Below are 72,089 nucleotides of genomic sequence, written 5' to 3'. Positions count from 1 at the left end.
TAGACCACGAGTTTCGGGTGGCAGAAGGCGAAGATGAAGGGGGCGGTGCACTTCACGTCGGTTCCGTGTTCTTCATGTGATGTAGCAGCGCAAATCCTCAAGGACCTCCCACATTTGGCACCATTCGACTGAGCGCGTCACCCGGAATCTGTGGATACCCAATTCTGAGGTGGGTGACCATTTTTGGAAATTTTGCGACTGAAACTCACGCGAAGCGGTGGGCGGCTGAGCCTGTCGCCCAGCCCTATACCCACCGTTCTTTCTCGCCGCCTAAACTACCTCGTGGGCACGGGACTCGCCTCCTCGGCCGAAAAATCCGAACTGCTCCTATATAGACCAGTCAGAAAGGGGCGCCCACCTAAATGCTACACCCCCCTGGAAAAGCAAAAGATCCAGTTAACGGCATCAAACGGCCTACCCATCCCGATAGTAGAGAAAATCCGGGTACTAGGAATGATGATAGAGCATAAGGGTGGCAATGGCGAAGCACTTCGTAAGATAACGGCAAAGGCCACCAGCACGATGCAGCTCATTCGACGCATCACCAACAAACACGCGGGCATGCGCGAAGGCAGCGTCATCCGACTCATACAAGCCTTCGTCATTTCTCAGATAAGGTACACGGCAGCGTTTCACAACTGGACGGTTGCGGAAAAAAAACAAGCTCAACGCGCTCATACGCAAGGCGTACAAATGTGCGTTGGGACTTGCGCCTGGAGTTAGCACCACCAAGCTCTTAGAACTAGGCCTACACAATACCCTCGAAGAACTCGTGGAGGCGCAACAAGTGTCCCAACTTGAACGCCTATCCAAGACCCGCCCGGGCAGACACGTACTTGAAAATCTCGGCATCACGTACCACTCGCAACACGGCGTCAAAGTAGATATTCCAAGACCCATACGCGAGCAACTATACGTACCCCCGTTGCCGCAACATGCACCCCCAACACCACACAGGGAGGCGTAAAGCCAGGGCAAAACACATGACCAAAAGTTACTCTAACGACAAGGAAGCGGTCTTCACCGACGCAGCCCGCTATCGAGACAGGAAGAGTTTCGTGGCGGCAGTTACTAGCCACCGAGGCAACCACCTCACGAGCGTCACCGTGAACACGGCACATGCCGAAGCGGCAGAGGAAGCGGCCATAGCACTGGCCCTCACATAAACCAAAGCTCCATACGTGATCTGCGACTCGCAAACGGCAATTAGCAATTTTGCAAATGGGCGCATCTCGCAAGAGGCGTATCAGCTACTCCAGCGACATCCCATACACCAGGGAGAGGCCGACGTTAATAACCGAAGGCATTTGCTATGGATCCCGGCACACACTGGAATGAGCACCCCCAACGAAGCGGCTCACGGCGTTGCTCGAGGCCTGACTCACCGAGCAGCATCGGAGGAAGAGCCCCCGCGGGGTACTGCAAACGTCTGGGCATGGGAGGATCGCATGACCAGTTTTCACGACATCACGGCACCCTACCAATTACAAAGACGCATATACCCATTCCCTCACGCTAGGTTAGACACGACGCAAGCAGTACACTTCAGAAAATTACAAACAGACTCTTACAGAAACCCCAGACTCATGCACGCCATGTATCCAGACATGTACACTACAAACAGATGCACGTTGTGTGGCGAGGTTGCCACACTAAATCACACGTTATGGGAGTGTCGGGACCTAACAAACAAGTCGGGCAGTGCTGACCCCTCCGTCTCTTCCACCGCCAGCCTCCGGTCACGCTGGATGACCGCACTGCTCAGCTCTGACCTGAAAGCACAACTCTGGGCCGTCCAGCGAGCCGAGGAAGCCGCTTCGAGACAAGGTCTCGGAACCGCGTCCGCGGCGGGTGCCCAGACCCACTAAAAAGACGCCGGACTCAAATCTTGTTGATTTGAAATAAAAGTTTGCGCTCTCTTCTCGCCGCCTCGGCGCCCGAGCGTGATTCAGGCCTCGGCTTTCTTCAACCCAGGTGGCCATATTGTATCAAGAATGGAGGCTGTTGAGAGATGCGACAATGAAATTCGACAGGAGGTGGAGGACTATAACGACTGCAAAGTCGTTAAATATAAAAGACTGGCCAAAGAACATGCGATACGTGACATGCGTAGCGCTAGCCCTAACCGATTTCCCAAGCCGAGTGGAGCCAAGATCATCTGGCACGTTAACAGGGCCAGCAAGATGCCTAAACTGGCTATGGTAGATTACAAGATTGTGATCAGGCCAAGAGGAGGGCTGCAGCTATCCCAGCTAAGCCTACTGCAACTAAGAAAAACCATTTACGAGGCGGCCAGGATCGGTTACCATGAACGGGAGACGTATGCCATTTGCCCCGACAACTTGCACATCATTCTAGCCGTCAGTACTCCCAATCAGGACCATGAGGATAAGTATCAGTGCATCAAAGCAATCAAGTCCAACGGCAAGGAATATATAGTTGGGGCCTACGAAACGGCTTCGACGTTACAGCTAAAGGAGTCATCTGGGGTCTGCCTATCGAAGTTTCCCCGAGGGATATTACGGCAGCCAATAATGTTGAAATAACATGGGAAGGAATTAAGAGTACAACTGTCAAGGTACACAATGAATTAAGGCAAGGTTGTCCTCTATCACCGCTGCTGTTCGTGCTGTATATGATAAGTATGGAAAGAAGGCTACAAGGAAGCAATCTGGGGTATAATGTGTCATACGGATTAGGCGGAAACGTTGTTGAGCAAAGACTACCGGGTTTAATGTATGCAGACGATATTGCACTGTCAGTAGATAGCCAGGAAGATTTGCAAAGTCTAGTAAATTGCTGTGGAGCCGAAGGAGTCAGTCTAGGTTTCAGTTTTAGTACAGCTAAGTCTGGTGGGGTGTTTTTCAACGATACAACTGATCAGGAACTTAGAATACAGGGCCACGAGATACCCCAAGCGGCCGAATATAAATATCTCGGGGTATGGATAAACAAAGGGCAGAGGTACACGGAAAAGCACGAACAGTCTCTCATAGCAAAAGGGCGGAGAGATGCCGGGATAATGAAACATAGGGCATCGGGGGGGTACAACAGGTATCAGGTACTGAGAGGTATTTGGAAGGGAGTAATTGTGCCGGGACTAACTTTGGGGAGTGCGGTGCTGTGCTTAAGGACAGAAGTTCAGTCGAAACTAGAAGTAAATCAGAGACCTGTTGGACGATTAGCACTAGGTGCCCACGGGAAAACCCCAAACGAAGCAGTACAGGGGGATATGGGCTGGGCACCGTTCAAAGCATGGGAAGCTCAGAGTAAAATCCTATACGAAAAGCGCTTGAGGAAATTGGAGGATAACAGGTGGGCAGCTAAGGTATTAAATACCTATACAGAAGGAGCGTTCGCTCACAATGGCGAAAAAGAACAAGGAAGCTAACCAGTAAGTATGCTAAACACTAGGAAGAAGAAAGACAGGGCGTTGACCGACAGGTTAAAAGTGCGGAAGGCAAAATTTGGATAAATTCAATGGAAAAGAAGCATAGTGTTGAACTATATCAACACTGGAAACAGGAGATCAGGAAGGAAACGTTTTATGATAACTCAAGAGGGAGTGCCCTTTCTTTGAAGCTAGGTCAGGATGTCTTGGAACGCGGAGCTATAAAAAGAAATTGAACGAAGAGGAAGACACATGTACTGTGTGTGGTAAATCTGTCGAAACAATAAAACACCTCATAGTAATATGTGGTGGTATCCATCCTGATGTCGATGCGGGCACAGTCACGCTTCCTGAGGCCCTGGGGTTCAGAGATAACAATAGTCATGTAAATAAATATGCGGTGGAAATTTGCAAAAAGCGAATGGAGGATTGGTGGCTCAAAAGCAGAGAGGTTACATAAGGTTAAAAGTGTAGGAAGACTTATTTAAAGAAAATGGCGAATTTTAATAACTTACAACACAGTTAAATAAACATAAAAAGCTGAGCATGGTGGCAACTGCCATCACCCCGTTTCAAAGGGGACGCTCCTACCTTCCACCCATCCATTCATTGTTAGACCGCAAAATCCGACGGCAATCGCAACCAAACGACTGGAAAACCCAACAACTGCGATCGGGTTATTCGACGATTACAAGGTTCCCACGTACGTCAGTTATGGAGTAGTGCTCGCGAGATGCTCGTTACACAGGAAACAGGTGGACTTTTGCAGACAGTGGAATAGACTCCGACACAGAAGTGACCTGTGTACGAAGCCTAAGGATAAGCTATGTGCGGGATACGGCATGTCGAACCCGAATCAAGATCACACATGTCAGCCCAGGTGCCAGCGGTGTGGGAATGACCACCCTACGGCTGACAAAGCCTGTAAAGCCATGCTCAAGAAACCCTACATAGTCAAGCAACGACAATGGCTTCGCCAAGAGCAAGCAAATTAAACAGCAGGAACATCAGCAGTAGCAGCAGCTTCGCTTTGCAAATGTGCCTACCGAGCGAGGCAGATCCAGGTCCAGAGGCCGAACAACGCCTAAGACCAGATACCGATCCAGGTCCCGGGCACGATACAGGTCCCGGTCCAGGGGAAGACAGGCACACCCGGCTATGACGCGTAAGGAGAGCTCGTCAGCTACGGTTAAAGGCCGCGCCCTGGGCCACCCCAGGGGACTGAACATAATTCTAATAATACTAACGAAATGGATGAAATGAGGAAAGAGAATGCTCACTTAGAGAAATAATTGCACAGTTAACCAAACAGATTCAGGGGCTTAAGAGGGACAAAAATCAGACAAACAAATGTGATCTCTAAGCCCCGGGAGACTGGAGGCAATTCCAGAAAATAGAATGGAGGAGGATAACTCTCCACCTCCACCCAAGACAAATGCGATGAGGGACACAGCTACGACTCCAACTATGAACTTAAATCAGGCAATTTCCGACCTGCAATAAGCATTAAGGAACAGGCAGAGGCTACCAGCAATCTTCCGCTGGCAGTCTCAATGATCTTGACCAGGCTAGGCAAAACCGAGGCCAACATGGCTGACATTATTAGAAGTATAACAGAGGTTAAACCGAGAAGAACCCCATTGCCTCCGATCAACAACACTCCTGTGATCAGTTCGGCAGGGAATCTACAAAATTTACAATCAGCTGGGAATTTCCGGCCTTTTAACATTAAGAGCACCCTCCTTCCTTCCGCTACCTTCCACAGTAATCGCACCGTAAGATGGGAAAGCGTGAGAAAAGAGACCTTAGTATGTGGCAGTGAAATTGCTGGAGCTACGAAGCCAAAAAGGAGGTCCTGCAACAATACCTCAGAAACAAGGCTAAACCAGTTGTTGTGATTCTTCAGGAAACACATGAATTAGCAAGACAGCCGGGACGTCAAGTTACCGGGCCCCCGAACGGGAATACTAGAACATTAACTACGCTAGTAAGGAAAGGGCTCGTGGTGATTACTCACGACATCCAAATCTCGAATATTGAGCACGTGCTTATTTAGCTCCACCCCAGATGAAGTAAGTCCTCAATCATATTTATTCTAAATTTATATAGTAATCCAATCCTCAAAAGGCAGCGCTTCATAACTCTTTTTAGAAAGGCTGTGGTAATCGAAGGTACTAGTCCTCTAATGATAAGGGGAGACTTCAATGCCTCGCACGGTGCCTGGGGGTATGGTGATTATAGAATGAAGGGGGAAATGTTATGGCAAGACATTGAAGATACAGAGTTTACGTTGATAAATGAGCCCGACTAACCCGCAAGTATAGGGACCGGGCTCAACAGAGATACCACACGGCATCTTACAACTGTAAACAAGGAGGCAAAGGTCAAATCGAGAAACACCTTGGAAGACCTTGGCAGCGATCATATACTTATAGAAATCAACATTGAAGAAACCTAGATACCTAAAGTATGAGTTTCGTTAAATGGATCGATTAGAAAAAGTTTCGCAAAATAAGAGACGGTAGGAAGCTAGAGCCGATCGAAAACATAGAACAATGGGCTAGAGACCTCCTCAAAGACGTAAACGTAGCCACTCACGCTATGACACCGGACCAACCGGTACAGAGGATTGGCAGTCGTCTCGCATATATGTTGGAGGCGAAACAATCGTTACGCCATAGATGGCGTCAGTAAAAGTACAACAGGAGTCTAAGTAAGCGAATAGCTGATTTAAACAAAAGATTGAAGAGCATAGCAAGCACTTATGCAAGCAACAATGGGATGGGTTCTGCAATGCTATGGATGGACAAATTTTTGCTGGCCAGACGTGGCGTATACTAAAATATCTGCTACATCCAGACAATACCAATATAGATGCAAAACGTCGTTTGCGAAAGCTTCAGCACGGGCACAAAGAGAGGGAAGACGAACGCATCACCGAGGCAAGCGCTACATACCTTCCCCCATACTCAATCGTCGAGCATTGGTGGTATGAGGGAAAGCCTAACGATACCTTAGATGAAGACTTTACTGCGCAAGAGATTAGAGCAGTACTGCGAAAACTGAATACGACATGGGCCTCTGGGCCAGACGGGGTTACTAACAAGATGCTAAGAAACCTGGATGATCAAGCAATAGAGAATATCACTAAATAGATGAAAGAATGCTAGGCCAAGGGCGCTATACAACAACAGTAGAAGGAAGCCTAGATTATACTTATTCCCAAGCCTGGCAAGCCAATGAATATCGCAAATCTACGGCAGATATCTCACACCACTTACAGAGGAAAGCTTATGGAGCTGCATTCCTTATCAGAATCAACAATTACCTGGAAGATAACGAAATATATTCAAGCATTATGTTGAGATTTCGGGCTCGACTCTCTACTCAGGACGTCATGCTGCAAACAGGGCACGGCGGCATCGGAAACATGCGGACCGCTTAAAACCTATTTTTTTATTCTGCAGGTAAGAAGACATTCTGATAAATACTTTGGTTCCGATTACCGTTTTATTTTGATGCTGCCGTGCCTTCGGTTGTGTGCTAGGTTGAATGTTGCTTGAATGTTGCTTGATTGCTTCAAGGTGATATACAACGAAATCCGGGTCCAGAATTGACTCAAATCTCTAAATACCTTAAGAAAATTGCTTCAGATAATAAAGAAATTACGGAAACCGGTCTGGTAGACATTGAGAAGAAATCAGATACAATTACCGCTCTCGAAGAACGGGTAACATTGTTTCAAGAGCAGATTACCTACATGCAAAACGCAATTCAAGCACTTGAAGCTAAAATAGATGACTTGGAAAACCAGAGTAGACGCTGAAACGTGATAGTTTACGGACTTCCAGAAAAAGAAGCTGAAACAAACACAACACTTGAAACTGTGGAAAATACAGACATTTTCCAATATATCCTTGAACTTGACAGCATTCAAATTGAGCGTATACATAGACTAGGCAAGCTGCGACCTGACTAGATAGGGTCTGTCATCCTTAAGCTATTAGATTCAAGAAGTAAACATGCAAGACTGAAAAAACCGGGTTTAAACTAAAGGGCACTAATTCTTGCATAAGTGAAGAATTTTCGGAAAGAATTTGTGACATCAGAAAGAAATTGCGGGCTAATGCGAAATTAAACCGCAACAAAAAAGATAAGGTTTCATTTGGATTCGATAAATTATGTATCAACAACGTGCCTTATGTCTGGGACATGGTTTCAATGATGAAGTTCCACTGTGAAAAAAAACACAATATAGGCACGAACGACCCGATGACCAGACGCCACGCGCAGAAGCAAAGCAAAAGTTGAGATGTCAGGGTGATAACATGCGTCCTTCCAATTACTTTAAACATCTACATTTATCTCGTGAGGTTACCCGTAATTCCCGCAATACTACGAAACTTACGGGCTAGAACTTAAGAATCGTAAATATAAACGCACGAACCATTATAAATAAAAAGGATTCTATTGAGCCTATACTACTCGAATACGACTCACACATTACAGTATCCACTGAAACGTGGTTGCGAAGTGAACTAAGTTATGATTTAGTTTTTCCACCGAGCTACAGTGTCTTTCGCAAGGACGGTCAGAGCTAGGGTGAAGGTGTTGCTATTCTTGTCAAGCCTTCAATACAAGCGATTGTTTTAGCGGATGTGACTGAGATCGAGTATCTGTGGGTTAAAATAACTTGTTGGGATCACTGCTTTGTACTATATGCGTGCTATGGACCAGCAGACGTTGCACCTGAATATTTGCTAAAATTGCAAGAACATATGATACAGTTCCAGAATAAAAAATTTTTATAGGTGATTTTAACATACCACATGCTGATTGAGAGTTCGTTCAAGGAAGCCGCAAATCAAACATAAATGCTAACTCCGTGTTTAACATCATGCTCACTCATGACCTATTTCAAGTGGTCAGGCAGCTTACCTGCGTACAAGGTTCGTCTGGCACAATATTGGACCTAGTATTTATAAGCCGTGATTTTTATGAACGTACGGCTTTAATTGAAAAGGGTATCTCGGATCATCCTCTTCTAAGTGTAACTATTCCTCTAATCAACTATGTCATTCCCAAACGCACAACCTTACGAAGCTTCAAAGATGACTCAAGGTCTTGAGGGGCCTCCATTGTAGAATACATTGAAAGTTGTTACACTGACTTTATTGAAAAAGTGGGAGATGTTGATGCGATATGGGACCGACTTACTAAAAGGTGCCATCACTGCATAAACACTTTCCTGCCGACCAAACCTAAGGTTTCTAAAAGCACACCTTGGATTACGGGTAATGTAATCCATTTAACGCGCAAATTCAAACGACTGAACCAGAGTAATCCTCGATCCGCTGTTATTTATGAACTTGAAATAAATTTGATGCGCGCTTAACACGAATCAAAGGATTTTTACTTCAAAACAACCTTACCAAACTTTTTTAAAAGACGATCCTACTAAGTTCTGGAACTTCCCAAGCAACTGCAAGAGGCAGGTAGCACAGATCTTTGTTAATGGAAAAACAGTTGCAGATGTAAAAATCTTTGCAGAACACTTTAACAACTTTTTTCATAGCGTCTTTGCTAAGATAAGTCTTACTACGCCTCATCAAAGGCTGTTTCAACCAACTGACGTTGACTCATATCGTACTATCGTGTAGAATCAATGATGTCGAACTTGAAGACAAAATCATTTTATGATCCAGACAACATACCTAATGTATTTCCTCGCGGTTATGCAAAGATTACCGCTCATTTTGTCATTGTGCTGTTTCGCTGTCTACTGTTAACTGCAATATTACCTAGTGATTGAAAGAGAGCTCGTGTTGTTCCCATCTTTGAGAAAGGCAGCCCTATAGTCTTAGAAAACTACTGTCCTAGCTCATTAGCATCCCCTATTTCTAAAATGCTTGAAGATGTAATAGCTAAACGCATTGCGGAATTTCTTGAACAAAACTTCATACTAACTTTCAGCATGGATTTAGAAAAAGTTATTCAACCGTAACTCAATTAGTCACAGTGGTCCATTCATTTGCAGAATTCCAGAAACTTTGGATAAGAATGGTCAAATGGACGTCATATTCCTTGATTTTAGCAAGGCATTTGACAAAGTTATTCATCAATATCTAATTTCGAAACTTAGGGACTATAATCTGCCAGATGTATTCATTGCATGGATTGAAGGCTACTTGACAGATGGTGCCCAGTTTGTTCTTGTAGATGGGAACAATTAGAGCTTTCTTCCTGTAACACCAGGCGTGTCCCAGGGCAGTGTTCTGGGGCCATTGCTGTTTTTTACATTATATAAATTGCATTGCCAACGTACTCCTAACAGGAACTCAAATCACACTGTTCGCGGATGATTGTGTGCTTTTTTCTTCAAGGTGCTTGTACTAATGATTAACATAATTTGAATTTATTTTTTAATAACATATTAAACTGGTGTGATGAACACAGTATGCCTCTAAACCCACAAAAACTGTTTATCTTTGCGTAACTCGTACAAAAAACACCTCTTGATTTTACGTATAACCTTGGCTCAACATCAGTACAACAGGTAACCAACTACAAATATATAGGCGTAACAATAACTATTGACTTGTCTTGGAACCCGCACATACACAACATATGTTCGGCCGCCTTCAATAAATTGTGTTTTCTAAAATATAAGTTTAGAAATGCGCCTTCTAACATTAAACTAAGTTACATTATATATGTTACAGTATATAATGACTAAACTAGAATGCTCTTGTATTGTATGGAACCCTTTCACTAAAGCTAACATAAAAAAACTTGAAGCTGTACAAAGAAAGGCTGTTAGGTTTGTTTATTCTAAATTTAAAATTACAGACTCACCCTCTCAACTCATGGCTGCTGACAACATTGAAAAACTTGAACTACGCCGAAAAATAACCACCGCAACCTTCTTTACCTGCTTCTTAATCATGAGTTAGCCCTTGACCCACATCCATATTTATCCTCTACCCGCCAGACATACACGGCATCATCACGCCTATTCTCTAACGCCGCATTTTGCTAAAACTGATGCTTTTCAATTTTCCCGCGTACTGTATTAGAATGGTACCATCTAACTGATCTTAGCAATTTTCTGTGACCTAGAACCTTGATAGGTACTTTTAATTGGCGTTATGTTATGATATTGCTTCATATTTTTCCCATGGTACGTACTGTTTATGTGTAATATATACAGTTAATTGGTGCTATGTTCCATTTTGCGTAATCTTTTCCTATGTTTTCTTCTATGTTCGTGCTTTTATCCTGCCTCTTGTACCTGTCCTGCCTGGACAGGTTCTTGATCGGCAGCATGAAATAAACAAAATAACTAAATAAATAAAGCAGCAAGCACTAGGCAGTAAAGCGAGGTCGACCATACCTATATTAGGGTTGGATCTCAAGAAAGCATTTGACAAAGCAGCACATTCGGCCATAGTCACTCAGGTCAGCAACCTAAACCTAGGAGAGAGGGCGTACAATTATATCTGAGACTTCCTAAGGAGTAGGAAGGCTACCCCAACCATGGGGTAACTCAAATCTGAGGTGAGGGACATGGGCAGTTCGGGTGCGCCCCAGGGCTCCGTTAATATTGTCCACGCTTTTTAACCTCATTGTGATAGGATTGTCGAAAAGCTCGAGGACATCAACGGAGTCAATCACTCCTTAAACCCGTGTCACACGGGCGTTTGGAAGGCCTTCCAACCGATAGTCAGTTGACTCAAAGGTCAAGTTCGAGCTGCCACACGGGCCGTTTCGAAGGCCGCCGAGTCAATGGTCTATCGAGTCAACGGAGCACCTTACAACTCTATCGAAATCTCTATGGCCTTTGAGCAACGGAAGCGGAAACAGTGCGAACATGCCTTCTCGTTCACATTGTGCTCGTACTCACGGTTAGAAAGAACAAATCAAACCAAATGCTCTTAAAATACTATATATGATTGTTATTCATTATTCAATAAACTGTTTTTGCCACTTGACATGTGCGAACACACACCAGAATGGCAGCCGCATCGAACGGCGTAAACGTTGCCGCAGTTTCGCTACTCAACAACTTTAAAACTCAACATATATGAATGGCAATGTATAAACAAATTTTTTTTAATGTATAAACAAATATAAAAGAAATTATAGTGCTTCTAAATGATTTTAATGTTCTTTAACTTTTCGTGACATGAAAACGAAAATAAATATCCGCAGCGCCACACAATTTTGCGAGAAACGCCTGAACCACTCAACGTCCTTTAAAGAATGCAGTGTAGCAGCGTGACAACTCCTTTGAGTCGATAGAGTTGTGGCGTTTCAAAGGCCGTTGACTGGAAGGCCTTCCAAATGTGCCCGTGTGACACAGGTATTATACGTGGATGATATTACCGTATGAACGTCGCAAGGCCATGATGGAGAGATAGAACAGAAATTACCGGAAGCGGTCGATAAAGCGGAGGAGTACCTTACCGGCACGGAGCTTGAATGCTCCCCAGCGAAATCAGAGCCACTCCTTTACAGACTCACCCTCAAGGGCAGGCCGCCCAAGGGATACACCAAGGAGAGAGAGCACAAGGAGACGCAGATTCGTACGAAGAATGGCTGGGCCACCTCCATCATTAAACAAATGAGGGTCCTGGGACTCAACACTGAGTCGAACGGAACTAACGGCGAAACCCTTAGAAGGCTCGTTACCAAAGTCACTAACGCCATTAGGCTGATCAGGAGAATCACGAACAAGTATCAGGGAATGAAGGAGGCTAGCATTGTTAGGCTCATTCACTCTCTTGCTGTTATCCACATCATTTACGTAGCTGCGTACCTTAACTGGTACAAGGCAGCAAAGGACCAAATCAATGCACTCATAAGGAAACCTTAGGCCCTAGGCTTGCCCGAAAGCACCAGTACTGACAGATTTATGCCGCTGAGCATGCATAACACCTTAGAAGAATTGATTGAAGACCAGCAGATAGCTCAGTAGGAAAGACCAGCCGGCACCCGTACTGGCAGAAGTATGCTAGATAAATTACAAATAAATTACCATAACTAGCAAGGACCCAAGCTTGCGTTGGCCAGAGAGATTATGAGCAGGATTCATATCCCGAATTTGCCCAAAAATATGCATCCGGAATTCAATCAGGGCATGAGAACGAGCAAAGCTGAAGCTCTACTCAAACACTATTGCAATGACGAGGAAGCGCTATTCGTGGACGCCGCGGATTATTCAAATCACCAAGCGTTTACAGCAGTAGGAATTAATACAAAGAAAGTACAGACATGCGTCAAAACAGACAGACATCAAAACCAGGGTATCCGAGGCTGCGGAGGAGCTTGCCATCACTCTCTATGGCTTTTACCAAATATAGATAATTTATCAGCGACTCTGACTCAGCTATAGGACATTACGCCAGAGGACGGATATCAGTTGAGGCTGCAAGAATTATAAACAGTAAAGCCAAACTCTGAGGAATTTCATGAAAAAGGAATTATTTGGTTTGCCGCCCAAATAGCGTGCGAATACACCGCCACTCCTAACCTTAACGAGTCTACACATCGTGCTGCGCAAGGACTCTAGAACCGCGCTCAATTGGGGGCTCTGACAGAGGAGGAGATGCAACGGAGGGATAGGGATAGACTCTTCTCATTAAGCGACATTACCCAACTCTGCAGAAAGTCGAGGTGTATACATGCACCTCCTAGCCCAAAATTGGACAGGTCTCAGGCGGTTGAGTGGAGGCGCCTTCGAACCAGAACTTACACGAACCCGGTACATCTTAACCGCATGTTTCCGCAAATATACCTTGCTGCAAATGTAAATTATCTGGTGATAGAGGAGCCACCCTAGAGCATACACTCTGGGATTGCGAAATATTTCAGAGGACAATCGCAGTCCCCCCGGGCGAACCAGAGGTGCGCTGGGGAGCCGCATTGACTAGCTTAGATCTTCAGGACGAAATTTGGGCCGTCCAACAAGCCCTGGAGGTTACCGAGGGACAGGGTCTCTCTCTGCTGCCCCCGGCGCGGCCTAGACCCAAGTCATCAAATTGCTGCATATTTAATAAATTTGTCACACACACACACACACACACACACACACACATACACACACACAAACGCGCGCGCGCACACACACACACACACACACACACACTCACGCACACACACACACACACACACTCACGCACGCACGCACACACACACACACACACCACGAGTTTCCGGTATGCAGACCGTTTATTCTGCATCTCCAGCAAGTGAGAGACCCAGCAGCATCAATGTGTCTCATGGAGGACCACCGTAATTTCTAAATGCTAGAAACCTAATTGATTATGGCGTGATGTCCTTAAACGGCCTTATTTAGGAGGTCATTCAATTATCTTCGCAGCAAAATTTAGGACATCTACACTTTATAAAACGGCGATCGCGCTGATTTGTTGATTCGCATTTTATGCTGGTTTTGTGCCACCACTAAGATTCTGAGATTGCTAACGTCTCTGTATGTATTTCAGAGGCAATAGCTATTTGAATTTCTCAAAGTAAAATGCGTCAGAAAAATTGTAAAGTACGACTAACACACAGCCTACAGAAATGATAGCGGTGGATTGTAATTTGAAAATACGCGAAAACAAAATTCAGCTACGTGGAAACTCAAACACAATCCCATTTTCCGGCATTTCTACCATAGCGGGGCGCATGGTTCTTTGCAGCACCATCCAGATGGCGCTTGCCTCCGCGCATCCATAGCTTCAGAATAGGTAGGCGTTTGGATGCCAACTTGTTTGTTCTTACTCAGTGTATTGAAATATCAAAAGCAGAAAGCAGACCGTTGTATGTGGCCTTTTTAGACATTACAAGAGCCTACGACAACGTGGACCGCAACATTTTGTGGGATATCCTGGAAGGGAAAGGTTTAGGTAACGATTGTATACAGCTTTTGAGAGAGATTTACCTAGAATATACCGTTTGCGTTGAATAGGAAGGAATGAGGAGCGAGGAGAAAGTTCATATCAACAAGGGACTGAGGCAGGGGTGCCCTTTATCCCCGCTATTGTTTATGATGTACATAATGAGGATGGAGAGGGCGCTAGAAGGAAGTAATATCGGGTTTAATCTCTCATACAAACAGGCGGGTACAGTAATAGAGCAGCAACTGCCAGGTTTATTTTATGCGGACGACATTGTGTTGCTAGCTAACAAGCAAAGTGATTTGCAACTTCTGGCTAATATCTGTGGACAGGAAGTCAACGATTTAGGTTTGAAGTTTAGTGTTAGAAAATCAGGTCTTATGGTATTCAATGAAAACAGTGCACAGACAGTGGAGATACAGGGCCAAGAAATACCTCGGGTAAGAGAATATAAATACCTTAGTATATGGATAAACGAAGACAATGGATGTATGGAAACACAGGAAAAAACCATAACAGTAAAGGGGAAAAGAAATGCAGCCATAATGAAGCACAGAGCGCTATGGGGATACAATAGGTACGAGGTCCTTCAAGGTATGTGGAAAGGTGTAATGGTTGCAGGACTTACTTTTGGAAATGCGGTTGTTTGCTAGAAATCAGGGATACAATCAGGACTCGACGGGAACCAAAGGTCAGTGGGTCACCTCGCATTGGGCGCTCACGGGAAGACTACAAATGAAGCTGTGCAGGGTGATATGGGCTGGACTAGTTTTGAAGTGAGGGAAGCTCGCAGTAAAATTGAGTATGAAGAACGGCTGAGGGATATGGAAGAAAGTAAATGGGCTAGGAGAGTGTTCAGGTATCTGTACAGGAAAAACATTGATTCACAGTGGAGGAAAAGAACTAGGAAGCTTACCAGCAAGTATGCGGCCTGTAGGGTGGGCAACACAACAACAAACGTCAAGCGGAAAGTCAGAGAAGCTGAATTAACCTCATGGGTGGCGGCAATGGAAAAGAAACCTGCCATGAGTAACTACTTAAGAGGAAAAAATGAAATCAGGAAAGAAACCATTTATGATAACTCAAAGGGAAGCTCATTAATTTTCGAAGCGAGATCAGGATGCCTTAGAACACGCACCTATAGAGCGAGATATAAGAAGGAAGAAGAAGCGTGTGCTTGCTGTGGTAAAGCTAGGGAAACTACGGAGCATGTTTTATTAGAATGTGAAGACGTCTACCCAGCGGTCGATTTAGGCACCACTGGCCTCCTTGAAGCCCTTGGCTTCAGAGGGAGCAGTGGTAAAGCAAACATGTCCGCAATAGACATTAGTAAGAGGCGACTGGAGGATTGGTGGAAGAAAAGTAGGGAAACGACCAAAGACGGAGACGTACAAAAGTACAGTTCGCAATAGGGGATCAGAAAATTTGGGCGTGGTAGTTCATAGTGTTTTTTTGTGTCCTTTTTCATTGTTTAACCTAGGTAGAATATTAGGCAGTACAGTAGCAAAAGCTTGGTGGCGCAACCCACCGCGCCGTTCCAAACGGGACGCTCATAACATCCATCCATCCATAAAACCCCTTAAACTTCGTACAGTAGTGATACTCTCCTCCTCCGCCTACCCTCCTCCTCGTTTCTCCTCTCTTTCACAATCCCTCCTCGACCGTGGCGCCGCCTACGCTGCTCGAGCGTAGCGACGGCGCCAACATGCGCTCCTCGCCACTCCGTAGACGCTTCTCGAGCAAAAACGGCGCTGATGCACGGCGCGAGGGCCCACGTGATGCTATTAGGCCAATAACGACGCGGCGTCGGCCAGAGTGCGCGAGGAGGAGGCGGCATTCTTCAAAGCGTTGCACTACTTTACGAAGTTTAAGGGCATTGACCCATCCACGGCCCATGCAATAGGCCACGTTTCTACCACAAAACTCGCTGTCGTGCATAGCATTCGCCTACATCGTTTCCCTGTAAATATTACGGTTGCATAAGCTTCAATAGCCGGGAAGCGTGAGATGCTGTCATGGATCTTTGAGTGAGATTGCGTTCCACCCTTAGAGGAGAAGCTTAAGCACCGTGAAAAAAAAAATTTTGCAGCCTTTCCACACTCTGGCTCTTGTATCTTCGTTTTAGAAGACCTGCTTAGAGGCATCAAACGACAGCGCTCACTGTCTTAAAAATCAGCGTCTCATTTAACAACCAGCCGCTACCGATATCGACCGTACGTGATGGCGCTGTAATAAGCCGTTAAGAGGAAGCTTTAGCTCAGGGCCCAACTCCAACGCGGACAATTCAAATAGATGTAAAACGCTAAAACATTTTTCTGAGATCACCCCTGGACCGATTTTAATGAAATTTGTTGCATTTGAGAGAGAAAGTTAAATTATAGTGACTGTTGGAAGCGGAATTTCGGTTTAGGGCTCGCTTTCCTAAAAATATTTTCAATATTTCGGAAGCTTTAAAAAATTAAAGCATGAAGTTTACAAATTAATAGCTCCACATCAAAAACAGATATCGCGGTTCTGTAAACGGTACTGATTAGGTCATTCAAAGCGGACAAATTCGTTACGTTGAGTACAAGTGTTCTGCAAAAGCTGTATTTTCATATTACCAAATTTTTTGAGGTTGACATGTAACACGTCAATTTTGTCCGCTTTAGATGTACTATTACATACAATTCACAGAATTGTGACATCATTTTCGATTGCTGAGTTGCAGAGTTGTAAACTTGATAGTTTGATTTTCTGAAAACTTGCGATTTTTGCATTTTTGATAAAATGTTTATAAATTTGTTAATAAAAAATTGGCGACCCAAATAGGAAATTCCAAACCAACAGTCGCTAGATTTAGAATTTCTTATTTTGAATGCACCAATACTCGTCAAATTTGGTGCAGTGGTTGCCGATATAAACGATTTCTCCAATTACGCGTATTTAGTTAGGAGCACCCGAGCTAAAGCTTCCTCTCAAAACTAATTTGCCGTGGATGATGAGGCCGCCTTTGACGTAGATAGATCGTCCTATGGAAACGTTGACAAGCCTTTCCAAGGCAATTTATCCCTGCTGATAACCTTTATGCCACAGATCATACAGAAGCACTCAACATAGACAACCACGGAGCGTACACAACACAGATTACATTCCAGCAAAATGATATCACAGGTCACTACATAACTATTACACACAGTGAAAGTTGCGTCAGAGTCCCATATGTTTCTCTGTAAAAAAAAGAAAAACTGTACCTTTCGCTGTATAGCGACCTGTAGTACAGTAGCTAGTTGGGCGAGTCGGTACATCTTCATAACTGTTACACACAGCACGCAGTAAAAAACACGTACTAAGAATAGACAGTGCTAGCGTTTGTCTATTCTTCGTCCGGGTTTCTAGTGCGCGCTGTGTGCTTTGATTACATAGTGACCTGTTGCATAAATTTGCTGGAATGTGCTCTGTGTTGTGTATCCGCCATAGTTGCGCACTGGCTATGGTGTTGGGCTACTGAGCACGAGGTCGTGGGATCAAATCCCGGCCACGGCGGCCGCCTTTCGACGGAGGCGAAATGTGAAAACGCCCGTGTACTTCGATTTAGGTACACGTTAAAGAACCCCAGGTGGTCGAAATTTCCCTAGTCTTCCACTACGGCATGCCTCATAATCAGAAAGTGGTTTGGGCAGGTAAAACGCCATATTGAGTTGATTTGTGCTGCGTAGATTTGTACGTCATGTTGTGCAACAGCACATATTTATCGAGCTGGTGAAACATATCATTCCATACTGTTGTATTATTACCACCTCGTCTTCCCCTCTATCGTTCTGCGTGTTCCGTTGGCGCCATACCGCACGCAATGAAAGAAATAAGTTCAGGTGCTGGGTAACGGCTGACGTGGGCTAATACAATTGTTCTTAGCATTGTGTACTTGAGCAACAACGATGCCTTTATCTGCTGCGTTATCACGACAACACTTGCGCCAAAACGACAGAACAAAGGAAAGGTCGTGCGAATGATTCTACAACGTGATAAGAAAGTCTAGCTTCCAATGTTTGTAGAAAAGCGTTCAGAGCTCTAGCACGTGTTCATTATGGATAAGTGTCGCGATCGGTCGCTGTAAGGATTTCAGCGCAAGAAACAACTCTTAGTACGTAAGCGTGGCAGTATCCCAGCTTGGCCACGCGTGGATGACGTCAGTCTTTGGAAATGTCGAGGTAGAGTGACACTACGCCACCATTCGAATGCAAGTACAGTCGAACACCGAAGCACACGTTTGTCCAGTCAACTCGCGCTCGCAAAGAACAGGTGAGCAGTTGTTCCAACCTTGACCATGAGACTACAAGGAAGACAACAGGTATCTTATTTAGATTTGTGCATATTCTGTGGAGTTAATTCCGCATTTCTTTTATCGAGCATTTTTCTCTACCTTTCTCTGTGTGTAAGTGTTGCTCTAGATTTGTGCTGAAGATTTTCGTTTGGACTTCCGTGGCTCATGCTTCTAACAATAACAAATAGTACTTGACGCTGCACTTGGTCCTCACTCATTCCAGCACATTTTTAAGCATGAAATACCTTTAGCTCCCGTTGTCAGCGACTTTCAACTGACCTTGAGCCAAAAACCAGAGCCGTGTTTCGGGCACATTTGCGAGAACAAAACGAGAACATCCTCGCAAGAAGCCGAAACATGATATAATGCGGTCTGCACATCCCTTATTGGAATATTTTGAAAGGCAGAAATATTCGATAAATCTTTCCCCTCCACGTAAAAAGCTGTCCTTGGTGCAGCTTTCCTGTATTTACAGCCTCTAAGGCAAACTATTAATTACAGATCGTTGAGCAATGCCTAATTCAATATACTTGATCTTTTTTTTCTTTTTTTCCTGAAATTCTTCATAACATAGTTTTACCGGATATACGCTCAACAATGTTTGAACGATTCTAGCATGTCTTTAAGGGCACCTTAGCGCAATAGTTGCAAGAAAAATGGCACCATTGTTGTACTCCTGCCCTCAATTACCCACCACCCAACCCCGGTACTTCGCCGGTTGTCTTGCGCCAACGTACCACCTATGCATAAACATCAGATATTCACATCACTCAGAGAAACACTTCTGTTGTTCGGTTGTCTGCAAGTAATACGCTCAACATGAGTATTGATTGCATTCCAGACGTAATTACAGGTCACGGCCATTCATATCTGTATACCATCGACATACGTGATGTACTTAGTGTCCGCAACAGTCTTCGTTCTCGTGAAGCCAGAAAGATTCAGTCAGGCACGTACCCAGGGGGGGGGGGCCCGGGGGGGCCCGGGCCCTCCCCCCCTGAAATCAAGTGGCATACCACCCCACCCTCTCCCCACCCACGCCACCACTCCTCACAGATTCCTAAAACGCCACCAGATCAATGTTGAGGCTTCGCAGCTGTTCATCGGTCAGCATTATGCTGCCTTTTTCACTCCTTTTAGATGGCGGTAGTTATCAGCATCTCTTCTAATGTGAAGGACAGTTTTCTTGTAGATTCCGCACCCGCGCGATTAACCCGAGATGCGTTCAGTTGTCACCATCTATTCAACCGTCACGCGCATAGCTGTTGCTTTTGTTAGTTCAACCTTCTTTGTTTAGGCTGATCCTGGGACCCGGAGAGGGATTCGGCTGTTACTCAGCTGGTCTTTACTCTCATGGAACGAGTTGCGGCCGGAGAAAACGCCAGTTGCGTTTAGCTTATTCCTTTGTTTCATTGTTTCCTTGAGTTACGGCTCGCCGCGACGATGACAGATGCCCGGAACCATATACACGTGATATGGGTTAGATAAGATGGGAAATAAAATAATGTGAAAGAGCGTCCATCATGAAACCCTGCAATAACCCTTAAACCCATAAGCAAGATGACTGTCGCCCGTTACCTCGTCTGTTTTTCCCTAACTGTATAGCACTTTTCGTGCAAAATTGGCAACTGCAAACAAAAATCGCAAGGAGTTGAGAAATTAGGCGATCTACTAAGGGAGAGAGCCAAGGCAACAACCAAACCGCAAGCAAAAGCGAATAATAAAAAAAGTTAACCGCTGTTTATGAGAATATTTATGGATCAACATCTTTTTATTTAAAAAGGAAGTAGAGAAAACGCCGCTGGAAGTGGAGAACAATTACTTGTTTTGAATGACGCTTCTACAGTTATCGGTCGAACCGCCTCACGTAGCCACTTCTCTGCTGTGCTTATGTGGGTGTTTTTCGAACCTTTCGCAGTGAGCGCAGTACGTCTAGAATCGCAGAGTCCTGCGCTCTACGCGGTTGTATGGGTCTGGCGGCCGCACAGCGTTACGCATTTCGCGAAACATTCAAAACTGATCAACAAGGTGAAAATAACTGATATTCGAAACTATAACATGAGAAAGACTGAAGAAGCCGTAAAAGATGAACGCAGCCTGAAATCAGTAAAAAAGAAACCTGGCATAGGACAAACCATGATGTATGCACAAAAAGATAAGAAGGATAATATCATCAGCAATGTCAAAGATATAGTAAAAGCAGCGGGAAAATTCTAAGCTGACCTGTATACAGTACCCAGAGGAGTCACGACAGTTCACTTAGAAACAGTAATGAACAGGATACAGAAACTCTCCTATAACTAGCGATGAGGTCAGAAGGGCCCTGCAAGACATGAAGCGATGAAGAGTGGGAGGATAAGGTGGAATAACAGTCGATTTAATCAAAGATGGAGGAGACATATAGCTTGGAAAACTGGCGGCTCTTTATACGAAGTGTCTATCGATTGCAAGCGTCCCAGAAAACTGGAAGAATGCAGACATTATACTAATCCACAAAAAAAGGAGACGTTAAAGAATTGAACAATTATGGGGCCATTAGGTTGCTCCTAGTATTATATAAAATATTTACCAAAATCATCTGCAATAGAATAAGGTTAACACTGGATTTTGTCAACCAAGGCTGGCTTCAGGAAGCGATACTTTACAATGGATCACATCCATGTCATCAATCAGGCTATCGCGAAATTTTGCAGAGTACAATAAGTCTCTCTATGTGGCTGATCGGTGATAAGAAAAGAGCAGATTGGGTGAGGCAACAAACGCGGGTAAATGATATCTTAGTTGAAATAAGGAAAAAGAAATGGACATGGGCCGGACATGTAATGAGGAGGGGAGATAACCGATGGTCATTAAGGGTTACGGACTGGATTCCAAGGGAAGGGAAGCGTAGCAGGGGGCGGCAGAAAGTTAGGTGGGCGGATGACATTAAGACGTTTGCAGGGACAACATGGCCACAATTAGTACATGACCGGGGTAGTTGGAGAAGTATGGGAGAGGCCTTTGCCCTGCAGTGGGCGTAACTAGGCTGATGATGATGATGATGGTGATGATGATGATGATGATGATGATGATGTGGCTTATATAGATTACGAAAAGGCATTTGATTCAGTAGAGATACGAGCAATCGTAGAGGCACTACGTAATCAAGTAGTACAGAATGCTTACGTAAAAAGCTTGGAAAATATTGCTATATGCGTGAGGTATTTGTTTGTTTGAACGAGGCGCGTAGGCGCCATCACTCCATAAAAGAGAAGGAAGAACGAATTGGGCCCGCGCTGTGAATCTAACCGGTCAGCGCTGCAACCGTTCTTGTAAATATACTCTGTAAATAGTTTCTCGTCTTACTGACTCGTCTTTCACGTTAGAATATCCACAGAGGTTCTACAGCTACCTTAATTCCACACAAGAAAAGTAGGGAGATACCTATAGAGAAAGGGGCCAGACAGGGAGGCACAATTTCTCCAAAGCTATTTTCTGCGTGCTTAGAAGAATTCAAGCTAATAAACTGTAAGATCGACGGCAAATATCTCAGCAACCTTCGGTTTGCCGATGACACTGTTCTATTCAACAACATTGCAGACGAGTTTCAAGAAATGATTGGAGACCTTAACAGAGAGAGTGTAAGAGTGGGGTTGAATATTATTATGCAGAAGATGAAGATAATGATAAATAGCCGGGCAAAGGAACAAGAGATCAGGATGGCCGGTCGGCCACTAGAGACTGTGAAGGTGTACGTTTACCTAGGTCAATTAATCAGAGGGAACCCTGATCATGACAAGGAAATTCACAGAAGAATAAAAATAGGTTGGATCGCATACGGCAGACATTGCCAGCTCCTGACTGGAAGCTTGCCATTGTTATTGAAAAGTAAGGTGTGCAATCAGTGCATTTTGCCAGTGTAATATGTACAGTGCCAATGCATTTGCCAGTGCATTTCCCAGTGCATTTTGCCAGTGCATATGGGGTAGACACTTGAGAGCAAGTTAAAGGGACCCTGAAACGATTTTGACGATTTTCTACAAATGTACTGAATCGTTAGAGTAGGTCCTTCTGATCATTAATTGACACATCTAAGTGCTATGCGTAAAGTGTGTAATTTATTATAAGGTTTTAAAAATGCACATCGCTGCCGATCGCAGCACGCTGCTCGGCGGAATTTTAAGCCGCCCCAACCCATATGACGGAAATCACCCATATGACGTCAGTGGGGTGAGCTATCCCATTGGCCGACCAGGGCGCGTGATTGATAATTTCTCCAACTTTATGGTAAACAAATATTATTCGTAATAGTTGTTATGTTAGTTCATTTGTTTTTATAAAAGGAAAGTAGCATAAAGAGAATGCACAAGAACAATTTTTCAGTGCACTTCAGCACTTCCGGCACACAGCAAGTGTCGTCTGCTTGTGTTACAACGTACTCCATTTTGACGAGAGCTCCGCGGTCAGAGTCGGTCTCAGTCTTTTCGCGAGCACTATGATTCGACTTTGTTGCCTTGTGGACTGCAAACCTAGCGACTGGCAATATGTCAAGCTGCGACATCGTGTCCCTCTGCAAGGCAGTATACAAGCGAACTGGCTGCTGCGCATCGGACTGCCGGTATCCGATCGACGCCAGGATTTGCGCGTTTGTGGCCGTCACTTTACACCGGAAGATTACTAACGCAATAGCGTTTCGCGAGTCCGATATTAGAGAGTTTTAGCCCAGCGGGTTTACGGCCAGCGGAGCGGAGCGGGCGAGCGGAGACGCGACTGCGCATGCGCACCACGCTGAGGCGGCCAGCGGTTTTACGGAGCAGCGTTTACGCCCGCTGGAAAGCACTCCCCAGCGGAGGGTATACGCAGCGCGCGAGCGTGCGTAAGGGCGCGCGGGCGTGTATGGGAAATGCAAGACGGCAGCCGCGAACATGAACGCCGGCAGTTCTGCATCGAAGACGGCGACTGCCGCGCTGACCCGTACATTAGTACTCAGTACATTATTAACAAATAATGCACTGAGAACATGTAATATATCTTTATTCAACATTTATTGCATAATAAAAGCAAGCGTAATTCAATTTCATTTTTCAGTAACTCCTATTCGAACCACTAGGTGGGGAAGCAGAGCGCCCCGCTCTTTACCCCGCTCGAGCGGGTGATCCGCTGGGCGCTGGGTGCACGCACGTGGCAGCAGACGACCCCAAGTGGAGTCCGCTGCTGCCACGCATGATGACGTCACAAAAAGAAAACTTAGACAAAAATACATGAAATGCTAACGTTATCGTTTTGTTGTTAAATACACTACGCCTAAATAAATAAAGCATTTATTTTGTGCAGCGTTTTAAAATCGAAAATGACTGTCGGCGCCTAGACGCGTGCACGCAGTGGGAGGACCGTTGCGATTCCTTGTGGCTGTGTGGTGTGTACAAATCACTGTGTAATATCGGCGAGTACGAATAACGTTGCCGTTACGAAGCTACAGAAGCTTCGAACGAACTGTGCTGCATCCACGAAACAGCACGACATGTCGCATCATTTGGACTGTCGGTTTCGAAGAGTCGTGGTAGCACAGCGCCGACTGCGTATTGTGCCGACATGGATCATGCATATTGCAGGGTGTGTCGTATGTAGCGATTCTTTAAGTTGTGTGTACGCCTTCTGGCAAAGTCGGATGCCTATTTGGCCTTGGACACCACGTCGACACACTGCTCTCGAGCTCGAAAACCCAGAAGTGGTGCGCGTCGGCATTGACGTCGATGTAGGGTGCATACACATTTCCAAATCGCTGTGCAAAGTAAGGGCGCCTTTTGTCGATGAGCAAAGTGCGTTCAAACATTTCGCGTCGCCTTACGCACGCAGAAGCCTAGTAACGAAAGCCTGGACGTGAAACGTGAATCTAACAGAAAGGCCTGTTCCCGCCTGAAGGCAATGTCAGCAAGTGTCCGTGACGAGTGTCAAGTGACTCACACGAGGCTGGGCGTTGAAAAGTGTCTCTCGAGTGCCGCTGCTTCAGTCTGGCCAGGGCCCAACCCACTTTCATGGACCATTTGAAATGCCCAGTGTTAGTTGCTATAGATTGTGGTGCAGCGAGACAGCCATTCCATAGCATCCATGAAAATTACCTGTGGAAGTAATAGTAATGCAATAGGCTTTCGTGGTGATTGTCATTATGTATCACATGCATCGGAGTGCGATCATTTACACCCTGTGCTTGTGTTTAGATGAATGCTTTATCTTCTGAAGATACGGTACAGCACCTGGATCTTGAGTGGATCTTTCACTGTGCAGGCTATACCAAAACCTCTCTACCTTTGTGTGCTTCATTTTTGCCAACTGTCTATGCTCCACAAAGAAGGCCAAGTTTCTTTCACTGAGTTTCACTCACTAAGGGAACAGGCTTGTGCGACTTGCAATCAACAGGGGTCAAACACATGTGGTAGAGCTTTAGTTACAATATTCAATTGGGTGCCATTGTACATGCACCCCTAGGAAATCATTTGCTATGGCAAATACTAACGTAGTGGCATTTCTTTTTAAAATTTGTATGCCTTAATAATATTGTTAAAATATAGAAGTATGTCTGCAAATTTAATAAATTTGGAGATCCTGACGTAATTCCTAATGCATGTTGGTACATTATATTATTCCCAATGGACTCCTCAGTATCGCTGTTATTTCTCAGCATTCTCCCACAACAGGTATTCTTTCATCTCTGAAACAAACGAAAGTCCTCCCGCTTTTCAAATCTGGTGACTAAGGCATTTGTAGCTATATATAGATTGATCTTCTTAGCACCTTATTCAAGTAAAATGTTAGAATACATAGGTTATAAGCATACTGTTGAATTCATTGAATCGCATAATGCCCATGTAAGTTCTAACATGGTTTTTTGCATGGATTTAGTATGATGTCGCAGTTAACTCACGACGTCACTCATGCTTGTGTTTTCTAGCAATGTCAATCATGATTAATAGTTTGCACTTCATTTGCTTGCTTTTTTTCACATTGCATGGTGTGTGCATATTATTCTTGTATGTATACCTGAATAAAAAATTCAGTTACAAGTCAGTGCTCCTGTTGCGTTTTCACTGTCCTTCATACTTTGTGCACTGTTTGTACTCTTTCAAAAACGCACTAACTCGTCCAGCTCTCAGTATGGAAGCTTAAAGTCAGTTGTTAAAATGAGAATCCAATAAACATGGAAACTGTCTGTAGGTCAATAGCAATGATTTTGCTGTTTGCAACATGCAGTTTGTACATGTTGGTACAAGAAGATTTCAGAGAGATATACAGAGTGTTACAGTGTGTAAGGTTGAATGGTCCCGTCCCTGCCATGAATACTGCAATATCATCATAAGTGTGCACAGGTCTTGCACTGCAAGCCAGAGACTTACTCCAGGGCTTTCTTATTTTATTAAGTGTCAGCTGCTTGCATTGATAATGTGGTTGGTAAATTGCTTACCTATTTCCCACCTAAGTTCTCTGCATTTCATTCTGCTGTATTTATCGAATTGTTTTCAGCACTGTTCTTTCAATGACATCAAGGGTTACATTCATTTTGTGTCAAGGTGTTTTCTAATGCACCAAGATTAAAGATTCTGACAAGTTTTCAAAGCTGACACAATGGCAAAAATATTCTCAGCCATAAAGTGTGCTCATTGAGACACCAGGCACCCTGTCCCACAAAACATCAATCAATTCTATTTTTATATAAAAGCACATCAGTTCCTTACTTGTCAAGCTACATCTCTAGGCACCACATGGTCTTTCCAAAAAGAAGGTTGCACAAGTATTTAAATGCACTGTTTAAAAGTTTACTCTTAAGACTTGTGTTTCCTTCATTTCAGTTGCAGTATGTGAAGTAGGTAGCAAGAGTGTTCAGCTTTAGTGCATCTGCTGTTGACAGAGCTAAGCTTACATGAAGGTGAAAGGGCATCCCTGCATATATCAACCCAATGTAAAGGTATGGCTTGATAAAGACATGTTGTGCTGGAAAGGTTAATTAAAGGTCAGCAGGATTCTCTGGTAATGTGGCATGCACAATACAGCTGGGATACAATATGCAGATCACTTTGCAATTACTCATTCGCTTGTTGCTTTCTTTCTGCAGCATAAGTCTGCATGCTATGGTGTTATTTATCTTCATAACATCATAAAAAAATTGCAATTCATTGCTCTACCAAAGGCACCAACAGCCAGCTAAGCCATTCTTGACATAAAGCTTCTCAGCCTGGTCTCTACATATGTTAGCTTTGAGAATGTCTTTTCACACAAACTTATCACAGGAACTCTGGAAAGGAGGTCAAGAACGTAACATAAATCTTTGGAAACTGATTTGTCCAGCCCAGTATCATTTTACAGTCCTGGCTTTCTTGAAACCAGTTTGGAACTTAAGAAGCTGCAGCTTAGCATGCAAGGTGTCGAATTATATATATTTCAGAGGAGCTAGATTTGAAAAGCCATTTTATTATCCCCCACATAAAGGTCCAAAAGGCTCTACATGAAAACTATGAGATAAACTTGCCTAAATCCCACGCAATGTGAAAATTGATGTTATGTGAAGTATTTTACAGGTAGTTGGCTATGCCAAGGTGAGGTATTGCTATCGGTGATTCGAAATGAACACTCGTGTGAAACTTCCTTTTGAATTTCAAATGGAGGTGACCAACAACGGGTGGGTGTGCTGCCGCTGAGACACCTGAATCTTTTCATGTGAGCCATCTGGTTCCAACGCAGGTAGCGTGAGAGTCGCATGACAAAGCTGGAATGACGACAACGCAGCGAACACGATGGCATCACAAACATAACACATCCACACATCTAGTGGCACAAGCTAATATACAACTTGGGCTACTGGGTTGGCATAAAAACATGTAAGAGTAACAACCCCATTATTGAAATCTTTCAATACAAACTATAACAAAAAATTTTTTGCTTTGTTGCACCTATAAAACTACATAAAAAAAGTATACTAACATAAGCAAATACACAATAAAAAGTCCATTACAGCAAAAGCAATATTGTATTACTTATGCGTATTACTTTATTGATGAGGCCATGAAAGTAGAAATGCCAGGTGATAACACTTGCCAAAGCTCAAGCAAATGTCTCGTTTACTCCACTTCCTGTTTGGTGGACTTTAATTTGCTGGTCATTGATGCTTGTACACGTTGACATAGCTCCTGCCAGTCATGGCAAAAGCTGATATTATTGTGATTATGGCATGCAGTTTTTAAACTCCAAGCCCAGCTGCTGCTCTTTTTTTAAGCATAGCTTCCTTCAGCTGCAGCAATAATATAAAATTAATATGTGCTGGGCCAATGTACAGATATTTCTGTACTCTTGCATGTCAGCCTATCTTTTTACTTCTCCCATTTCTGCCCAGAATGATGCAGTTGATTCGATTTCCAAGGTTGCTTTTGCATTGCTTGTAATTAAGCTTGGAAGGCAGCATTCTCCACTCTTTTTCTGTCCTTGCTGGATTAAGCAACAAGCGAGAATACTGCTTCATGTGGCCCAGTGGTTGCTTTATTTTGTCCTCCAGTGTAATAGCAGTTGCTACGAACTTAGCAAGAACCTGGTCCAGATGCCAGCAATCCTTTCTGCACCTTCGTCACAGATGTCTGACAATGCAAATTATTGGCAGAAAACTTGCAGATCATGCACTTCAACTTGCTCACCAGCTTCAATGCATGTTGCTATGCAACGCTTGCAGCAGTTTGTCCAGTTAACATATTCCACTGCCAAAAAAACTTGTGTGTCTGTATCAGCATCACTCTTTTCTCTGGTGTTTGGTCGGATGAAGTTCTGCAAGAGAAGAATCTGCCAGTCATCGCACGAATTCTTGGGTATACATTAACCAAAATATTAATTGAATTGGTTTAAGCAATGTAGGTAGTTGGGCGAGTTGGTTCAGCATTGCAGGCTTGTAAATGTATATAGGATACAAGAACAATTAAAAGAAAGCACAAGAATCAGTAGTGCATGTGCTACATGTGTGTGTTGTCCTTTCTTTTGTACTTTTATTTTAGGTGCATTTACATGTCTGAAATTCTTTAAGCATGTCGCATCTTAGTTTCAACAGGTATGGCTGACTAGATATTGTGTGGTTTTTGGTTTTTCTGCATGGGGTTTACATCTGAGAGAGAAAGAAAGGAACAAGGAAGGCCGGGTAAGTTAACCAGACGTACATCCAGTTGGCTATCCCTGCATGGGGGTGAGGGTATGAGGGTTTAAAAGAAAAAAAAGGAGGCAAGTCGAGACAGTTCACTCGCACAAAAGACAGATGGTGTCTATAAGTATCTTTTCAGATTCATTTATTTTAGAAAGTCATAAGAGCATGTATGCATAGCTTTCTTCATTAATATGGCCAAGCACCCAGGATCCTAGACTCTGTGAAAGGTCGACTATCCAGTTGTGTGGGTAAACTCTAAAAGGGCTGACATTGGACATCAGAGACTGACAGGGGAGGTGTTCAATGGTCTTTTTGTAGTTACAGTGGTCACATTTAATAACGAAGGACAGTGAATTTGTAAAGGCACTTGATCAAGTATGCCTCTAAATACCAGGGGTTACAAAGAAGGCCCAGATGTCATAAACAGTTCTAATAGAGCTTTCTCTCACCCCGAAGGGGAAATGGTGATCTTGCAGCACGTGCAAACATCTTTGAAAGTGGAGGCTAGTGAGTAACAATGGTTCTTGAAAATGTAGCCTGAGAACTCACCACTTTCAAGCAAACGAGATGGTACTCAAGCAAGATGGTGGAATGTTGAATATGTGCTCTGAGCCCTTTAGTATGTATAGCTGTGTAGGCCGAGATTAGGTCTCTCTGCTGATTGCAATTGTAACAATTCAACTGTCAACAATCGTGAGTGTGTTTTACACGCAGTAGATTCAAGAAAATGCTACCTCGAGACCATGGCTGTATCACCAATTTAACCACTTCAGAGCTAAACTTACATTTCAAAATGCTAAAGGTCTCGTTAACGGCCATGCGCTCAAGAGGGATTTATTTAGAATTATTTGTCTAGCATGCCATACATGTACCCGCCTGTTCTGTTAACTAGGACAGGGACCATTGATTTATATTTGCAGAGGTTTTCTAACAGTGAGGGCTGTCTTTAGGAATTCAGTAGCCACACACTACACGATTTGTGGTGCAACCAAAAATATATGTGAGCTGTGCTCCACAAAGGCAATGAGAAAATCACTTTTGCGATAGTGCATTTCGCACGGATGTAAGTGTAAGTCAGTGTCTTTTTTTCTTTTTTTGCTCACTTCCTTTCTTTAGTCCCTTGCCGTCTAACATGGAGAATAGTTTTCCAAGCCTGGGGCTGGGGCTTCTCTAGATGCAATTAAATTTTATCTCGAAAGAGAGAGAAGAGCTAGACGTTGAAGATTTCACAGCCACTGACAGTCCACAGTACACTCTAAAAAAAGTTTACATCCTTTAGGGCTTGTCTTGTCCTACAGCGATAATCGTCATATCTGCCTTACTTGCATATTTCCTTTCTTGAAAACTCGGTGCTCGATGCTTTACTGTTGAGACTGCTGTGTCAAGCTGATTACGCACAAGCCGTTCGTGACTAGGAAGTACCAGCCTCGCAGCATTAAAGAAAGGAAATGTGGGCAAGATAAATGACGATTATTGTTTGGGGACAAAATACAACCCACAGGGGGCAAACTTGACCGCAACATAGACATCTTGTGGGCTAAATTGTACAAAATGCAGTGCAGAGGAGCATATGTGCTAATATATATATATATATATATATATATATATATATATATATATATATATATATATATATATATATATACACACACACACCTACACGTGGGCAAAGGTCTTGTATGTGTTTCTTAATGGTTGTTTTTTTTGCTTTATCTTCACCACAATACAGACAAGTTATGTGGTGAGTTATACAAACTAACTGCATTGCTGTGAAGCATACTGAGATTGAAAGGGGGCTCAGTTCAACTCTCACAGGGACTATAATAAGAGTCCCTAATTACACACGTGCGTACACGTCGTCTCCGGTCACAGTATGAGCACAGAACCATCTTATATGTGTACCGACAAGCGGTGTGTTTCTGGTGTGTTTCAGATGTGTTTCTGGTGTGGTGTTTTAAACCGTTTTTTTGCCCTCAGGATTCCTCTCTGTTTGCGCCCTCTTTACACAACCGCTCGCGAACAACAATAAAACCAACTAATAAACCCAGCTATTCGCTGCAATGCATAATTGTTGTCTGCAAATGGGCTTTGCAGCAGCATTAAGTGTTATGCAGTGAAGCGCTATCGTAAAAATTTTAAACTCCGGTAAACACATTGCGCTTCATCATGTTTTCGCAATGTTCAGTGTCTCGCAGGTAGCCAGTATATATATATATATATATATATATATATATATATATATGTATATATATATATAGTTCATCGCAGCCACTGCAACTGCTGAGAACATGTCGTAAAAACTTGATTTGCACACACACACACACACACACACACACACACACACACACACACACACATATATATATATATATATATATATATATATATATATATATATATATATATATATATATATATATATATATGTGTGTGTGTGTGTGTGTGTGTGTGCGTGTGTGTGTGTGTGTGTGTGTGTGTGTGTGTGCGTGCAAATCAAGTTTTTACGATATGTTCTCAGCAGTTGCAGTGGCTGCGACGAACTAGCTTTTACACCAAAATCTATCGGCTTCATCGCATAAAATTTTTGCTGCAGTAAAAATGTATTTGACGTGTACCATACATATCCGACTGCACTGGTACAATAAACCATCCACAAAATTAAGCCAATAGCTGTTTAGCTTGAGTTTCGTTTAATGTCTTCGTGCGAGTGAGATGTTTCCAACTTTCTAGTTTTTTGTCAGTGAGGTTCATTATTACGTTGTACTGCAAAGAAGCTGCATGTCAGAAGTACATAATCTTCACTCGTTGCACAGTGACTAACAAATTAGTGGTTCTCGCCATGAACTGCTGTCCATATTCACAATCGTCACAGTGATCTCACAGTTCCTGCAAATCAGTACTCATTCAGCTCATACTACGTGTCTTTTGGTGTGCGCTACCAATCAGTGATTCATTCTGTCTGCTGTTTGCAGTCGTCCATTAAAGCTGTATGTGTTAGTACTTAGAAACTGGGACAATATGCAATGATTTACTCATTTTTATGTGTTGTATTTACATTTTTTAATTTTTTCCTTTCTTATTTCCATTGCAATACAAGGCGTTGTGCAGGCTAACGATGCGGTACTTGTAAATTTATTAAGATAGCTCTGTTTTTTGAACACTCTAAACATGCATGGTTTTGAATTTGTCTTCGGTTATATGTGTAAACGGCAGGAACTCCTTTCTGGTATAATGTTCTTGGTTGCAATGAAGGATGTATAAATATAGCTGATTTCGCAATAGCTTCACGATTTTTTTGCGCCGCAGTTCTTTGATAGCGCACTACGAATACATACAGAATACACTATAAAAATGTCTTTCCGCACTACACATTAGAATTTTTGGTGAGGTGTTTGCACCTGTGAAATTCAGGAGCCGTTGTGTTGTGGCTGCCCAATTTACGTGTCCGACATTTGTGGCACGTTCTCTAGTATAGGAAACAAAGGTGGCAGTCAGGAACTGCTCTGCTTCCTTTTTACCCAATCATGTTGGTGTTCTGATGGTCTATCTTTTAGGTAGTCAGAGTTGTCAGTTGATAGTTCTGTATCTACTGTCATCGAAAGCTTCATAGTTAGCCTTTGCAAAACATGAAATAGATTATCATATCTTGGAGGTGAAGCAGTGCACTGACAAGGACAAGGCGAAGACACCTAAGAATTTATGACACTAGCTGCAAGGTATGATGATTAATCAGCAACTAGCCCAGCTTTCCACATTAATGAAATATATCATTTACTTGTAGCGTGAAAGAATGACGCAATAGAAATGTCAGCTTTTCATATGAAAGTATGCATGCATGTGATTCATGCATGTGTGCTTTTATGATCCAGCGATTCCACAAAGGCAGCCCTGTCAGAATAACTTATTCTTATGTGAGAATAAACCAAAGTTATTGTTGAAATGTTCTTTCCCATACTCACTTGAATGACTGAGATGCCCTTGTACTTAACTAGGGATAGCTAGTTGGTCAGCACACTTGGTCAGGTAATGGCCTGGCCAACTAAGGTACCACTTTGCCAGAAATTAATGGTGGTTTTAAATTACACCTTATTGTGCAAGGTTTTGTGTAGAGAAAGTAGATCACCACACAATAAGTTAAATGACTGACAGTCACTGAACAAAAGAATCTTCTGCCTGGAGTCAATGATTGGACAAAGGGACTTGCCTTTTTAAAAACTGATTTCCACATAGCTCATCGCTCGCAAGGGTCGAGGAGGATATCAGGTGCGTAAGAGTAAAATGAAGGCTGTGGAAAGGGGAAGTGGAAGGCTTTGAAGGCAAGGACTAGTTTGCAATAGTAAAAGGGATGTGCTAAGGGTTCTTCCAAGTGGAGTGACGAAAACAACCCACAAAACTTCAAATGAACCATTACATACAAGTAGGCGTCAACCTACTGTGGCAGCCTTTTAGGGAAACCTAATTAAGGTAAGGCTTGCACTGTCAACTCTGTGGACAGCTGAAAGTCTCATAATCATTTCACGTTATGTCCTGGCCATGACCAAATATAATCTGGAGCTCCTACTGTTCCACTTGCCCTTTGTATTTACTATGATATAGTGTTACCTGAAAACACATCTTTCTTGATGGACAGCTCTTAAACTTGCAAAGCCTTTGCTCACTTTCACATACTCGGGCTTCTTAAGCACAATGTCAATTTTATTAGCTTTTTGTCAATGGGTAACTGTTCTAAGACCTGTGGTGTACAAAAATGATTTATCTTCCAATGGTGCTTACTTGTTTAACATCTCCCAATATTGCCCACCATTTAATATTTAAGACAACAGCAGTTATAGTGGACTAAGGATGACTGTATTGACTGATGGAACTACCCACATAAAAGTATTTCACTTTTAGTACTCTTAAGAGTTCAGCATTTGAATTGTTGAAACATTCAAATGTGGTCAAGTACACTGGGTTACAATTATTGGATTGTGTCTATATTAGAAAGAAAAGAATGAAACTGCTGCCATGTCATGTATGGAACACCTGGCTTATAAATTAAGTCATGAACTCAAACCCTAGCAGGAACACGGATTTTGTTTTTTCTACAACAATGGTTTTTTGTAGGATCATTTCTGATCACTAACTCAGCCACGCTAGCACCTATGAGTGGTATACATGACGGCTAAATTAATATTTGGTACATCATATTTTAAGCTTGTTTTTTAACTAGTATATGCACTTGAACTGATTTGACTAATGGTTGTGCAGCTTTGCTAAGGTTCCCTTCTTTATATATTGGATATGCGTTTAACGGGTTTACGGCAACTCCATTTTTATTAATCACTCTGTTGTGGCAATCTAAATGTACTGACAACAATCATCTTGCACTCATTTCTCTCCTTCCAAGTTGAAAAAGAAACACAAAAGAAAGAACCATGGTCACTAAGAAAAATGTTTTGCCTTTGGTGTACTTATCTGACTAAACCTGTATTCCATACATACTAATACAACTAGGAAGACGTTACAGCATGGAGCCCCTCTGGTTGCTTGAATGTTCCGAGATTCATGCAGCTCTAATTAATATCAATATAAGTCACCTTTCCTCTGCATATGTTCCAAGTAGTACTTAATGAACAGGATTGTGGAAGTATATGCCTAGTGCTGATGCTATTAAGCCAATTTGTCAAAAGACATTGCTACCTGATTTGTGTGAAGCCTGTCTGCAGCTCCTTTTTATAAGTTTAGGTGTATAAAAAAGGGTAATATTATAAACCTGATGATAAAGCAGTCATTGTAGAGAGAATCTGGTTCATATTTTAATGTCTGGAACAGGAGCCAGAAATATCACCTATCTCATCTGCCATTGTTAATGATGTGTGGGCATGTCCTACATACTTCATTCTTAATCTGCTTCTGAGCCCCCCACCCGGGCCGGGCCCCTTGCTTTAAATCATTGTCCAAACAAAAAGAGCATGTAGGTGGCTGTGCTAAGACTTGTTCTTCATTATTGCCTTTCACTGAAAGCCATATGACCCCAAGCTCTTAACAGTATTCCTTTGTCTAAGCAATGCAAATTTGTGTCATCAAGCTTATTAAAAAGAACTGGTCTGCCAAAGGCATTTTCATAGTAGCCAAATAATTTACCCGCAGTTTCTTTGCAAAAGCTACCCAACATCTTTCACCGCATGCCTTGCATTCTTACACTTTTGTCCTTGCTGTCTAGTTTTGGAATTGCTGACGTGCATCATTTCAGGCGTGCTTTCTAGTAAGATTGGTAGACTTAGCTTTCCGTCAATTGTACAAGCAATACTTGCCAGGTGTGCAGCTTGTGTTCCCCTACTTGATTCTGAAATGAAATACTTGTACACATAGTGGTATGTTTAACATTTTCCGTGCCTTCGACGAGCTACGTTCGTCCGTGGCTTTTTGCTAAAAACGGCCAAAAACAAGCTCAGCTCATAAACAGTATTTCGCATTCTCTAGCATTGCCATGGACAAGCCAAGATGTGTCTCAATGCTTAGTCAGGCTTTTGATCGAAGGCAATGCATAATCCATGGGACAGCACAAGAAGAAGCAAATTTATTCTTTCTGAGCAGGTAAAACACGTTGTAACACGTTGTCAACTGAGGTTTTAAAAATACATTAGCCACTTCTCATCAGAATGAAATGAATTATGGGGTTTTACATGCCAAAACCATGATATGATTACCAGGCACAACGTAGTGGGGGATTCTGCATTAATTATGACCATCTGGGTTTCCTTAATATGCGCCAAATGCACAATACATGGGTGCCTTTTCATTTCGCCTCCATCGGGGTAACAGTGCGACATGGAAGGGGATAAAAAAGCGCTTGGTAGTACATACTGCACGAGTGTGCTTAACTGAGCTGGTTAGTGCACGTTTATAATTGAATTTACCAGTGCTGAAGAGTGGCGGTCAGAAGACGACAGACAGCGTTTGAGGGGTGAAGCCTCAAAACACTGTAAATAATTCAATATAGTAGCTTCTTTACAGCCACTTTTGTTTTCCAGGAGGATACTATGCCTTGATGTCACGACACAGTATATGGTCATGTGGGAGCAAGACATTACGATGTTATGACACTCGCTCTAGTTCATTCAGTCGTCCACTGTGCTGCTACATTGACCTTCAAAATTTGCAGTGCACAAGTCGACTGAGCTAGCCGGAGGCCTCAAGAGAGTGTCAAAACATTGCAATGTCCTTTTCTCACATGACCACATACTGTGTTGTGATGTCACTACATAGTATCCTCCCAGAAAACAAAACTGAAACCGGCTCCAGGAAAGCTATTATACTAAATCACGCCACTCCAAGGCTTGTTATATTTTTAGAGCTCTGAAGCCTTAATTTAATGAGAGAAAAAAAGGAATAATTGAAGATATCATGTCAGTACCTCTTCAAATGGAACTTTGCAGACAATGTTCGGCCTAAAGTGTATTGGGTGCTTTGAATAAGCATTTATGGTCTTAGGACGTGTTGTAAATGCCAAAGAAAAGTCGAAGGGGGACAGCCCCCGGGCATAGTTTTGTTGGTAAAGTATATTGGCTTGCATAGCTGTAACTGACACAACAATTGTTGAAGCTTGAAGCAGCATCGACTGTGTCACGGGCACTCAAGCAGTGGGCATTCCTTCTCTGGACAAAGACCTAGAGTGAAGGGGCAGGGTAGAATTGAAAAATATTGCCGTCCATTATGAATGCAAGGACATACTTTATGTTATGCACAACATACGGTATCTGTCAACAATAAACTTGCGCACAGTCATAAAATACAGATATGCCTTCTCGTGGATAGACATACATGGCTGCCTTATACATGACATTTAGCATGACAGCTATTTGGCTTTGCCAAAGTATGCAGTAGTCTAACAGCCATGCAAGACTGTATGGCAAAATCTATGCAAATTAAAGGGCAGGCTATTGCTTCATGTCAAGATAACTTGATTCAGTACAATACCAGTGCAATTTATATCTCGGTATATCTGCCCAAAATAGACCCTATTTACACATTGCACTTCTGCCCACGTTAACTCTCACACTACTGCACACAAATGTTAATGTTCTTTTCTTTCCCTTGCCGAACTCCTATTTTGTTCACCACTATAGAAGTTTGACTAATTAATAACCTTTCTACTAAGCAAAAACTGCACACCTTCAGCTTATGCAAGCCACAATCCCGATTTGCTCACAAGGAACAAATTATATTCCATCTATTTCAGGCTGAGTTTGCACAGTTATGCAATTTTGAAGCTGTGTATAATGTTTGATGTATCGTACAGTGGGGCAGTGTTATATTAATATTGTGTTCAAAAGGAAATCCTTTTTCTTTAACATAACGTATTATTTTCACTCTTTTCTTGCATTCGGGTGCTTGAGTTGTTTCCCACAATTTTTCTGCATTCAATTGCGTGACTGTCTTTCCAAGCTGCCAAGTGCATTTGCTTGATCCTTGTGCTCCTCTTGACGCCTTCAGTATGATGCCTGTCCGTTTGATCACACACGAAAGTGCAAAAACTCTCCTTTGACTTATCGTTCTGGTTCTTATCATGACTGCCACACCTTATCTCAAAGAATCCTTGTCTCGTTTTTCTGCAAGCTTCATCCCCCCCTCCCTCTTGCTTTGTTTTGCGTTTTTGTCTTTAGGATAAATGTTTAACATTACTTTAGCAGTGGTGCTAGATGGGCTATCAGTCCCAGTTAAAGGTAAGCTGTCGCCGTCTTCAGTGTAGACACAGCACCCATTGACCGACACAGCATAGCAGACCTGCTGACAGAGAACAGAATGGCTTTTGTGGCACAAATTCAGATTCGCCTCCGAGTTTCTGTGCTTCTGGAGCTATGACTGTTGCTTCTGCAACGCATCTGTTTGCTGTGAGAATATCGCTACTAAAGTAGTGTTAAATTCTTGCAGCATTCTTTAGACCGAGTTACTTAGCTTTATCAATGGGCATCCTCTAGTCATGTGAACAAACCCAGCTCTATGGCCTGCTTATTAAAATCCCTGTTGGCTTGGCGGATGTGTAACGCGCTTTTTTGTCTAATTTGGTCAATCGGACCTCGAGCTTCACTTTACTGCAGCAGATGTCCAATTCAAAGTATTCACAAGCCTCTACGTCACTCTCGTTGAAAGCAAACTAAGTTGAACTTAACAACTATTTGTGACATAGATGTAAGTATTCTATTACTTTTCTTTGATGTCAGTGTGCAAGAATATTCCCATAATTCTCAGCCACTCAATGTCCCATATTTCAGTCTTTTAGGTCCCTAGGGCACTTGTGAGTGCACAGACAAGGATGCTACATAATTGTTAGTAAACACTAGTGATCCTTGCAGTTCCTCCCATCTTTAATACTGCCATGGTGGTACTGGATGCTTGAAGGGCAAAGCTTCCAAATTTCAGATGGGATGACCTCAGCGTTCCAGCCTTGCAGACCTTGGAGAGCCCATCACGATGAAGGCACAGATTATTGGCAGACACACAGCTGGTGGTTTCAAGGGCTAGGCCTGCACGATCAGCCTTCCGATGAGACTTGCTATCCCAGCCTTGTGAGCTATGGAGCAGTCATCGTTGTGGTGGCAAGATAAGTCTGTACTCTATGCGCCATTCACTTCAAGGACTAGGCCTTCAAGATGGATGTCACTGAAGAAATTTATCGTCCCAGCCTTGCAAGCTTTGCAGTTGTCATTGCAGTTGTCCTTCGCATCGATAGGCAGGTCATTGGCTGCTCCAAGGGCTGGGCTGACAGGTTGTTTCATTCACCTCCGGGGGCATCCTGGCTTTGTGAACTTTAGACTGTTGTGCTGAAGGGTAAGGTCAGACAGGAGCTGAAGCAAGCATAAGGTGCTCCCACCTCCCAAACACACAGATGACGCCTGCAGCCACAGTACGAGTCCTGGGTATTATGTTCGAGTCCAGTACGAGTCCTGGGTGGACATTATTTATTTATTTATTTATTTAAAAATACCTTACAGGCCTCAAAGTGAGGCATTGAGTAAGGGGGGCAGTACATAGAAAATACATTGAATACAAGACATCTATAAACCGTATTTGTTTACAACCTACAACCAAAGTACAACTGAGATGAAAAAAGAATTATTTAGATCACGATTCACTAGGGAAAAGAAGAAACATAAAAAAACGTAATATAATAACATGGAATAAATCACACAGATTTTTCAGTGAAGTCATGTAATTAATAACAACAGTAATGATGACAAACAATGACAGAAAAGTTACGGTCGCGACATTCCAACGAAACGGTAAACATAGCGACATAACAGCAATAGTGCAAAAATAAGCTGTAAATATAGTGCAAGTATAGAAAGCATTGTGCGACATACGTAAAACTTCACTTTTCGTTAGTCATGTATTCAGTCAAGGCTTCACGGAATGAATCGTAGTTAGATTGGCTTGCAATGCTGTCAGGGAGCGAATTCCATATTCTGATAGCACGAGGAAGAGCAGAGCAATGGAATGCCTTTGTAGTCCCGTAAAGGCGGGCATAGCTGAAATGATTATGAAGCCTATGTGACGTGGAGTAGGGTCGTTTCAAGCATGCGGGTGTTCGAGTGGAGTGAAGGAATTTGGGGAACAGTGTTAAAAGGGCAATGTCTCAGCGAGTGCTCAAGGATTGTAATGAAAGTTTAAGTTTTATTTGTGTAACACTAGACTGGTAGCTGTAATCGTTTATGATGAAGCGGCTTGCTCTATTCTGGATCCGTTCTAGCGTTTCAATTAGGTATTTCTGGTGAGGGGACCAAATGGGAGATGCATACTCGAGCTTGGGACGAACGAGAGTTAGGTAGGCTAGCTTGCGAACATTTGAAGGAACATTTCTTAAGTTGCGTCGCAAGTACCCCAACGATTGGGAGGCATTAGCTGAAATGGACGTGATATGGTCTGTCCAAGAAAGATTTGGTGTGAAGAGAACCCCTAGATACTTATATTGTGTAGCTGTTGTAACAGTGTAATTGTTAATATGGTAGGGATACTGTGAGGTTGCCGACTTCCGGGTAAAAGACATTACTTTGCATTTTGTGGTATTTAATGTCATTAGCCATTTATTGCACCAGTTATGTTCGAGATGTCTTGGACCCTTCGGTCAAGCCTGTAGTTGCTGGGGTGAGTGCAGGGCTGCTTCCTTCTTCTCACCTTGCAGCAACAGTGAAATGTTTTTATTGGCTGAATAATACTTTTTTCATTCGCTTTGTTTTGTGCCACTGCTTTATTTGTTGTAGTCTGCTGTTCACGTCGAAATACCATCTTACTCTCAGCTTCTAACTTAAATCTTTACGATTTACTTCCCCTTCCATGGGTGCATTAAACTTTTATTGCATGTAAGCGATGGATTTTTTTTTGGGGGGGGGGGTACTATGAGGTTTTTGGAAAGTCACCAATTCCAAATATAAATAACCGACATGATATCTACTGATTATTGGTAGCCATGTGGAAAACAGGCAAACGCAATGAATATGTAATGGCTAAAAAATCACTCCACATAGTTAGATGGTCTGTTGAGATTTTTAGGCCTGCCAAAGTTATAAGAACACGACAGTGCAAGCCATAAAGTACTTAAATTTAGAATATACAAAATAGTATTCGGTTATTCACTATGTTGACTGTTTATTAAATAAAGACTGGCAGATTTTATTCCGTAATGATGCTGCGAACAGCCATGCAGCTCAGTGTAGTTGCAGCCGCAATGGGTCTGTGCTGCGCAGAAATGTAAATGAAGTTTATTAATTAAATATTCACATAACATCTGACGAGAACTTAGTTGCCATATACATGCAGCCGTGCAGGTAGGTCTCCATGATCAATGAGCGCAAAAACAACTAGGCCATAAAAATAGCTGGGTGGCTTGTTTTATTCGAAATTGATTTTGCCGAAACTACACACAAATGAAAAATCATCACATAATATCTATCTCAATAAGACAAACATAAATGAGGGGGGAAATGGTACGACGAGGAGGACAACAAAGCCAGAAAGATTGGGCTTGGTTCGAAACCTGACAGCAGCTTCAAAGCATGGCCAGAAGGTTGGCCCAGGATGCTAGAAAATATATGTATGTTGGGAAGAGTTCGAGGGCATTGTGGTCAGCTTCATGCTTGATCCATAGTACTATCTGCAATGCGTGTCAATAATTGGCCTCCTGAAAGTTGTTTCCTATGTACGCATGGCTGTGTATGTTTCAGCTCAAGAACAGGACCTACTTCTGTGCCTGAATTGACAGGTGAGCACGCTTAATAAACCAGAGCGTGTCAATAGTGTACTGAGCAGGCGTATGTTAGCAGGCTAGGATTTCATTTGTCTTTAGTTATATTTCTCATCATTTTACCTGTTGTACAATGCAGACCAATGAAGGCCCAAGCACAAGAGGGAAGATGAAAAAGTGAATGCATACATGACTTTCTTTAATGACAAAATGAATGTTTTCTGCATCAATGTCATAATACATACCTGCCAACTTTTTCAATTTCATCACAACAAGTCAGATTTTTAGAGGTTGCTTATAATTCTTCTATTAACACAAATAATTATAATGTGGGCATTTCTTAGGCACTTCATCATCTGCACATGACCATCATCACATCGTGTTCTTCATCTCTTGTGGGGACCCAGCTTAAGATTGAACTGCGCCTTCAGTGTGATCGGTCCACCATGTCTTCGGGACGTAATAAAGGTCATGCTAAATGCTACATCACAGTAACATTTTTATGCGAAGCATATTACGAGGGCTCAACCCAGCTCCTCAGGCGCGGCGGTGACCATGAAATCACGTGACACCGTGACGTCACGACAGAGGAGAAGTGGCTTTGGCTCAACTCTTGCAAGACGGGCTGGGTGGGAATCGAACCAGGGTCTCCGGAGTGTGGGACGGAGACGCTACCACTGAGCCACGAGTACAACGCTTCAAAGCGGTACAAAAGCGCCTCTAGTGAATGCGGTGTTGCCTTAGAAACGCGCTGTTTCTAAGGCGTGCGTCTCTTGCTCAGGCGCACATTTCGTTGCCGCGCCGAACGCTGCTTTGCTCGACGCTCACCGCGTCCAATGCGGGGCGCGTAGTCGCTGCCCTGTAGCCCATTGTCTTACACCCCTTGGCGGGTCGACGGGAACGCTGTCGCGTTCCACTCTTGAAGGCGAAGAAGTAATGCATGAGTTGTTTCTTCGTCTAGCCGAACCAAATATAGCCAAGCAACAGCAGTTCACCAGGCTAAACAGTGGTTCAACAACTAAAATAAAGGCTAGTATGCTTCGCATCCTGGGCTTAACCTTACCTAAGCCACAGCCATTTTTTCATTTGCATCTTAGTAAAGGCAAAAACTGATCTTAACGGAATGCAAATATTATCAATGGGCAATTTTCAGAGCCAGACTACTCAGACCCACTCAGGTATTCAGGCTTACTGGCAGCAGTGCCACAATAAAACGGCAGGTAATATTTTGGCTGACGTTACATGAATATTTTGCGAATAAACATCACAAACATTTCTTTTTCTATGACGCAGATTATGTTTGCTGCGAATATAGAGCAGCGTGCCTTTTCCTAGAGCCTCTACAGAATGAAGCCATGTAAGGTTCCCAGAAATGTTGCATAATTCAGTTTCCTAAAATCAGCTTTGCCACAATACGGTCTTGTTATGCAGTGAAGCATAAGCAATGTACGACGGCGAAGCATATTATAACAGTGGAAAGGGGCCACTGTCAGGAACATATAATGTGTTCCTTAAAGTGACAATAAAGAGAAAAATTATTTCTTCTGCATTAGTAAATTACCTTTCTACAACACCAAAAACACCACGCTTACCAGTATAAGATGCTTGGTAGACCAGAAAAAGTGCAAAAGACGGGTGGTGACGCCTCCTTGAAGTTCCCAGACCTGGTCGCTGTGACGTCATGGATTTGGATGGTATCTTCTAGGGCCTACTTAAGTACATAGCGGTACAGACTGTCTACATTGTGTTCTAAAGGAACCAAATATGAAGTTTCTGGAATTTTTACTCAGCCAACGCTGCCCAAATGCAAAAATATACTTTGAAATCCCTGAAGTCACACTGACGCAGCTGTGTCGAGGTTTTGGCGTGAATTTCAAATACTGATACTTCGAACTTAATTTTCACATCTAATAACCAAACTATTGTTTTAAAATGACTGCCTGCAGGGTTCTAAAACAATGCTTTATTAGTCTAAACTGATTTATTGTTTTGCTTTAGTGTCCCCTTAATGATACGTCTGTGCACCCTCCGTCTCCTGTCAGTAAAAGCACCAATACACCTATTTATTGTACTAGCAGGCCATCAGAGCTACTTTGGACATGGCTGGGGCAATGTGAGCTGTTATTTCAACTACCTTGCAAGGATGTAGCTATTATTCTAGAAATATTAAACACTTAAAAAACATGAACACTATAAACTTTGGCTTGATAAACAAAACGTTACTTTCTTACAGCTAGGGCCGCACTTTTCACCCCAGAACATGGGCCTTAAATCTCCACACAAACAGCTTTGAATGGCTGCCAGTAGTTATTACATGTGTCGGTATTTGTAGTATGACAGGAGACAGCAGGTGCGTGCATGTGTAATTAAGGAACACGCATGTCCTGTGACAACAGCCTCTTTTCATTTTTGACATGCTTCACCGCGTAACACAGCTGTATTACAGACAATCTGACTTTAGGAAACCAACTTACACAACATTTTTGGACCCTTGCCCAAAGTCAACCGAATTTCTTGTGCAGAAAACAATTCCCAGAATTTTTTACCATATTTTAGTATTTTATGTCTGCAATGGTAGTACTTTTTGGATTTAAAGTTGAAGAGTCTGTAATACAAATGGTTTGTTTGTGTGTAAAATGTCTATCGGGGTATCTTAAGCACATGTGTAAGCACATGTTGTGCGCACGTCTGTAATTAAGGAACACACATGTCCTGTGACTACAGCTGTATTACGGAAAAACTGACTTTAGGAAACCAAATTATGCAACATTTTTAGACCCTTGCCCAAAGCCAACCAAATTTCTTGCGCAGAAAACAATTCTCAGAATTACTATATTTCAGTGTTTTCTGTCTGCAATGGCAATACTTTTTGCATATAAAGTTGAAGAGTCTGTAATACAAATGGTTTGTTTGTGCGTAAATTGTCTATTAAGCGCCAAGTAGAACACAAAAGCAAGATGACATACAACACAGAAAAGCTTAAATTTGGCCTGAGAGCACAAGCTAGCACGAATTTTAGTTCTTGTGTAAATGTCTTTTGACCATAAGTTGAAAAACCCTGTTCACTTAATGTTGAAGATAAAAGCTATAAAGAAAAGTACACAAATTCTTAAGGAATGAAAATGCACAAGCTAGGCTCATCAGAAAGTATAATCTTTGCCTTTTAGTGAGAGTTTCTTGCAAATTTAAATGTGGTTTGTAATGAGAGCTAATTTTGAATGCTGATAATTGTAAAAATTCTATCACATTGAAGTCGTTTAATAAGGATCTAGCTTCGCTTTTTCCTCCAAGTTTGGCATCGGCATCTAACCAAGTAGACGTAGCAGGATACAGCTGTACAATGGACAGGGAAAACGTGAATATTTACAGGACAAAAGACTCCTGCCAGATAGACTTAGCGGAAGGGCTCTGCACTTGTGTGATGGGTGTATTTAATAGCTCATGCAATTCAGAGATGCTCAAACAGTAAACATGTTTAGTACCTCGTAGCGGCATGGCTGTCACCTCTAACGCAGGCGAAAAAGGTGAGCTCACATGCAGGTAGTGCGGGAATAGATCACGCTAGCGCACTTGACCAAAGCGGCCGCGGTGTCAGCCTGCCCCGAGATCCCGTGGCACCATGGCTGGCTTAAACAAACAGTGGCTACGGCAGCTACTTCTTCGCTCTGCCTCCCTCAAAGTGATGTCACAGCTGACCGAGCCCAGCCTTCCCACAACTTGGTGACTAGGACGACTGAGCCCTGCCATGCCAGCATCAGCGCACCGACTTTACCAAGGCGAGTAGTGACGTGGCCTCGCACGGTTTGGCAGAAGTCTTGCGATTGTAGGGGGCATGGGAATTCTACATTGACATGCTGGACATCTGGTTCATCCCGCTAAACAACCATTTCCTTCTTAACGAGGTTCCAGGCTCCGGCTCTCAGCCCCTGCTCTGACTTGTACAAGGACTCGTGGGCAGCCGTCCTTGCTCACTATGTCACCTCGAGCACTCACTCTCCTCCAGCTGGTGCTCCATCACAACAGCTCTCGCCATCTATCGTGTCATTCTGAATATGGTCGTCCCACATCACCTGCTTCCACCCGTGCCGGTCGTCGGCATGCGCCGACCCCAGCATCAAACCTCTACGTGGTCCATGAGCTTCCTCCCCTAGCTCAAAGGCAGCTGCTCGACGATTCTTTCCAAGAAATACACTGGGCTACACGCAAGCGCCTTCGGCTACTTTACAGCTCGTCGCTGTTCTTCCTTAGACGTCCCCACAAGCTGCCCGCTTTCCACTCGGGGCAACTCACTCATCGCCAATTCAGAGGCTCAGCCACCGACTCAACAAGGCGCAAATTTCACTCTCGCTGGCGCGGCGTTGCCACAAGCACAACCTTCGTGATGCATTGAGTGACCACTGCAACCCTGATGCTATCGGCATTCGAGATTCCACTGAAAGCAGCAGCAGGCAAGCTTTCCGATGTTGTGCTCACATCTTCCGCAGATGCATGGCCTACCGAAATTTTGCAGGAGCAACTTTGCCATCTGGTTTCTTCAGCTCGAGAATCACTTCTAAGTCAACAACATGAGTGACCAACACTTGCGCTATCTCCACGCAAGTCCCAAGCTGCCAGATGGTCTACTCTTGGAGCTCCGACTTCTACAGGCCCGTGCATCTACGAGTGCCTGTGGCAGGTTGCGATTTCTCACTTTGGTATCATATGTGGCTTCGCTTCACTCACAACCTATGCTGCCGGTGCTGCCTGGTGTATATCTCTCAGATTGCGAGAACCCGACACTACCAATGACGACACCGTCTACACACTTTACCTGGGGGCTTTACCATTGGACTTTATTTCAATTGCACTTCGCACTAGGAGATGGGCTCTGTAGCCGCGCGGCTATCATTTCCAACATAGGCAAAGAAGATGGGCTCACGCACAGGCAGAGCAAGAATTGAACATGCTAGTGCACACGACCTGAACGGCTGCTCCCAAGATCCCGTGACACCATGGCTGGCTGGCTTGAATAAGCCTAGTTACCTCTTCATGCTCCCTCCCATAAATTGGTGACCAGGACGACCAAACCTAGCCTTCGCACAACTTCTTTGTACATACACCTCTGCTCACAGTGCTTCCGTCGCAAGTCTGAAAACATTGCCTTAGCCTGCAAGTCATTATTGCATTCATGTAAGTAACAATGAGGACTTGTTAATTTGAATTCCAGCAAAAGGGTTAAACAACTACACAAGTCGGAAATCAAAATGGAGCGACTCCCATGCATTATGGGAACCAATGTTATGGTAACATTTTGCTGGTAACCCAACATTGTTATGATTAACGTGAAGTGTTGCTAGGCGGACCAACATGTTTGTGTAAAATGAACTATGTGTGTAACAAAAGCAAAAAGACGTCAATGACTATGATTGTGTGACACTGACAGCATGATTTCTACTCCGGCCATTTGAAGTCAGCTTACAACATGCAGACTGTTGCGTTCTACATGTGTACTGGACGAGCATATGAAAGAGAAGCATGGATTGTCAAGTTATCAGTGATTATGTGTTATACAATCGTACGTACCTATGGCTATGTCATGTGATGTATGGTAAAACAATGATGGCTTCATAGGTTTCTCAGCCCAAAGCAGTTTTTTAAAAAACCATAAGGGATTTCTTCGAAAAAAAAGCTTCATAGCTGAAAAAAAATTTTCTCCGGGTCCTGGGATGGAACCCAGGACATTGTGCTAAAGTCAGGTTGATGAGAATTTTCCTTTTCGTGAACCCTCCTTGATTTTGCGGGCTTCCACAGAACTGATTTGCCATTAATCGGTCTTAGGAGCAGGCAAATGGTCGACGGCCCTAACTTTGACCGCCTAAATGCCTTGGGGTAGCATACAACAGTTTATTGGCTACTAGCCTGCTTCTAAGGTCACATGGAATTAAAATGAATTATATTAACTAACACATGCAGGATTGTTTTAATAACATATGCCTCCATGACTCATGCACTGCCCAAGATCATAACACGCAAAAAGCACAGTTCACATTAGTAGGCCTTGCAAAGCGTGCCAAGATGCACACCATGAAATTTATTTGAATTGTTTGAGTGCTTCCTATTATGGCCATTTAATGGGACACTAAAGGCAAATACTAAGTAGATGTTGCCTATTAAAGTAGCATTCCATAAACCTCACAGTGCTTCTTCCATGCCAAGAAGAGATAGTTTACGAGAAAATTGCATCTGAAGGGTTCGCATACCTAGAGAGCAATTCAATTCGCCTGCTCCTGAGGACAGAGTGGCGACGTTGTGCCATCACTGCCCTTCACTTCCATTGGTGAGTAAAACAGTACCCTACAGACGGTGCTACAGTTTTCTGTGCAAAATGCGTAAGCCCGGCCATGTAGCAACCGAGCCGAAACAGAACGTTGGACTCGCCGCTGCAACTGCTCTTGATCAAGTAGCACGGACTGTTCGGGAATCCCGCAACATCACATAAACATCGAATTCTCTGTAACTTGCAGTTTGTGCGAGTTTCGCGAGCCAGAAAATCCAGCTCAGCACTATGTGATAACGAAACTACTAAAACATGTAAGCGTGGGCGATGCTTTCAAGGGTAACCTCAATGGGTTCTTTTTTCTAAATATCAAATAGAACTAGACGAATAGCATTTTCTTTCATCTTATAATGCAATGCAGCAATCTTTTTATTACTAGTAGATAAGTCCTAGCGACAGAACTTTAATGAGGAGTGCCTTCATCATCGGGCTGGTACTTTAATGTGCTGGGGCAGCCTCTAATTGTGTATTGCAGTTACTTCCGTTCATCAATTACTGAAGCTCTGTTCGCAATAACAGTGATGCCTTCGACGTTCTCGAGCACTAATCTATTACTTTAGCTTGACTTAACAATTGCCTTTAGTGTCGCTTTAGACACTAGTCCCTCTGACCTGCATAGGACTTGCCACAGCAGAGAGGTATTGCGCTGATAACCCCCACAGCACAACACACAAAGTGCTTGGCATGGTTCTTTGTACATCCTTGTCTCTCAGTACTCGTGTTACAAAGACACAATTGGGCTAATCACTTCGGTGCGCGAGAAACCATTGGGGCACCATATCTACTAGTCAAGTTTTTCAATTTGTGGCTAATTCTGAGCACATATGGCACGAAGTCATATCTAGTGATATCTGTTCTTCTTATGTCCGATGGTGTGTCCTAGTGAGGAACGCTTCACCTTTCAAAGAACAGATTTGGTAACGGCATGTACAACCAATTGAGTAAGTGGGATTTCAAATGCCTGTTCATTTCATCAAATCACATCAACAGGCCACTTGCCCCAATTGGGCAAATGGCCAATAAACCATCATACCCTGTCTTAGGGCATCAAGGGGCAGCCGAAGTCAGAGCCCTTGAACAGTTGCCTGCTGATGTATTTTATGATGCCTGCAGTTAAGACGTCTGCTGCTGTGGCTGTGAGTGGTAGTGGCTTATGCCAAGGGGATGGGAGGATGAGTGCCACAGTAGCTGAATTGGTAAGGCACTACATGCCTAATGAAGGTGGTGTGGATTCAGCTCCTACCTACAGCAAACTATCTTTTCGTCCACTTTCATTTCCCTTATCCATACTATTTATAAATTCCAAAAATGCATATTTAATTTACCCTATGCTTTCTCCGAGTTCATTACCTATTTTCATCATCTGGTCAAACAATTATGGCTCAGCTCGATAAAGGCTAATTCAGCTTGGAAGATAAGAACATCCGAGGAGGCCAAAGGAAGTGACTTGGTCGGCAATTGTGGATACTGTTCAGAATCAGCTTTAAAAACATAGAAGGTTTTCAGCTAAGCGCACAGCAAAGACAGTCAACTTGTCATAAAGGTGCTTAGAGTAACTACTCACTAGTGCACTAAACATGAAAGTTTTAGCTAAGTGTGCCCAAATTGCTGACAAGAAATGCGGAAATAAGGTTACTTGTTAATCTAGTATATGCTCCTGACAGAGCACCTTGGTGGCGAGCGTCGCAACACCCGTCTCAGCAGAAACGCAACTAGCGAACAGGTGGGGGAATTAAGTCATGCGTGCCATGGCCGAATCCATTTCCCGAAAGCTGAAGAGCAGCTCGACAAGGACTTGCTAATCAAATGTAAGCGGAACAGACGCCACTAGGCCTGAGGTGTACAAATTGTACACCTCATGTACAAATATGCGCACAAATTTACCCACAGCTTCAAGAACATGCCTGCTAGATACAATGTCCCATTTTTTCCTTTATACACCTGTCAAATTAGCCCAATTGTGTTCTCGTACCTAAAGACAAGGGTGTATGAAAAATCACGCCAACCATATTGAGCATTGTGCTGTGGGTTGATCATAAGATATCTCTCAGCTGTGGCAAGTTCTACGTGGACCAAACGGCCCAATGCCTGAATGACTATTTGAGGGAGCATTCAAACAATTTAAATAAACCGGATGGTGCAGCACACATTGCAAGGCCTGCTCATATGAGCCGTGCTTTCGCACATTATGATCCTGTGCAGGAGTAGCAACAAAACATCGCATGAGCTCACGAAGGTATATTTTATCAGAGTGCACATGTTAGTAGCACTTCAATTGCCTTAATTCCCCAGAGGTGCACTTGTTTAATGGCTATTTGTAGCATTAAAAGACAAACTAGCACTGTCACAACATTCACCTCTTGCCTGTGCACAAAATTTGTACACTATGTTTCATCCTTTGAATCATTAAATCAGTTAGTAGATCGCACTTTCATGTGTCCTTCCTCTGTAAATAGATTTTCGCACACAAAAACAATGTGCAGCAGATTTCACCAATTTGCCCAAGACGAAGTCCTAGTCAGACTCAAAAATCTCCTTCAGAGATTTTCTTACTGTGATGAGAATTTCTGTCACTGAATGGCACTCTGTTCGAACAAGGCCTTCACTGATAAGATGGGAGAAAAAAAAGGTTACAGAGGCAAAAATTGTCACATTGGCACTCAGATATATTCCCTAATGTAATGCCTAAAAGATTGTTTTTTGTTGGACAAGAGGATCAGGGTAAGGCTCATGACTAATGAGCATTCTATTGCACAGATGAAGGGATTAACCAAACAAGCCTTGCGAAGTCAAGGAAGATTCATACAATGGAAACTTGGCATTTGCTTGAGAGTGGCATGCAGGGACCCGCAAACCCACACCGGTCATATTAGCGTGCATCTCACATCTATAACCTAATGCAGGTTCCTGCAATGAACCTACATCATGTTTGTAAACAAGTTGCGAGGAACATTTGCGCAAACCTGGTACCTCGCATAGCGCCATCACAAGAAGCAATACTAAATAGCAGCTTAGCAAACTAGCTGGAAGAAATTTAAGAAAATTTCTTGGTCTTCAAGACAGCCAAGCTTTAGAACAAAATTGAGCCAAAGTAGAACTATGAGCGGCTGGGCCACGTTCTGCAAGATTTGTCTTCATAGTTTACATTGGGGTTGCTCAACATGTTCCTTTAGAACTGTGGCGAGCAGGTGCTCAAGCAAGTCGCGATTTGCTAGCCGCCAAAATCCAATAAACAAGGGAACAGTATGAACATGCAAGACAAGAAACAGTACAGGTAAATGCGACATCGAGTGCCATATAAAAATTGCAACAGCTCACTTACTTAGGCAATATCTGCAACAGCAATCCTACGAAGGATGAAACTTTTTTTTTTCGCGATCGATGCACAACACTAAGCGGCAACTGCAGCAACAAGCATTTGGAAGAAGTTTAAACGTTTTTTACCATAAGAGCAAAAAGTTCTGCCAAACTGAGAGCCCACATATGCTCCATTCACATCAGTAAATTCAACAAACAAGAGCAACAGCACTGAAAAACGTAACAGGAGCTGCACAAGACCACACTACCAACCATAAACGCGCTCCAAGGCATAAAGAAACGAGCTGCTCCAGCGTTGCGCCCAAGTGTGGCTCGAGATCGCAAGCTCGAACACCATCCGGTTCTTCCAGCGCAACTAACTAGAACAACATTCTATCACACAACACAGTAAGAAACCGTAAAATTCTGTTTTAGCTAAGCTGAAAAGCTGAAGCAGCTCCAGCAGCGCGCGCAAAACTATAAACCGGAACACGCCATACTTGTTTAAACAACGTCATCATAACTGTGACGTCACTTCCGTGCGTGGCAGCAGCGTTTTAGTATGGCATTTCGCTCCTACCACGTGCGTGTCAGCAGTTTACGCCTAATTCTTTTTTCGCGAGCCGCTCCGCTGGCGCAACGGTGGAGACCGCTCCGCTCCGCTGGCCGTAAACCCGCTGGGCTAAAACTCTCTATTAGGGCAAACGCAAGCGCAAGGGGACAGGGTCTGGCCGCTTGACGGCTTGACTATGCCGGGATGAGCCACGACATGAGCAGAAGGGCATATGTGAATGGTCTCCACGGTGCAGCCACCTAGTGGCACAGAGCTTAACCATACACAGTAGCAGCAACGAAGTGTATTCTTCTTTGCTGCTGGTGTGTATTTTTCGCAGGAGTGTAATCATCAACAAGTTGTTTTTATAAATGTTTAAAATGTTTTACACTTGGTTAGAGCAATATTAGCGCTTTGTTCGACTGGTTAAGCGCTGCGCCAGCAAGTGTCTGTAGCGTGCAGACCGATCAGGCTGCTCACGTGCGTCTACGCTAAAGTTCCTTCATCAGCTTGAGTTTATGCCTCCAGTCCTTTGCCGAAATGACCAGCTTGCCTGTGGTTACCGGAATACCGGACACGTTCGGCGCTACAACAGAATGCTCGCAACGCACGCTGCTTCGATAGCTCTTGGTCGACGGCCAAGCGGCTAGCGGAGAGGTCTCGCGCGGGAGGGGGCGTTTTCCAAAACAACCGGAAGTGAACGATGCGACGTCGCATCGTGACGCTGAACTAGTGAAGGCGGAGCTTAGCGCCGCTCGCTCGGCGAGCGAGTTGAGGAGGAAAAGCATAGCTAGGGAGGAGGGTAACTTCTAATCGCTTGCAGCTCCATTAATACGTAACGCTTCACTTAAATTGTGGTGCGAATGTTCTACTTAAGCTTGTCCGAATTTGGCCGAACCGTTTCAGGGGCCCTTTAAGGACCACGCAAAGAGCGATCGAACGAAGATTGCTAGGCATAACGTTAAGAGAGAAAGAGAGTGCTTTGGATCAGAGAGCGAACGGGTATAGACGATATTCTAATTGACATTAAGAGGAAAAAATGTAGCTGGGCAGGTCATGTAATGCGCCGGTTAGATAACCCTTGGACCATTAGGGTGACAGAATGGGTACCAAGAGAAGGGAAACGCAATCGAGGACGCAAAACACTAGGTGGAGCGATGAAATTAGGAAATTCGCGGGCGCTAGTTGGAATCGGTTGGCGCCGGACAGGGCAACGTTACTAGACTAGCTTCAGTTGTAAAACTCCCCGCCCGCGCACTTACAGCCGCTGTCGCCACTTCTGTGACCACCGCCAGATGGCAACGCTGTTCCATCGGGCTCCACTGCAGACGCCTCGCCACAGCCTTGAGCTCGTGCGGACTGGCAGTTGGAGCGTCTTTCACGCTCGCTGGCGTTCCCCCTTATCCGCATTATTGATACCACGAGAAAGCGCTATCCACCTACAGCAGTAATATTTATCGCGCCAGTTCCTTAATACTGAAAGGAGGGTAAACTGCACGAAAGGAAGAAACGTATACAGCGAAGCGCAGACGCTGCGTTTCTAAATGTCGTGTGTATCTTCCTGTCGTCTTAACGTTTCGCGCAGTTCAGAGCCAAAGTGCGTGATTGTAGGATGATCTTCATCCCCTCCGAAGCTTCTCACCACTCCAAAGAAGCGCTACAAAAAGAAAGATGAGGTCGGTCTTTGTACACACAAGCCAAAAAAAATAATAATAAAAGTAGGATTTTTCATTCCGTGAAGATGCTAATCAGCGAAGCTGAAACGTGCGGCCCCTGTGTTTATCGCTGGGTTAATCCCGACAGTTCATTGAAGTCTTTCTCAGTTATGAGGTTACACACACAATCGGCTGCGACGGAGAGAACGACTTCACTGACGGTATGCCCGCAGTCCGCAGTTGTCGCTTGCGTTCGATGTCTCGAGTTTGCTCGGCGGCGTGGTTAGCAGCCTTCGCCTGCGATCTGCCGCTTGTGATTCTTCGAAATTAAATTTCTTCAAAATTAAATCTTTCCGTTACGTAAGACCATGAGTGGCTTATACTCCCTTAAGCAATGGTTCATACCCCCGTAAACGCGGTCTCCCCATTACGACGACAGAAGTGAAATTCTACTCTGGAAAGATGAACGGCCACGCAGACAGCTGCGGAAGACGACGACGAGTGCGGGCGCAGTGGCACGAGCGCGTGCCGTTCATTTCGCAGTGAGTTCCCGGTCGGCACGAGGAATCGCTCTGCTTCACGCCGAGCGAAGCGTCGCATTGCTGGGAGCACAGAAAAAGTGGTGCGCCCAACTGTCGACATCGTTCCGATAGCGGCCTATGCAGCCAGGTACGCAGCCCGTCGGCATTGTCTGCTGATATTCTTAAGAAACTCGGCGAAGGATGACACGGATGACATGCTTGCTGAAATTCGCTGTCAACAACGAACCACAGACTACACCAACGCTGCACCGCGTGCTTAGTCCGGCCCGCCCGCGTAGCCGGCTAGTGAGGAAGTGAAGCCGGGCGCGACTGCAGCGCCACGAACGCGCGGGCGGGTGGCGTTTCCGCGCAACAGCGCCGAGTTTTAAAACTCAAGCTAGTCTAGTAACGCTGGGACAGGGGTAATTGGAGATCGCAGGGAGAGGCCTTCGTCCTGCAGTGGACATAAAACAGGCGGATGATGATGATGATGATGATGATCATGATGATGGACGTGGTGCCCCCCCCCCCCCCCGAAAAAAAACCCTGGCTACGTGCCTGGATTCAGTAGTGTTTCGCCGTGCCTAACGAAAATCAATTCTTATATTGCTTTGGCGCTTCAGCAATACATGATGAGCTACTGTGCGTGTTGTACCGCAACGTAAAAACACATGACGCACTCAACTGGAACACCTCCTAAGAGAACTTTTTCTTTACTCGTGGACAGCGAATACTCGTATCAATGAGATGTTGTTTCCTACCAAGTATGCGGCTCCTACTCTTTATGGGAGATTGGCCAAGAAATTCATCGATTATTCCGATTTATAATGAATAAATTTTCGGTGATCTACAGCCTTAAATTGTAGAATGTAAAATTATCTGTTAAATTAAGATCAGTGCGGTCACAACGACTGAGTAATAAATAAATTAAAAGCACACAAAACAAAAAAGATAGAATTTAGGGGGGCATCCGGTTGGATTTCATAAGAAATTTTTTGAGAACGGAGCAAACGTCCTTGCGGCAGAATTCCAAAGTGGAGGCCCCAAACGAAAGAACAGAGAAAATAGAATTCTGGGGTGTTACATGCCGAGGCCACGATTTGATGATGAGGCACGCCATAGTGGAGGACTCCGGATCAGTTTTGACCACCTGGGAAACTTTAACATGCCCGTAATGTACGCGACGAGCGCGTTGTCGTCAAGCGTAATTTATGTGATCGAACTTAATATATGGATAATTTGAATGCCTATTGCTGGGAGGCATATATCGAATCTGTACAACTAGCGGCTCCGGTAACGTTTTCACAAACATAATCTGTGGTGTTTTAAACCTGGGTCAATGAATGCGAAATGAAAAATTCTCGATCTGAGATGAAAATTATTTGAGGACGGCCTAATTGCCATTTATATAGTCTTAAAGAAGTCTGGACGGTCAGAAGGAGAAATCGGCATAAATGTGTGGCGTTCTCGCTTCAAGGTATAATATACGTCAATGGTGACGTAATTTGGAAGTCCTAAGCACGAACGTAGAGCCTCCCGTTCTGATAAAAGTAATGGCCGAAACTTCTATTGTGGCACACCTGAAAATAAAACTGTGCCAAATTCCAATATCGGACGAACGTACATATTATATGGCATACCCGATCTTTGATTGCTGACTTTCGCGAAATGTCCATTGCACGAACTCCATTGTTGCAATATATTCAATATCCGGCCACCAGTTGAGAGATATGTTAAAGATAACTTCAAGGCACTTGACTGACTGTACTTGTGGAACATCTTCTAGATGATAGGTGAGCTGTAAAGTTTCAGTAACAGCGCAAAGACAGCAGAGGTGACAGAAGAGAGAACAGAGTGTGTTTAGCGCTCTGCTCTCTCTTTTGTCCCAATGCGTTCTGTTCTCTCTTCCGTCCCCTCTGCTGTCCTTGCGCTGTTATTCAAACTTTAAAGAGCGTTTTACCAATAAGCCAAATCCTACACCCTTCTTTATAGTTAAGCGATATGTGTACTGGGCCTTTTTACCCTGCCTGACATTTCTGCATCCGGCACTATGCTGGGATTGGCAGAAATTATGAAACCTATTTCATTTCTTGTTTCACCATTAGGTTTTTTCCAAGTCCACTTTCCATTGCTACGCTTCCTGAAGAAGCTGTTCGTTATTCACAGCTTATTTCTTTCTGCGAATTGTACCAGCTTCTCTCCTCTAGCGTTCCTAGAATCGACGCCGTATTTGTCTATTGCTAGTTTACCAGCCAGCTTTTTCCCCACTTTTGCATTGAAGTCACCCATAACTACAGTATACTTAGTTTGGACTTTTCTCATCGCTAACTCAACATCGTCATAAAACATGGGGAACAACTTCATAAAACAATGGAGGTCCTTTATAGCGGAGGACGTGGCCGTTAGTCAGCACTGTATAAGCCTCACCAGTTCTTCCAACCTAACTAAAACCAATGATATTCGAAACAATGCCTGATAGCTCTTCAAGAAGTTCTCCTAAGCTAGTCTCGATCACTCGAGAGAGTTCGTGTGTTAAAGGTTGCCTGGGCCAGTTTCTATTGGCGGCCTGTCCGGGTCCAGAGATTCTTAACACCCTCTGCTGCGCTACACGTCTTACCGCCGACTTGGTCAGGTGCTTCGCTCCTAATGGGGATTGGGGGCCATTGCTTGATCGAATGAGTCATTCGGGAGGGAGTGGCCGAATACTGCACCAGGGAGGCGAATTTCTCTTCTGGTGAAGGAGTGTCTTTTGTTGATGCTTAGTGGGTCTTCCTAAGTCTTCCTAATTGGATTAGTATAGCCGCACTGGATCTCGGGATTTTTGTCGTTGTCAGGCGCCACTCCAAGCCGGGAGATGCGCCTCACGGAATTGACCGCCTCCAGTGTACTGGAGGCGGTCAATTCGAGATTACCGCCTTCAGATCAAAAAACAAAAATCGAGGATTTCAACTTCTGGCTATGACAACCGAGCATCCCAGGTAGCTTAGTCAACTTACCCTCCAGGTTGTGACGTGCCCTCGGCGGAGAATTTCAGCCCAGGGGACCTTACATGCGTAAAAAATATACACGCAAACAACAGACAATAAAAACAATATAGAATTATTTATAAATGGTTCTAACCTCGTAGTTCCAGAGCTTCACGTACGGAGGTGACCGTGAACGTGGCTAGGTATACGAGACGTATACGAGGTTACGACGACCTCGAACAGCATCTAAAACGAGTTGGGGGCAAAAGAACGACGGACCTGGTCGTTTCTTTTACCCGAAAGGCGACGAGACAAGGGGTATATCCATGTTGTGCGGCGTCGAAGGCCGAGCCGTCGAGAATGGATAAGTAAAAACTTTCCAATTATCGTAGGGTTAGTCAGGTCTAGGATTCACCTCAATTTGAAGAGAGAAAGAATAAAACTGGTCAGGAAGACACAGACCAACCTAGACGCAGTAAGTGTAAAAGCAGACCAATAGCGAACAAATATGCAGCCTTAGAACAGAGAGATAAAGATGGCATAGAGGTAAAAAATGAAACCGTAAATAGGCTGGTTTCAAAGACCTACAAGCTGGCACTGGGGCTTCCACCGACGACGTCGACGGAGAAGCTACTCCGCCTGGGCATCCACAATACTTAGGAGGGACTAGTAGAGGCCCACAAGACGAGCCAGATAGAGCGACTCAGGTTCACCACCACGGGTAGGGACACGCTAATAAGACTGGGCTATCCGGTCGCATATGAGTCCACAAAACAGCGGGTTCCTCTACCCCTGAGGGAGAAGATCACGGTGGCCAGCATACCGATAAACATGCACCCTGAATACCACAGAGAAAGGAGGCGAGCGAGAGTGAAAGCTCTACGTAAGGCCTACGAAGGACCAAAACAAGGAGAAGTCTGATACACCGATGCGGCAAAGTACAAGAACTGAGCGGCCCACGCTATCAGCGTGATCAACGGCCAAGGACAAGAGGTAGCGCCTTGGTAAGCACTCCAGACATCGACTGCGCGGAAGAAACGGCGATAGCCCTGGCGGCCACTACGGGCCAGCGAGAGGAAGATCTAATCACAATCGTCACCGACTCACAAACGGCATGTAGAAATTACCAAAAGGGCCGCATTTCCAAACAAGCCCTGAGCATCCTCGAAAAACGAGACAATTTTCCAGAAGTGTGCATTGTCTGGGCCCCGGGACACGAGTCCCTGGTGGGTAATGTAGCGGCTAATGTCACTGCCCGAGATCACATTCTCCGGGCTATCCCACCAGGTTCACGAGCACCGATAGACCAAGATAGCGTCTCGAAAAGATACACCGATATCCTGAGCCACTACAGACTGGGTAGAAAGATCTATCCACCCCCGCATCCCCAGCTGACAAGAGAAGAGGTGGTGATCTTCCGAAGGCTACAGACCGGCAGGTTCCCGCACGGCACCCTGCTACACGCCATGTATCCTACGCGCTATACTCACAAATGCGCCTTCTGCTCTACGCCCAATACCCTCTACCACATGGTATGGGAATGTCAACAAAACCCATCGACACCGCCCATCACCGGACCAACCGTCGAGCAGTGGGAGGCACAGCAGACAAGCTCGACCCCCTGAAGACCAGCATCGCCTGGTGAGCAGGGCCAAGCTATCAGCTCAGGCCCACGGCATCCTGGACTAGGGACGCCGCCCATCTCGGATGATTTTACCGTCGGCTCATTTCAACCAATAAAGTTTATTCCTCCTCATCCTCTGAAGGAGCAATATAATTGGCAGGTAAGGCGCCAAAGTGACCAGTAGGTGAGCCCTCCCAAGTAACAAAGGACCTAATAAAGTAACGACAAAGAATGATTGGTGTGTTCATATAGCAGGTACCGGAACCTTGGATGAACGCTAACATAATCCTAATCCATAAGAAAAGAGACGCCAAAGACTTGAAAAATTATAGACCAATCATCTTACTGTCAGTTGCCTACAAACTATTTACTAAGGTAATCGCAAATAGAATCAGGAACACCTTAGACTTCTGTCAAGCAAAGGACCAGGCAGTATTCCGTAAAGGCTACTCAACAATAGACCATATTCACGCTATCAATCAGGTGATAGAGAAATGTGCGGAATATAACCAACCCTTATATATAGCTTTCATTGATTACACGAAATCGTTTGATTCTGTCGAAACCTCAGCAGTCATGGAGGCCTTATGGAATGTGGGTGTAGATGAGCCGTATGTAAAAATACTGAAAAATATTATAGCGGCTCCACAGCCACCGTAGTCCTCCATAAAGAAAGCAACAAAATCCCAAAAAAGAAAGGCGTCAGGCAGGGAGATACGATTTCTCCAATGCTATTCACAGGCTGTTTACAGGAGGTATTCAGAGACCTGGATTGGGAAGAATTGGGGATAAATGTTAATGGTGAATACCTTAGTAACTTGCCATTCGCTGATGATATTGCCTTGCTTAGTAATTCAGGGGACCAATCGCAATGCATGCTCACTGACCTGGAGAGGCAAAGCAGAAAAGTGGGTCTAAAAATTATCTACAGAAAACTAAAGTAATGTTTAACAGTCTCGCAATAGAACAGCAATTTACAATAGGTAGCGAGGCACTGGAGTGGCATCAGGTTACAGCAGATTTGTTGAAGGATGGTGGGCAGATAACAGCTTTGGTAATAGCTGTGGGGTAAGAGCTGTGTCTTACCAGTACTCATGTAGGGGGCAGAAACCTGGAGGCTTACGAAAAGGGTTCTACTTAAATTGAGGACGACGCAATGAGCTATGGAAAGGAGAATGATGGGTGTAACGTTAAGGGATAAAAGAGCAGATTGGGTGAGGGAACAAACGCGAGTTAATGACATCTTAGTTGAAATCAAGAAAAATAAATGGGCATGGGCAGGACATGTAATGACGAGGGAAGATCACCGATGGTCATTAGGGTTACGGACTGGATTCCAAGGGAAGGGAAGCGTAGCAGGGGGTGGCAGAAAGTTATGTGGGCGGATGAGATTAAGAAGTTTGCAGGGACAACATGGCCACAATTAGTACATGACCGGGGTTGTTGGAGAAGTATGGGAGAGGCCTTTGCCCTGCAGTGGGCGTTACCAGGCTGATGATGATGATGATGACGATGATGATGATGATGAAAGAATGAAAGTGTCCAACTCAAGTGATCAGGCAGAATTCGCAGAACTGTGAAAACCTATGAACGAGGAAAAAATAAGGGATGTCCTATATTATAACGTGATAAAGACTGAGGAAGCTATAAAAAATGGAGGCAGCACGAAATCGGTCACAACGAAACACGGCATAGGCAAACCAAGATGCTTGCACTGAAAGAAAAGCTGTAAAATCATCAGCAATCTCGGGCCTTACAAGCCATGAAACGACGAAAAGCGGCCGGGAACATGGAATAACAGCCGATTTAGTCAAAGATGGAGGGGACATAATACTTGGAAAACTGTCGGCTCGCTATACGAAATGTCTATTGACTGCAACTGTTTCAGAAAACTGGAACATTGCAATCATTACACTAATCAACTAAAAGGGAGACGTTAAAGAATTGAAAATTTATAGGCCCATTAGCTTGCTTCCAGTATTATATAAAATATTATCCAAGATAATCTCCAACAGAATAAGGACAACACTAGACTTTAGTCAACCAAGGGAACAGGCTGGTTTCAGAAAGGGCCGGTTTCAGATAACATGGATCACATCCAAGTAATCAATCAGGTAAGCAAGAAATCTGGAGAGTATAATCAGCCTCTCTATAAGGCTCTCATAAATTACGAAAAGGCATTTGACCCAGTAGAGATACGAGCACTCATAGAGGCATTACGTAATCAATGTGTACAGGAGGCTTACGTAAACATCTTGGAAAATAGCTGCTTCTACAGCTACCGTAATTATTCACAAGCAGAACATACCTATAAAGAAAGGGGTCAGTCAAGGAGACACAATCTCTCCTATGCTATTGACTGCATGCTTTGAAAAAATATTCAAGCTATTAAACTGAGAAGGCCTAGGAGTAAGGAGCAACAGCAAATATCGCAGCAACCTATGGTTCGCAGATGGCGTTGTCCTGCCCAGCAACACTGGGGACGAGTTACAACAAATGATTGAGGACTCTAACCGAGAGAGTGTAAGAGTGGGGTTGAACATTAATATGCATAATGATCAACAGCCTGGCATGGGACAAGCGCTCAGTATTGCTCGTCAGCATCTAGAGTCTATGAAGGAATACCTTCATTTAGGTCAATTGATCACAGGGGACCAAGATCATGAAAAGGAAATTTGCAGAAGAAAAAAAATGGGTTGAAGCGCATACGGGAGTCATTATCAGCTCATGACTGGAAGCATACCATTATCACTAAAAAGAAAGGCGTAAAATCAGTGCATTCGACCGGTGCTCAGATGTGGGGCAGAAACTTGGAGACTGAGAAAGAATGTAGAGAATAAGTTAAGGACCGTGCAAAGAGCAATGTAACGATAAATGTTAGGCGTAACATTAAGAGAAAGGAAGAGAACGAATGGTGTGGATGAGAGAGCAAACAGGGATAGCCGATGTTCTAATTGACATTAAGAGGAGAAATGGAGCCGGGCAGGTCATGTAATGTGTAGATTAAATGACCGGTGGACCATTAGAGAGACAGAAATGGTGCCAAGAGATGGAAAACGCAGCAGAGGACGGCAGCAGGCTTGGTGGGGAATGAAATTGAGAAATTCGCAAGCGCAGGTTGGAATCGGTTGACGCAGGACAGGGGTGATTGCATATCACAGTGAAAGGCCTTCGTACTGCAGTGAACATATTAGGCTGCTTCTTATAATGATGTACTTTGCCTTTAATGGGGAAAACACCACACTTTGTGAGCCATCCAGCCAGTCTGTCAATTCCCCTAGATACGACAGGAAATTTTGGTTAAGGAATTACACAACACTACCCAGAGAAAATAAAAGCAATGTCGTCAGCATAAACGTATGTATGCCATGTGGGTGAAAGGGGATTCTGTTTAGTAAACTATTAAACAACATCGGTGAAAGCACCGATCCCACAGGCACACCTCGTGTTCGCGTGGGTTTACGAGAAGAAAAGCCACTTGGAAGACAATATAATTTGCTCTCTCTTCAAAATTCATTCACCCATGCTAAAGTATAAACTAGGAAGGCGTGGCCCTGTAAGCGAGTCATTAAAACTGCATGTTGAATACTGTCATAGGCTTCAGATTTACCTAAGGTAACTAGAGCAGCATATTGGTGTTTGTTGTGTGGTCTATGTGCGCTGGCCAAATTGAATCGCCAGATCTAAATACAACTTGACAGGGACTCAACAACTCATTTTCATTAATAAACTATATTATATGCCCATGAAACACTCTTTCAGTAAGTATCACTATATTTGATCTCAACGCAATTGGCCTTGCGATTTCGGCCGCATACCATGCCACTTGCCTTTTAAGCAACAAAATTATTTTGGCGACCTTCTATTCATGTGGAATCCATGCATTTTTCTTCCTTGTGATTTTCTTTTTCTTTATCCCAAATGAACGCCGTGATTACGTTTCCACGTTAGTGATTTTTATGTGTTTTCGTAGCAAATTAGCCTTCCAGCATGTGTATAGTGTACAATGTACATGATACGTACAAGTTTGCAACTTTATGAGACCCTTAATATATGCCAATATATGCCTTGATAAATATTTTGAACGTTTCATTATTTATATATTGTAGTATTGTTCACTGTGTTTTGTTTGCGTCTATTGTTCTAACCTACTATTCGGAGATAGACGTCCTTTAAGGAGAACCTAAAAAGAAAAACTATTGCAGCTGTATAAGTAAATTACCCTTCTGCAACACCGCATAAAACTATTCTTTACGCCGCATCATGCTTGGTGAGCTCGAAACAGCACAAGACAGGGGCCCTATAACGTAAAACTATTCCAATATGTTTCTATTCCAATTTCCTGACGTCAAATTTGCGTAACCACCGACGCAAGCACCGGGCGGTCACCCACAGGGTTGTCTGAACAGACCAATCAAGCAATCTCCTCCTTCATAGGAGGTCACTTTTGTTTGCTTGAAAAACGAATAACATTGCCTACACTGAGCGGCTTGTCGTACCTAATTGGCTGACTTTAGGCGAGGAGAACGCTCAAGTGGAGTGGGATTCACTGGGGCAGAGCCAGTGCACTGAAAACCGATAAACGGATGAAGAGGGTGGTGCCGGCGCATGCGATTGGTCGGCTTTCCCTTACTTAGCTTGTGGTGGCTGGTCGAAAATCGCGGCGGCATGCAAGGGAAGCTTAAGAATGACGCTAAAACTGACCCTCAGCAAAGAATATTTGGCAGAATGAGGTAGTAAACGTGCCGAAAGTGCTTGAAAACGTTACACGGTCATGCAAGAAGTTTTATTATACGCAAATACACCCATTCTCTCCGGCAGGTGCGAGTAGCCAGCGTCTCAGCGATCACGGCAGCCATCTTTTATTCCTTTCGGAACGGGGCAGCCTGTGGCCATTACGAAAAAAATTCAGTTTTGTTCGGCATATTAATGCATCTTTATCGCGTGCACGTCACTTTGACGCGGTGAGTTCGCGCGGTTTTGTGACGTCGCGTGACAGGCAGGTGAAGTGGGTGCAGCCCGAAAACTTTTTGCCAATAGCCGAGGGCTAATGGCGAAAAGGGGTCGAATCAGAAATAACTGTTTTTCTTTTTTCTGTCAAATCATGCGTAATCAGTGTGTACACAGCATATAAGATGCGCAGGTATTGCGGTTTTCGTAACGTCGCGTGACAGACAGGTGAAGTGGGGGGTGGTCGAAAAAAGTTTTTGACCAACCGCGAAGGGCTGATAGCAGAATTGGAATAGAAAAGTTTGGAATAGTTTTACGTTATAGCGCCTAGATTAGCAATGAAGCAATGCTAGGATACAATGTATCACCACCCCCGAAACGCGTTTTCCTTGAGGCGTCTACTACAGCAGCAGGGGTCCTATCTCGAGCTACCCTCTGGACACACTCCGCCGTTTAGCGGCGTTGGAAAAAAGTTCGAGCGTGCCTTCCGAGATGCGTCGTTGTTCCCTCGCTGGCCGCGTACTTCGTGACCGAATTTGGCGTGAAAGCGGTTTATTGAAGAGTGGCACATACTCGCATCATTCCTAGCGCAACTCGCTAAAGCATTGGAGTGAAAGACGTTCACTAACAAGTGGCAGATACCAAATGCATTCAGGGTGCAGCTCGCTACTGCGTTGGCCTCCTTTGCTTATGGTCACCCGTGTGACGTTAGTTCATTTCTGGCCCGCGCAGGAGAAACTCTACAAGCTTCATTCTTTATTGATGGTCTCGGAAAAAGCAGCTACATAAGCATATGGTGGCGTATGCAACACTGCTTGAAGTAGCCCCAGGGTGATAATTTCATTGCAAAGTCCTTGAAATTTGTAAATTTGTGTGGCGTACCAGCGCTGTGCTACAATCATGAAGTTCGAGTAAGGGAATTTTGTCCCTCGTTTCTTTCTACCAAAAAATCAACGTACTGCCGCGAAATTGCGGAAAATCAAGCTTTGAAATAGTAGTCATCAATCTAGCAAGATTCAGTGTTTCTCTTTAGTGCCCGTTAAAAAATTATATTGACCAGACATTGATAACGCTCTACTGCGACTTTCAGAGGCACCTGCCGACGATGCAACGGCCAAGGCTACCCTACCAAATAATCGACGGAGTTCCAAGATGTGTTAGCATCAATCCAGATAGGCTAAGAGAAAATCTCAAGTTTAGAGCGCTGAACGGAGACGTCGTACAAGCAACGTTCCCGAAGAGTGGAACACATTGGTTGATGTACATAACGCACCTCATACTCAGGGAGGGACAACCGATTACCTCGTACGAGGAGTTCACCAAAGAATGGCGCTTCCTGGAGTACATAGACGTCAAGGACTGGACCTCGTCTCTGCCACTGAGAACCTTCGCTACACACCTGCCATTGGACAAGCGTACAATGACTGGAGAAGGCAAGTACGTCTACCTCGCCCGAAATCCATGGGATGTCTGCGTCTCCTTCTACAACATGGCGACCAACATTAGCTCCTTGGAATTCCAAGACGGAACGTTTGAAGATCTTGTCGATGCTTTTGTAAGTGGCAACTTTGGCTACGGAGAGTATTTCGAGCACGTAGCCGCAGCATACGCTCTCAGGGAACAGCCGAACGTGTTCTTCACGACATACGAGGAACTCAAAAAGAACACGCGTGAGGTCGTGCTGAGGCTGGCGTATTTCCTGGGAGAGAAGTATGGCCTGGCTCTGGAAAAGGACGAAGTGTCGCTCCAAAAAATGCTGGAAAGATCGCAGCCCGATTATATGCGGGCCGTAGTGGTGCTCGACTTGAGCGGTAACGGTAACCCCCAGTGGGAAGAGGTGCTTTCGGGGAAGAAGATCACCTGCAAAGAAGGCTATGAAGGAGACGAGAACAAGTACTCGTTCGTCAGGAGTGGCAAAGTAGGAGGCTGGAAGGATTACTTCACGCCCGATCTGCTCCGGAGGATGGAAAATCGGATTCTGGAGGCTGAAAAGGAGTCCTGCTTCATGGACCTATGGAAGGACATTCGAGTTGAAGCAATAAGAACCATGCAGAATTCCGAATAAATGCGTGTACTCTCATTCTTCCGCTCTTACCATGGTTTTTGTTTCTACATACTCTCGCATGGCAGAATTCTTTTGCTAAAAGGGGCAACCGGCTCCTAAGTTTTATGAATGGAATAAACTTGATAGTAGACGACCAGGCTTCTGTTGCCCTAGGTAAGTGGCCTTTTTATTCCAGGATATCATGGCCTTATGTGGCAGTCTGCAGGCCCTCTCCAGCAGCTGAAGCAGGTCCTGAGGGTTCTGGCAAGTCAGCAGAGCCTCCCACTAGACTTTTGGTGGTTGCTGTAGTTGTAGCGTCTTCGGGTTGTTTGCGCATCCACATGGCATGCATTAAAGGGAAAATAAAGAAATATAGTTACAATCGTAATTAGAGATGCATTCGCGCAATAGTTATCGCAATATTATGCGCCGGAACTTTCACACATATGCTTGCAGTATCGATTGTAGTGAACTGTCGTAGAGAGAGAATGGTAAAAGAAAACAAGATACGGTTAATTTACCAGTACGTCAGAAAAAGGAAGAAACTGAGATATCCTAGAGAGCGATCCCAATTTCGAGAATAAATCCATTCCCTGTTGCTTTGTAAATGTGGCACTTCCCAATAACGATTGATGACAACGAAAACCCCTAATACTGTCGCACCTACACCCTCAGGAAAATGAGCTAACTGTTGGGCAGTCTTCATAAGTGTAATGAAACAAATAGTTTTAAATGTATATTAAAAATAACAAGAAACAACTGAAAGACAAGCAGAGAAGTCTCATATTCTGGAACAGTAATTATTAATCAACAGTAAGGAAAAGTGAAAAGCAAGCACGCGCAACGAAATAAATGCAGAATAAGATTAGCAAAGAAATCAATGTGATACGTAAATGAACTTTACCGTGGCAATGCCTATATCTATGGGCAAGTCTCCCAGTACATAAGCGACGAAAGACAGCAAAGCTGGAAAGTCTAATGGTAAATCGAGCTGCCTCAGTGCATCTGTTTCTCAGTGAAGAGAAGCTGCGATAATACAGTGCGTAATTATCTAGTCATTCTAAGTCGCTGTGGAAGTGGCATATTGTAGAAGTGCCATGCAAAGTAGTGGCGCGTATGAACTTGAGGGTGGAACTCGACATAACGGTTTCGTCATTGCAACTCCCTGCTTGCATCACAAAATTTTCAGCACCCCGGCGGTGAAGTGGAGCAAACAGGGCTTTTTGGCTTTCTCCTAACCCTTGTTCTACCTTTCGCTTGCAGCGGGTTTCTTTTAAACTATTTCTTCTCGATGCAGGCTTACTATGACCGCCACGGCTCAATGGACTCTTTAATTTCCCAGACAACTCGAACGCTTGACGAAAGAACGAAATATTTAGGCACTCATGCCACGCTCAGCGTGGTTCGAGTTGCTACTGATGCGGGATTTCATGAAGATGAATAGTGGAGCATCAACAGGTTGTTCCAGTCGCCACTGCAATCCAGCCAAGCGAGGTCCTCGGCAGTTGACATGCCTGAGTATTCGACAGCACGCTCGTGTCCTCGGCCTGCTGTCGCGCTACCGAACCGCTCAGGACACTGGCGTTCCTGGGCCGTGCTAGGGTCTGCAGCTTGCAACACCATTACCGATGTTGACGACGCATTTGCTGCTGTGCACGGCCTGTTATTCTGCTACCCGAATTACTCGGACTGGTGACGAGCCTGCTGGCAGCCATGAGGAGGTTCTGTTGCTGACCGCACACTGAAATGTTGGCGCACCTTTTGCTGACTACGAACGACCCCTACCGGGGTTGCATGGACTACAGCGTAGAAGCATCATTGTCGTCGTCCCGCGACTGCGACAAAGACTGAACTTAGGCCAGCGGTGCAGACCAGCACAAAAGGCCCAACCGCTGACACGCGTCAGCAAGCTTCGGCACGCGCGCGCCACTGCGTCAAAAGCGTCTGCTGGGACCAAGGTGAAGCTTGCCGACGCGCAGAGATTTCGTCGACTGCCGATGCTTGATGTTCAGCAACGCGCGGCGACGCTTCGAGAGGCTGCGATGCCTCCCTGGCGTCTACTAATCGGAGGCTGAGAGGCCTCCGGCTGCTAGGCCTATTAAGGTCGCCGATGCGAAGACGCCCACACCAACAATCCTCCGAGTTCTTTCAACACACGAAGCGTGTGACGGTGTTCCTGAAAGACTTTTGTGATATTAGGCTGGCAACAACACGACCGACGACTATGGCTGTGGCTGGGCAACGTGAATCTGAACCGATTTTGAACGACGCCGACAAATCCAACATGCCCACTGGGCTCCGCTAGTCTGAGGGCGATCGTCTTGTAAAACATCCAATCGAATCACGATTTCCGCAATATCTGTGCTTGGTGTATGTGTAATTTGTTGCGCTCGAAACCAATGGAAACATGATTGGGAACTCCGAAGTCTGAATAATCAGCACTCGCCTACCGCTGATGTTGTTTACGTTGCGCGTAGGCCTAGCGCGTCCATCGAGTTCGTAACTGGCCAGTGAACGAGCCCAACTGAGAAACTCTCTCGAAAAAAATAAATGTTCAGATGCGTCTGGCGCTGCAGTGATTTAAAATATGGCACTCCTGACTTAGTGTGATGTGTGATGTGGTGAATGAGCCGTGTGGAACTTCAGGTGGTGAACCACGCTGTGTTTCGTGTGGCCTCAAGAGACTAAAGTTTAACGGGCGAGCTCTGCGCTGCTCAGAATGCCAGCAGGGGCGTAACCAAGGGAGGGGGGAGGCTTATAGGGCTTCAGCCCCCCGTCCCGAAATTTTTCCGTGCTGTGTATGCGCCGCCGGCCAAAACAACCCCCGGCGCCGGAAATCATGCTCGAGTTTGTCTAGAACGTCCTCTTCACGCTCGAAAAAACATTTTAGCACGAACATTGCGAAATTGGGCTGGATTTCGCGGCAACGCCCATGCACCGGGAGTCACATATCCTAACGTAAGGAGCTCCATCCGAGCAGAGAGTTTCAAAGGCGTGGCGGGCGGGCTCATCGCGGCATCTCGCTGAGGCCGCGGAATCGGGAGCGCTTGGATTTTAATTCTGACACTTTATGGGTATAAAGTTCTAAAACATTTTATGTGAAAGGTGCATTGACATTTCCAAAGTCGTGCTTTAGATTTTCAACTCCGGAACTTTGTAGGCTTAATGTCGTTATAAACATTTGACGCCAAAGGTTCATTGACTTATCTAAAGTCTTGGATCGGAACATACAGAGACAAGCCAAATCAACACACTATCAGACAAGTTGACAAAACACGCAGCGAGATACGATGAGGCGAATCATTGAGTTGGTTCATTCGTGCCATCATGTCACGTAAAAAAATATCAACATTTCTTTTTTTTCACCTACGCCAAAGCATCCATGTCGAGACACTAAAGCCAGCCAGGGTAAGTGCATTCTTATTTATTTCTTCTACATTGACTTTTGTTTGTGAGGACACATCGAGCCTCTTAAATTTTTTTATTGTCGCTACCCTACCCGCGGGCTGCCAGAGCCAGCCAGAGCGCATACATTTTTCTTGTGTTGCCCCGAAACCAACGCGCGGCTTACGCGTGTTGCGTGCGCGTGTGGTTTTCTCTGGCTGAGTGAATTTTCGCCTGGCAGAGTTTTGGACGCCTTCTGGCTAGCGGACGAGAAAAAGTAACAATGGTCGCTCACCGCCATCCCTGTGAAGAATTCATTCGGTCGTCACATTAGGTGCCCAAAGTAGGCATTGGATTGTGGCCAACATACTCTGCTTCGCGTTTTTTTTTTCATTTCGGTGCCCCCGCCTCACAAAAGGAAAACAAATCAGATGCATTGTTGCTGCGCAGCGAATTGCCGCATGGTGGCAGTTTGTTAGTCCTTTTGCGGAAAGTAATCGGCCACGGCACGCTTCGGTTCCCGGATACTATTGTTATGTTATTGTGACACAAATTATATGAAGACTCCAGGCGCTTTCCTGCGGTCACCGTCACCCTCAGGTTTCGTATGAAGTCTCAGGGCAACGTCGTGAACGCGCGCCTCATGCTGTACGTGCGAGTGAAAGAGTAGGGGTGATGGAATGGGTGAGCCGACGATGGTGGCTCAGTCTTGCGTGCGCAAAGGAGAAAAGCGGGGAGCAAGCGTGCCGCCTTCCGTCGCACACGATACACCGAATGGAGTGGATGGGATGGGGGCAGGATCTAGGATTCTGTGAATCTGCGATTGCGCTACATGTTTATTTACCTTGTTTGACTCATTATATACAGTTACTTTATCTTAGATACGTAGATTTTTTGGAGACTTATACGTATATTTAAATATCTTGTTGCGAGGGTTTGCGTATATATGCAGTGAACGTTCTTTCCTGTGACACGTTTTTGCCCTTTATCAAGCATTTGTATATTCCATTGCATCTTCGCATTTCTAATGAACGAGGGCGAGTTAAATGAAAGTGAGCCTACCCACACCACGCAATAATGGTTCGGTTCATTATCTGCGAGGCATGCACGTAGCACACAGGCATCTTTCTTTTACAAAAGTGACACACAGATGTGAGGCTAAATGTTCTTTATTGCTCTCATACACTGGATTGAACATGGTTGCGTGACGTAATGGACACTTCAGAAGTTGAGCAGCGGGGTGCCGTGAATGTTTTGACAGCTGAAGTTGTTTCCCAAAAGGAAATTATTCGCCGTATGGCTGCTGTGTACGTTGAACATTGCATTTCATTGGCCACTGTGAAGCATTGGAGCAAACGGTTGAAGAAGGACGTGAAAGTTGCAAAGACGATCCAAGACCGGGCCAGAGCCATCATGCAATCACCCCCAACACAGGTGCAAAAGTTGATGAGCTGAAGAGACAAGAACGGAGGATAAACATCGATGAACTGGCAGAGCGTGTGAACATCAGTCGCAGTTCGGTTCAGACCATAATTCATGAACATCTCGGCCATCGGCTCTTGTGTGCGCAATAGATACCCAAGATCTTGAACCACCGCCAGAAGAAGGTTCTGCGCTGCCTTGACTCATCTGATTCGGTATCAAAATGAGGGTGACGACTTCTTGTCTGCAATTCTGATCGGGGACGAACCATGGTGCCACTACTACGAGCCTGAAACACGGCGGCAAAGCTTACAGTGGAAACATTCGAATTCACCGCCCCCAAAGAAAGCAAAGGCCGTCATTTCCGTGGGAAAGGTGTTGTTTACTACTTTTTTCGATACTCAGGAGCCATTACTGATAGAATTTTCTAAAGCCGGAGAGACTATCAATCGTTTCCGATATTGTCAAACGCCAGATCGGCTGCGTGTCGTAATCAAGAACAAACGACCTGGAAAATTGACGAATGGGGTCATCTTGTTCCACGACCTGGCTATGGTATTGGGTGGCAGAGCACGAGGTCGCGGAATCGAATCCCGGCCACGGCGGCCGCATTTCGATAGGGGCGAAATGCGAAAACACCCGTGTACTTAGATTTAGGTGCACGTTACAGAACCCCAGGTGGTCGGAGAGAGAGAGAGAGAGAAACTTTATTGTGATTCTAAAGATTTGAAGGAGGGGTGGTCGGAGCCTCTCAGTCCAGGGCCCCACTGGCCTCTGCCGCCTGCCTGACCTGGCTAATTAAGGACTTTTGTCCTGCCAGATCGGAGCGGGCGAGCTGTGCCTCCCACTGCTCCATTGTCCTACTGGTGTTTGGCCTATGAGGGTGCTTAGTGCACTCCCAGGTTATGTGCATTAAGGTAGGTATGCCACCGCACCAAGGACAGTTGGCCCTATAACGAGTGGGATACATGGCGTTTAGCAATTTTAAATGGGGGAACACCCCGGTCTGTATTTTACGCCAATCGGCGGCCTCTTCCCCGTTAAGTTGTGGGTGAGGCGGCGGGTATTTTCTTCGGACTCCACGCTGATGAGCAAGGATGTCTTTGGCATTTAAATTGGTGGAATTTTGTGATGGGTAGTGCGGGTGGTTGGGGTTAGAAGAGGACGCCGTCGCTCGGTTAGTGAACCCTCGAGCTAACGCGTTAGCCTTTTCGTTCCCCTGTACCCCCGCGTGGCCCGGGCGCCAGAGTAGGCGATGATGGTGGTTGAAGGATTTCGGGATTATCGCGAGGCTAGCCGCAGTCACGTGCCCCTTGAGAAACATGCGACATGTCTCCTGGGAGTCCGTGACCACGACCGAGTCCCTTTGCGAACGCTCCGCGTGAGCGAGTGCGATCGCCACTGCTAATATTTCAGCCGAGGCTGGGGATCCCGCCGTGGCCGACGCGGTAATTTGCTGTTGGCTGACAGCGTTCACGACTGCCAGGGCGTACCTCCTTTGGTAGCGCTGCCCGGTCGTGTCTGCATACAGAGCTGCGTCCGTGTAGTACGTGTTGTACCTATGGTTGTTAGAGTAGGCTGATTGAATGTGTTGTGCACGTGCTTTGCGCCTTTCTTTGTTGTACTCTGGATGCATATTCTTTGGAATTGGGGCTACTGTAATTTTGGATCTCATCGAAGGAGGGAGAGGTACGGCCTGCTCTGTGAGATAAATGGGGTATGCTGGGATATTGAGTCTAGCCAATATTGCCCTACCAGTTTTTGTGAAGCTGAGGCGCTCCCTCTGTCGCATCAGGGTGGCTTGCCTCAGTTCGTCGAAAGTATTGTGCACTCCCAAAGCTAACATGCGCTCCGTTGAAGTACATTTAGGCAGGCCCAGAGCAGCTTTGAAAGCGGTTCGAATTATTGTGTCAGCCTGCTTTTCCTCCTCCCTGTTCAGGATTTGGTACGGTAAGCCATAGGTTATTCGACTAACCACTAAGGCCTGTACGAGCCTTAGGGTATCGTCTTCTCGCATTCCCGCTTTTCGATACGTCACGCGACGTATCATTTGGGCTATGTTGTTGGCTGTGGATTTGAGGGTCTTGAGTGTATGTAGTGCTCTTCCGTCGCTCTGAAGCCACAAACCCAGGACTCGCATCGTGGGTACCTCTCGGACTGATTGGCCCTCAACCACGATGTTAATCGATCCTCTGGATTTGTAGCCTTTCGCGTGTATCCGGATAACCTCAGATTTTTCGGGTGCGCACTTCAGGCCACTCCATCTAGAAAATTTCTCCACCGCTAATACTGCACTTTGGAGCGTATATTCCTTATCCCCTAGTGAACCTCTGCTCGTCCACAGCGCGATGTCGTCTGCGTAGAGCGTGTAACCTAGGTCGGGTATCCG

At 44.5% G+C, this 72,089-nt stretch overlaps 1 protein-coding gene across 1 annotated transcript; it reads left to right on the top strand.

Annotated features, from left to right (window-relative positions):
- Nucleotides 1–18,349: 18,349 nt before the first annotated feature.
- Nucleotides 18,350–64,927, top strand: LOC135903273 (3-beta-hydroxysteroid sulfotransferase-like). The gene is made up of 2 exons (XM_065433687.2): nucleotides 18,350–18,573; nucleotides 63,941–64,927. Exon 2 carries the CDS (start codon nucleotides 63,956–63,958, stop codon nucleotides 64,913–64,915), a length of 960 nt encoding a protein of 319 aa, XP_065289759.1. The 5' UTR covers nucleotides 18,350–18,573; nucleotides 63,941–63,955; the 3' UTR covers nucleotides 64,916–64,927.
- The last annotated feature ends 7,162 nt before the right edge of the window (nucleotides 64,928–72,089 follow it).

This window comes from Dermacentor albipictus, chromosome 2, assembly GCF_038994185.2.
Source record: "Dermacentor albipictus isolate Rhodes 1998 colony chromosome 2, USDA_Dalb.pri_finalv2, whole genome shotgun sequence".
NCBI lineage: Eukaryota > Metazoa > Arthropoda > Arachnida > Ixodida > Ixodidae > Dermacentor > Dermacentor albipictus.
The sequence above is the reverse complement of the archived record's forward strand: the minus strand, read 5'-3'. Positions and strand labels throughout refer to the sequence as shown.

Coding starts and splice junctions, on each gene's coding strand:
- LOC135903273 (XM_065433687.2), top strand. CDS start 63,956: ATGCAACGGCCAAGGCTACCCTACCAAATAATCGACGGAGTTCCAAGA.